The sequence below is a fragment of the Homalodisca vitripennis genome, chromosome 8, assembly GCF_021130785.1.
Source record: "Homalodisca vitripennis isolate AUS2020 chromosome 8, UT_GWSS_2.1, whole genome shotgun sequence".
Classification (NCBI taxonomy): Eukaryota; Metazoa; Arthropoda; class Insecta; order Hemiptera; family Cicadellidae; genus Homalodisca; species Homalodisca vitripennis.
Window position 1 is genome coordinate 16,058,294 of NC_060214.1, and position 72,089 is coordinate 16,130,382.

Consider the following 72,089-nt stretch of genomic DNA (forward strand, 5'->3'; position numbering starts at 1 on the left):
TTAAAACAATTTTTGAATTTTTATATTTTTTGTACAGAAAAGTTAAAAGTGTGTCCAAAGAATTAAGAAAAATGTCTATATTAGAATCTGGTGGTCTGTAAGCTGTAACTATGGCAAGGTTTTCCCTAGACAGAATCACTGCTGTCGCTTCAAAGGTTCTTTCGATACAAAAACTATCCACATCAATAATCTTGAAATCAACATCCTGCTTGACAAATATAACACTTCCTCCTCCTAGTGACATTTTCCTACAACTAATATTTCCTATCTTAAAACCATATGGAACATACATGGAGGCTTCCTCAGTATAAAGCCAGTGCTCACTTAGTGTTACAATATGACAATTCAAACTACTTAAAAATAAATCTAACAAATCTAACTTATTTCTAATGGATCGAATGTTTAAATGAAAAATATTTAAGGATTTATTGTCGCTGTAGTCCGATCTGGGTGCTTGCCCAGCTGCAAGGGTTGGCAGTTTTCCGACGCAGTACTTCTTGAAGAGGAAAGATCTTCTTCTACTTGCTGTCCTGACTGCTGAGTTGCTGGAACTGTCTCTGCCTCACTTTTTGTGATTTGTTGAATTTTTTCAGCTATCAGCTTTGCTAACCACTGTTTCCCTCGGGTGTTGAGATGTTGGCCGTGACGAGTATGGAAGTGTCTCTCTGCTTTACTCACATCAACCACTGTAGCGTGTGAGTATTTCTGGCCTAACTCCTTCAAGCGCAGATTAGTCCTCGATACAGCTCGATTCACACACGACCAGTTTACCAAGTCGTATCGCATCGGCAGATCAACCAGAACGACATTAGTGTTTTTTGTGTTGTCCAATGTGTCAGATATGTTTGACAGAGCCTCTTCAGCCTCATTTGCAGCAATGTCATTTGACCCACACATGAGTACCAAAATGTCTTTTTTGTTTAAATTTTCCCCTTCAATATTCTTTTTCTTCAAAATTTGCTTTGATCTCCCCCCGGGATTTATAAAACCCACCGCTTCATATTCAGTTAGGGAGTGTATGTTGTTCAGATGCCAGGCTAAATTTCGACCATGACTATCAGCGCAGAGGAGAATCTTATTTTTGCCAGGTCTCTCATCATCAGAAGTTCCATAACATTTGTGAATTGCTATTGGGTTTTGAACTTTTATTTTAAACTAATAAAATCTACTGTATAATACGGTAATATAAAGCTGCTTTGCCACTCTCGCCACTAATCCTTATGATCTGTTATTATTCTTCTAACACAATGGAATTTCGAAATTGTCAACATAAAATCTACTTTTAATATTCTGTTGTTTTTTTAATTTCACACATTCTTCACACCGGGGAGAGTCTCCTCGACCACACAAGAATGTTGGATGGGTGCCATTATCTTACTCAGCCTGTGTGCCTGTGTGATACTATCCAGACTGTTGACCCAACATTAATATTCCAACCACAATGTCCAGGGGCAGCCACATCGCCCTGGTTATCTAAGCTAAGTACGTTGAGAGCATGATTAAATGAGGTGAACACCTCATTCAGCCAAAACGTACGTACGTTGAAGGTTTTTGTGTTAACTTTCCAAGCACCATATACTATGATTTTGGGTTATTGAAAATTTAAAGTAAAAATATGATAGGTCTATATGTTACTATTACCATTTTTAATTAAATGCAAAGTGATACATGGTTTTTTTTCAGTAATACTCAACAATAATCAGAGTAGTGCCAAAAATGTTGACATCTAGACTGATGATGAGAACTGACGTTTCTTTAAAACATTTTCTTCATTTTGTACAAACAGCATCTACTAAATCAGCTGACAGAAGCGAGCACCCCTTCTCTCGTACATTAGGGGTCCTAATCAACTGACTTAATTAAGCACTAATAGGCACTAATTTTGTCCAGGGTGGGCTCGACTCCTTCCCCACCCCGCTTGTGAATGGTATAGTATGGTCACACATCACATGTATGTCCAAATTAATTTACATTACCTTGTTTACTTAAGTACAAATTATTTTACTAGGCAACATATTAAAATGGATGGTAATTACAAAATATTTAAGGAAACTTTACATCTTGCAACATTTTTTTATTTATTATCTTAAGTACGGCCGTTGAGGAAGATCACTGGTTCCAAAACTACGAATTGTGAAACCCCATAAAGCTCTTTATCTGGTTTATCTTGATTACAGTCTTCAATGTCCAATAGAAATTAGTAGAATCGACTACATGCCTCATTAGTATAAGATAGATGCCTAAGAATGCAGAAGTGACCGTAATCAATGGATTTTGAATCAAAGTACCAAGGACTCAATTGACTGGCTGAACTTTCATCTTCAATAATAATTTGTGATTTCAATACTTTTATTTCAGTATTCGTTCATAAACACTCTATTTTTAACATCACACGTTATTATTACGTACTTATGTTATTATGACGACGAGGAATTTGAGATATCTCAATAATAATTTTTAAACTCAATTGGGATCGCACTGAAAATAAATCTGTGTAATAAAAGCTAATTGAAGTTTTACTATGAAGGAAGACACCGTACTCTAAATATTCTTTTGGATATCATCGCCATCAAACCGTTGGTTGGAGACGTTCTCATCATCTCCTGCAGTAGCGAGTGGTCACCGAATACCGGAAGCAGAGAATGTCTAGACAACTACATCGTTGTTGTCTTCACTGCACCGCTGGAGCCTGATCGGTACCCAGATAACGATGCACTGGAAAATCATGCCTATATTTGTTTATCGCGTAAGGGACTTAACAGTGAGTCCATTTATACTTACATCTTTCATCTGTCTTGTTCAAAACTTTGTGATAGACGAGTAAGGAATTGTACAATATGTCTATAACATTGAGAACAAAATTATGGAAATCTCAAAACCTACTTTCTCTTTCAAATCCTAGCGTTGTCGCACCTGCTCGTGTATAATAATTCAACTCTCTCCTAGGTCAGATGACAGCTATGTTATGATGAAAATGAACAATTAATATGGAATGTTGTCTTGACGCCGGCTGCAGTTCAAGCAAAATGTACAGAATTCTTGTAGTTCTTACAATCTGTTTGGAAAATTCATCTAAATCAAAAACTGAAATGAGTAAGTAGGTCACTAGACTAAAAAGGTTGTAAGAACCCATCTTAAAATGAAAATAGACTTCCTGCAAAAATTTTACAGTATAACAGATTTTGACATTATGCTTTTTTAATTTCTGTGTTGCTGCCAAAAAATGCGTCTGACGCATTGAACTGGAGTCAATTTGTCAAACGTTTGGAAATAGGTTAAGTTAAGTCATTATATTTAGTGTCTCTTTACTGTCGAAAAATTTGGAAAGCGAAAATTAAGGACTGCTTAAGGAATGTGTAAGAAATTTAAAATAAATAAAATACCGTCGTGGACTCCTGATTTCAGGAGTCAAGTCTGTGACAGTTTCAGATTCCAGACGCTGAGGAAGGTGATCTGGAGCTGAATTCAACATTGGCAATGAATCAACCCTTCTTCCCATATTAGCTACGTAATGTGTAAGAAAAAAGAATTAGACATCTGATTCAAATCTTCCCTCGGATTCAGGGCAAGTCTGAACAGGTTAACATTGCGCTGGGTGTCTCTTAATAAGCGTGTGACCAGTAGTGGGTGTAGACCACAACTACTGTCTCTCTTTTCTTTTTAGGCAATACGATCAGCCTAATTAGTTATTGCAAAAGGCTCACATCATAATAGAATGAATATTTTTATGGATAATTTATAGAAATCTTATCTCCTCTCCAGCATCCAACCAATATCTCTGTTGACTAAGCAATAGTAATTCGCAGCTTCCTCTCGGGAAAATTACTCTGCGCAAATGAAATTAATCATAAATTGACGACGTTGACCATATGACTGGTAGTACCACATCTTATCTTCATTCTTCTTCAACTTTCATCTAACCGCAACCATATACTCTTTTTATTCTGTATTCTATCTAACAAACAACAAAGTTTTGGTGAATTTTTAAATCATAAATTATTTCAATGAACACAAATATTTCCTTTATCCCGACGATTTACCTAATTCTGTCTTCCAATGTTTTTTCATTGAAAAATTCGTGAGCTGTTTTTAAGGAACAGCGTTGTAATTTTGATAGCTTTTTTATGTTTATCAAGACCCAACTTAGTGCAGAAATTAAAGGAATAATTTTAATTGGTTTGAATTAATCACCATACAACTTTATTACTATAACACAAAATCAATACATGACTTCCATTTGTCACTTTTATAACAGTCGGGAAATCACTAAATATGTTTTAATGTCTAAATGTTATCAATAAAACAACTCTTTACATACGATTTAATTGTGAATAATTAGTGTGGATGCCCGGCCTACCGTTGTTCCCGGCTGATTTTGCCAAATCGCTAAGAAATTAATGCCATAATAAATTAAGACTTAAATTAAGCTTTTGTTAAAAAATAACTGCTTTGATTCGTTAAAAATAAAGAAAAATATAAGATATTTTTAATTAATCTTTTAATTCTTTACAAACATACTCGTAAAACAAGATCTTTTTTTTAACACGTAATAAAACCCGCGTATTATAGTATACAACTTTGTATTAATACATTGTAATTTCAGGATATTGAACTACAAATTTATTGATTACATTTCAAGTTTATCAGCATATGTATGATGGATTTCATTGTATGCTAGATTAGGTATGTTATATGTGAAAGCCGGAAAAGAGATAGAAGCCCTTCGGCTGTATACCTCTCCTCCCTAAGGGATGAGCGTCGTAGTCTGGTATCATCGTGTCCTGAAATGTGATAGGCAGAAGCCTTTCTTTATAAAAATGTTTGCAAATCAATGCATCTTGATACTGAATGAAAATCTTTAATACTCATTCTTCCTATACTATACTTATGAGTCATCACTAGATAGTATCACTATACTATGGGAGCGGACTACGTTAGTGGTTTATCAAAGTGGTCGACCAATTCAGCCACAATCAGTACAATTGAGCTCAGATTGGAGTAGGTGAGTCATCTTGACATCGACACGTGTCGATTTGGACTTCACCTGGGATCTGTTTTGGGACCTTCATTTTTCTCCATTCATTCTGTTTTAGAGATAAGGAAAATCACTATATAGTATCAGTATATTGTGGGAGCGGACTGGATTAATGATTTATCAAAGTGGTCGACCAATTCAAGCACAATCAGTACAATTGAGCTCAGATTGGAGTAGATGAATCATCTTGACATCGACACGTGTCGATTTGGACTTCACCTGGGATCTGTATTGGGACCTTCATTTTTCTTCATTCATTTTTTAGGCGACTCGAGTTTCGTCTATATTTTAGTTCTGTACTTTCGTATTATTCGGAGGCCACTCTGTCCGTATGTATTATTTGTTATTAGGCCATATAAATTGGTAAATACATACGTACGTATTATAGATATAAATGTTAAAATTAAATTTTACAAGCGCTCACGTGATCTGAGCTTGAGGTACTATCTCTCGGGATGTTTTTCTTTATTTACCAGAAGTGCTGTGTGGCTACACCACCAAAAAAGTTCGTACTTATACCCAGGTACATTTTCGAACAGTAACTTTTCCGACCTCAGACCGCGTTGGACGACTGGCCGTTATCTGAGGTCGAAAAGTACCGATCGCAAATGCCTCTGGCCTTCAGTATGGGCTTCAGTGGCGCTTTCTGAAGAAAAAAAGAAAAACATCCCTTGAGATGATACCCAAATTCCAGCTCAGATCACGTGAGCACTCATAAAGGTTAACTTTAACTTTGGTACTACTAGTAACATATTTATGATAACATACCTAAACTTACTTATATCGCATAATAACAAGTACCCCGTAGTAGATAGGGACAGAGTAGCCCCGGAAAATACCAAAGTACCTTTACTTCTTTTCTGACACCACACCTATTGAGATCTTGGAATATGGATCCTGAGATTTTTTTCAGAAAAAGAGTATAGATTGGCTTTCCTCTTTAATCTTATTTGTTAAAATAGAGGTTAACTACTTCTTATATTAAAACTAAGCTGAGGACTTTAAAGCACGAAACCAGTTGAAGCTTTTCAGTCACACTTAAAACCTCAACAGAGCAGTCTGGATAGGAGGTGCTACTTGGATGTGAGCCAACCCAGGACCAGTCTAAGGTCAAACCTCATTGTGTACATCACAAAAATAGCCTCTTTATTAAGTCAATAATTCCATCCCACGAAGCCATCAACAACAATTTCGGAAACCTGATTCGAGCTCAAGTTCCAGTTAACAAACTTAAAATCTTCAGTCGTTCCAGCCAGTTTATCAAACAATTCTGCTACCAAAAATCCTACTGTGGATTTTCGAAAGCTGGTGATCCTTAGTATTTTGGGTTAAGAACCCATCTGGTTCAATGACCCATCTTGATCTAGATTTTATCCCCATAGAAACTATGCTAAATTTTCAACACTTTTACGCCCTTATTTTTAATCTTAGCGTAACTGGGTACGTTACATTAAAAAAACACAATTATTACGCATCGAAGCGTATTTTTTATGTAAACATGGATTATAACTCATTCTCCTTCCGCTTAGTGCAGCGTCTGAAGTGTGACACTGGTACAATTTTTCCCCCCCCCCCCCACCCCCCCCCCCCCCCACCCCCCCCCCCCCCCACCCCCCCCCCCCCCCACCCCCCCCCCCCCCCACCCCCCCCCCCCCCCACCCCCCATATTTTTGTTTCAGGCCTATAATGGTGCTTATCCAAGTTATTCAATGTTACAGGTAATTAATCAGCACCTAAAACCTCGGATTTAATGTTTACCTAAAACTCGCGACAAAAAGAGCGGTTGAAAATAGTTCATCACAAACAGGTTTTTTTAATGTAAGCAAATGCGGGCCGGCAACCGCAACATAGCGGGCAACAGCTTTTCCCTACATGCCTAAATGTTGATTTAAACCCATGTGACAAAACACATATGTACTTTTTGACATGTTAATAACCTCTGCTATCTCTCTCATTTTAATTCAAGCGGTTGTCTAGCACCCTTTGGTAAACTTTGGTAACGGTTTTTGTCGGTAGTTGCAGTTCTGGACGTCTTGAACGTTCATCGTTTCCCAAGCTATTATTGCCACATTTAAAATCAGGAGCCCAAAATTTCACTGTGGTATATGATAGTGCAGAGTCCCTGTACACAGAATCCAAATCAACTTTGAGTTGTGAAGGTGTATTGCCTTTCAAAACTCACTCAAAGACTGTTACATTAAAACTGCACGCCCAAAATGGCTGAAACTTAAATGATTAAACTGTCCAACAGATGAAACAACGAAATTCAGTAGCTTTTATTTACGAGTGCTTGCCATCTTCACGTTGAGGCTGGAAACTTTTCAGACCACCCTCGTACTTACTTTTAGAGTCCATATTACACTAAAGAAGCAGTGTGTTCAAATGCACAATCATGGTTGAAAGATACCTGCATCATGGGACATAACTAATTGGCTTGAGCATCAGCGAAGCCATTCACTCAAGGGGCTGGAAAAATTAAATTTCTGTTTGTCAGTCCAAACGATATCTGAGAAACTGAATTTGCATGAAGTTTAATTTCTATGTGCGCACACTGAGTTTTGACGATGGTGCATGTCAGTCACTGGGGTTTGGGCTGAGCGTAAGCAAACATTTTCACACTGGTCTTATGGGTAACAATTATGACAACTACCATCGCAAGATAAATCAATTTGTTAAACAAACAGAATACAACTTGAGCAATTAGGAAAATAAAAGATGTCTAGGTCAATGGTTAGTTAGAAAATATTTCTAAATTAAAGCAAGCCAAAAAATGCCATTCAAATTCCTTTATTAGTGTTCAGCCTAAAATCAAATGCATTACTCTTACAATATAGTGTTTTATTACTGTACAGCTGACATTAAATAGTATCACTGCAATGATAGAAGTACTTTATACATCAAAATACAAGATCTACTAACTATAAAGACTAATATCACTTTAAAATAATCTTTTATAGTATTTTTTACTGTTTTGAGTTTTTTTTTTACCATGGGGTGAATGATTGGTCTAAATAATATGACAAGAATGGCCGCACAAATACATGAATAACAGCATTTGTGTAAGCTTCATCATTACTTTGGTTGGTACCATTGAGAAAAATCTTCAAACCAACATGGCATAGTGTGTAAAAATGTCTTCTAGATAAACAAAGATAGGAAGTCCAGAAAATTAAGGCATTTCTAGTGTTTCTTCCAGTTAAAAATTGTACTGCCAAGAAACCAAAGATTATCCTAAATTCCCCCAAGAAGTTTCCAGAGTACACTGAAATGTCAACATTAGACAAGGAGTAAAACTATGTATTGTCATCAAGCCATTTATATTTTATAGAACTTTGGATTACACATTTAAAAACTATTCTTTGAGGAAACTTCTTTTAAAATTGGTTTGAGTTATATGGAGAAGCCACATAAGGCTAAACCAAAACTGTTTCAGTGATAGTTGACCTACATTTTAAATGTATATTCAAGAACGTAGCCAGGAAAAAATTGGGAGATCCAGACAACTGGATATTTTACCGTAGTGGACAGAGAGTAAGGCCCCATTTTGTTCCTTAAAAAGTTTCTTGACCCCTTTTCTTTGTTAAGGAACGATCTTTCAGCAGTACATGTCAGTAATACTGAATTATTTAAATAATAATAATAGGTTACTAAAAAAAGTAATTGAAAATTTGTGGGGAGTCTGAATCCCTTGGATAATTATAAAATCCCTGATAAGAACCAAACTACGGGGTGCTCAAATTTTTTGTGTTTTTAATGTGATTTATCACACAGCTGTATACAATTATAAATTACACAGGGACGAGGGCAAAATTCTGAATACACCCTTATTAAAAGTTACACCATCTTGAAATCCGTCTTCTTCTATAATTAGGTAGAATTTTCTAAATGAGATAGGGTGCAAGGACATAGCCAGTGAGGGGGTCCAAGGGGTCTGAACCCCCCAAATTTTCAATTTTCAAACAACTTTTTTAGTAAACGATTATTATTAATTAAATAATTCAGTATTACTGACATGTACTTCTCAAAAAAAAAAAAAACGGGTCAAGAACTGTTTAAGGTACAAAATGGGGCCTTAATCAAGTACATTTTAGTTAACAAGAACTGCCGAAGGCTTTGTGGAAACTGTCCAGATCTGGTCTCTTCCTAGATATTTTAATACTTCTGAGCTCAATATATGGGTCTATTAACATAATTTACAACAAATAACACACTGTGGTTTGTGACTCACCCGAAGTAAGGTCCAGCGCCTCTATCAGCAGTCCTGGGTTCGTTGGCCACTGACCACATGATCACGCAGGCGCCGCGGTTTCTTGTCTCTGTTGATCATTTCTTGCTATCGAGATCTTGTGTTTCTCCAACAGAATCTGCGTGAAGTTCCTGTTTTGAGGAAAACAAAGCTGATGGTTTGATTCAACGTTAAAATTAATAACAGTGCCTTTTTTTAACCCTCCAAGCGTCCATCATCAATATTTTTGATAACTCGAACTCTCACTAAACTTTATCATCATAAATTGTGTATTGCTAAATTTTGTATTGCTATTATATTTAGTCTAGTATAACAAATAAGAACATTGTTATATCAATGTGTTATATAACTACGGCGAGTAGGAAAAAATTTTCAAATGCACACTTATTCATAAAAATGTATTTTTTAAATAACTAACATAAACATTTCAACATTATACATTTCTGTCTTCAGGACAAAATTTCCTACAATTTGACTTATTCTGAATTTTGAATATATGTTATATTTCAAATACAAGTGCATACTTTATTGCAAATGTTGTTTTTACTTTTATTTTTTGTTTCCATTTTTTTAATTTCTAAACTAAGAAATTATTTTTTTAACTTCATAGTTACACAGTCTAAAAGCAAAGTTCTTTGCAAAAGAACACTTTATTTACTAATAGATTTAGTATTAGTAAGTTACTATTTAGATTTATTATACACTTTACAAGGACGGTCTGCAAAACATCACAAAATGGGTGTGCATTTTACAAAATATGATGGACACTTGGAGGGTTAAGATGATACAATTAGTTGCCATTCAATTAAGCTGATGTAAAAAAATTTTATTCATAGTTCTATACACCTTTTCTGGAGACAAGTGGAAGAGAAAAATTGTTTTTTTCAGTCGTGAGGAACTGTAAGCATTTAAAGTAATATTTCGAGATCTTGTAATCAGATCCACAGAAAACAGTTGGAGATAAGGATATGATATTTGTACAGTATGTAATATATGTAAGGCGACTAAGAGACTGACTTTTTTAACTTTTAAAAGCTAGAATCAGCAGAACTCTGCAGTGTGGATGAATTGTCTAATTCTCTACCAATGCCAGTGGCGTAATCAGATCTTGACTTTAGGGGGGATGGATTTGATTGAAGGGTACACAGCACTGGATAGTGTGATGTAAATTTGGGGTTTAACCCCCCCCATCCTTCCCCCCGTAGTTACGCCACTGAGCAGTACTCACTCAGTATTGACACTGGGACTCTCATCGATGATCATGAACCCTTGGGACTCTGCCAGATCCATGATCTCCTCAGCGTAAGGGTAGTGAGACGTGCGGTAAGCGTTGGCTCCGATCCACCTCAGCAGGTTGTGGTCCTTCACGGACGTCGGCAAGTCCAGACCTTTCCCTCGTATCTACACAACATCAAGATTGTCAATGTGACGGCAACATAGTTCAGTCCGAGATAAATCAAAGTTATTTTTGAGTAACAGTAGTTCAAAAATTCAAAAATTTAGTTATTATAAAATAATATAAAAAATTGTTCTTTTCACAACACGTGTTCAAGAAGTAACAAGAGTTTTTAAGTTTAGCTGGTTTTGAAAGTCCGATTGTCAAGGTTTTTTATTGTGTTGGTATTCATGCTACTGAAGTATAATAGCATTTCCAGCTGATTTCATTATTTACTTTTTCAGTGGTTGCTAAGGTTAGACATATGAACTCAGCGATTTTCGTTTGTATTGAAATTTGTGTGAAAAATTAAATAAAGTGTGGGAAAAAAACAAAAGGCCTACAGTGAGTCTGTTATAAGTAAAACGTAGATTTACAAGTACTAGTATAAATGTGTCAAAGATGGCTGTGAAGACATTGAAGATGACAAACGCTCCGGACACTCCAGTGCATCAACAACCTACGAAAACATGAAAAAAGTGCAAGAAATGGTTATGAACGATCGTGATGGTCATTACAATCACAGAAGTCACTGATGATGGTATATCAATTGGCTCATGCCACGACATTTTTCCGAATGTATTGGGTATGAAATGTTCGGCAGCAAAATTTGTTTCAAAATTGTTGAATTCTAAGGTTCAATCATCCCAGTGGAAGTATTCTGATTCGCCAAAAATAGATCAAAAATAGACTCGACAAGTGCAGTTGACGTAAAGTTTTGCTCATTGTGTTCTTGGATTTTACTGACATAATGCATAATGAATTCTTGTCACAAGGTCAAACGTGCACGTCCAAAGAAGTTTGTGTGGAGCGATCTGAAAAAACACCCGGATTTGGGACAAACAATTCGTGGCTTTTGCACCTGCTCGTACTTTAATGCTTGTTAATGAATTTTTGGCCAAAAACAGTACCAACGATGCCCCAGTCTCCATATTTTCCAGAAATGGATCCATATAACTTTTTTAATTTCCAATATTTGTTGTTTTACAAGCATAGATGGCATTAAAAGAACATCACTGAAAGAGCTACAGGCTATCCCAAAGATCAAGTTTGAGAAGTGTTTCGAGGGTTGGAAGAAGCGCTGGCACAAGTGCATAATATCTAATGAAGACTATTTTGAAGGTGACAACATTAATGTAGATGAATAATTAAATATTTCTTCAAAAAATTAAACTTCCCAGTACTTTTGAACATACCTCATATATCAACAAACATATTATGCATGGAATGCGCCTGCTGGTAAATTAATCTATACCGTAAACCACACTGATAAGTATGTAGAACAGCTTTGTTAATTATATATTTATTTATGTACTAAGTAAAACATATAAAAACTCAAAATTAACATAAAATGTTGCTTAGACTCGATTACGTTAAGAAAGAAATTTAGTTTATTTATAGAATTATTTTTAATCAAGTTTTGACTGTAATGGCAATGATCTAACATTTAGATGCTCTCCGAAGATGCTAATTTTTCAATCTTGAACATCCTTCGGAGAAACTTTACAATGTTGAGAGATGTTACAAGGATATAGGATAGTACAAGACTAAACTTATTACGTACATCAGAATCCTCATGCCTGCCAAAGCCTCTGATGTAGATAGGCCTGTCGTTGATATACACTGTATTGTTGTCCCAGGTCACTGATCGCAATCCAAATGGCATCCGGTAAACGTCCATCACTCCGGTCTCTGAAGTGTGGAGAGTGATCTGCAACACACAACAATGTATTGTATCATTGATATTGTACAGATATGATATATACAGGGTATGAAAAAGTCCTGCACAGGCTTGAGAATTCTAGAGCGATTACAGGTAAAGCAATAAAAACTAAGTACATCATTACTGCACCTATAAATCTACTTTTTGAAGTATCTACCATATTTTTATTGTGTCAGGGGATGGTGTTAGTATTTCCTGACACATCTGGATATCCGGACGTTATTATTTCCCAACACATCAGGATACCCGACGTTAGTATTTCCCAACACATCTGGATATCCGGACATTACTATTTTCCATCACATCTGGATATCCGAAACGTTAGTATTTCCCGACACATCAGGATATCTGGACATTAGTATCTCCTGACACATCAGGATATCCGGACATTAGTATTTCCCAACACATCAGGATATCCAGACATTACTATTTCTCAACACATCTGGATATCTGGACATTAGTATCTCCCGACACATCAGGATATCTGGACGTTAGTATTTTCCGACACATCTGGATATCCGGACGTTGTATTTCCCGACACATTTGGATATACGAACGTTAGTATTTCCCGACACATCAAAACTAATAACATAAACCTGAACTTTTGCAATGCATTGTCTTATTCCCAAAATGCAATAAAGGAATTATTATTATTATTATCAGGACATCCGGACGTTAGTATTTCCTGACACATCTGGATATCCGAACGTTACTATTTCTCAGACACATCTGGATATCTGGACATTAGTATTTCCCAACACATTAGGATATCCAGACATTACTATTTCTCAACACATCTGGATATCCGAACGTTACTATTTCCCAACACATCTGGATATCCGGACATTACTATTTCCCAACACATCTGGATATCCCGACGTTAGTATTTCCCGACACATCAGGATATTCGGACGTTAGTATTTCCTGACACATCTGGATATCCGGACATTAATATTTCCCAACACATCTGGATATCCGGATGTTAGTACCCAAATTGTTAAAGTAGTGAGGTATGAAGTGTTATGTGAAACGCTGACTGTAAAAAATTGTCAAAAGGCTCACCATAAGCCCAGAGTGCTCCTCACCTCGATTGTGTAGAGATAGCCAGGGTCGGGGGACATGAGGTAGGGCCACCACAACTTGGGGTTGGTCACCTCTATCCTGCCGGAGATGTTACCCATGCCGTTCTCCACTATGCAGGTCTCGAAACACACCACCAGGTCCTTGTCCACCACAGACACTGTGCTGTTGATGGTGTTGTCAATGGAGGAGTAGCCCTTGTAGAACAAGTTGTAGTTCAAGTAGACTGCAATGAAAAAAACACAGTTATTCTAAATGGGATTTTTATCTAATTAGTAAACCCCTTCACTACAGCTTCTATACAGTTCCGGACTTCCATAATCCAGTCTCTTGAACATACGTTTGCATACTTAATTGTTTCTAACTTCTAAGGCTTTTACAGTTATTTATTAAATGTTTTATTCTTTTCCTAGTAGAAATTTTATTTTAGCATAAAGTTTAATTATATTTTTAACGGTTTTATTTACACTGTTTTTGTGTCTTTTAATATTTAAAAGTCAACATAGCTTTAAATAAAGTTTGTAATATTTTATATGCTTTTACTCCAAGATAAATTTAAAGGAAAGCACCTGTATAAACTCAACAACTAGTGAATAGACATATTAATACAAAACTAAGAAAGATTATTTTCAAGGTTAAGAATGTTATATTACAATAAATGGCTAGCTGAATTATAGAATGTTAAACCTCCGACCCTCTAGCAATGATCTGAATAACACGAGACATCTAAATTATTATACAGTAAAATTGTAGCTGGTGGTCCAGAGGGTTGTATAACAATATTTATCTAAATGAAAAATATTAATACTTTGAGCCTTAGATAATAATCTGAAGTAGGTGACATAAATATGCAGTAAAATTGTCAGATGGTTGTATAAAAATACCTGACTCGATATAAATTATTTGCCCTTTGAACCCTAGATGACAATCTGGAAAGGGTGACATGTCACATTTACTACACAGTAAAATTGTCAGGGAGTTGTATAACAATAGCTGACCACCTAAAATATGGAATAAATTATTTATGTTTTGTTTGGACAAAATAACTGACTTTTACAATGAAATAAATATTCATGAAGACATATTTAAGATAACAGTAATTAGTTTAAAGATCATTATACACGTGAACAATTTTAAAAAGATTTTGGACCTAACAATGGCAAATGTCAGACAACAGTAGTACCAACCTCGTGCACCGTTGACGTCTGTCGTGAGCTCTATGTCGTCAATGTACACCTTCGGCGTTGTGTACAGATAGACTGGCCGATGTATGCCTGCGTAGTTGTAGAAGTCAAAAGTGTAGCGTTGTATCGTCTTCGGACCTTGCATTCTGTAAATCGAGAAAGAGAAACCAAAAAAGGAAATTTATTATGTTAGAATTAGAGTAAAACATTTAGATTGTAACCGAACAATAATGAAATGGCTTTTAACTATATTTTTGACCTAAATGGCTTCATGAACAAAACAATTAATTATTGTCAGTTTCAAAGGTACAACGATGCCCTTTAGAAGTACAGCTAAAACAGCAGAAAATCTCTTTTTATTATTATACGGAATGTTTCAAAACTCGCACTACAAAGTTTAGGGTATTTTTCCATGTACCAAAAGGATCCAAAAACTAAATGATGAATATTATGCTTTATCCCTTTTTTGCCATTTCTGTCTGTATAATGCTCTATATATTTAAAAAAATAAAATTTTTGAATGAATCAAACAACTTAAATTAGACTTTTGTAAACTCTATATCAACACGATTTGTGAATATAATAAAAGCTAACAAATTATTTTATATTTTATTATTTTATATATTATACTTGTTTCATTGTTTAATTTCACTAAAATTACAAGTCAGCTATTGTTTATCTGACCTCAACATTTAAAGTGTTATTTTATATTGTAATAAATGCTCTACATATTGTTGTAACTTTCATATAGAATTAATATATAATTTTCTAAATATTTTAGCTTAAACATTTTAAATGGCCATCATTTTGAAATTTACTTTGCAAATTCGACCAAATTATTTTTATTTGCAGTAAGAGAACGTAGGGAGTTGGATGTGAATGTTAAATTCAGCTCCTTGACTTCTAAATTCTGGAGCTAAAATTCCATCTGGGTTTTAGCTTAACCTGCAATATCACCATCATGGCAAGTTAGTAGGCCTAAAGAGCTTTATTAAGGAAGCTTAAGGGAATTTCCTTCTTGGTAAGGAACTAAGTGAAGTTAAAAAGTTACCTCTCTGTGTTACCATTTCATGCACTCCTGTGTCGTAAGTATGTAACTAGGGATTGCAATCCCAGGATTCGGGATCCAAGGATCCCGGTATCCCTGATGGGTTATCCATCTTACCAATCCTGGGATCTCAACATGGCAATCCCAAGATTTTTTATATTTAAATCACAAATTTTACTAAAAATAAGTCACTATTGAGAATGTTTGTAGCAAAGAAGTACAATCCTCATACATTAAATAAAAATAATCTACATTGGGTTTCATTGTTTAGATAAAATGGCAGTAAATTTAATACAAAAATAGTGTGTTATCATTTTTACAGGTAATTGTATACCTTGTTAAATTTCATATTTAAATTATCAGTCAAATCATTAAATTTATCTTTTTTATATGCATGGGAATCATTGAGCGCAGAAAACATTTAGGAACACGATTATTGCACACCAGCAAGCAAATCAAACAGATTGAATTTATTCAATCTAATATCAAGAAGTATTACAAATATTTTATTTCATTCAATTTAAACTATACATTTTTTTAAAGAAACTTTTATTTTACAAATTGGTTTGTTGTATTTGATATTTGTATTTATTATTTTTTTACAAAGATATTTGAACTTAGTTTAACTTATTCAATTTACCCACTTGCAATAAAAAAATAAAACTCGTAAAAGATAAACGTTTTGTATTTAAAATAAAACTGAAGTGTAAGTAAATAGAATTACGATAGTCATCTAAATTCAATTTAGTGATTTTGTATTTGCATCGTGATTATAATTAATTTGACAATAAATAATTTTAACTAGTACCAGTTTTTTTTCACAAAGGTTTTATGCAATTTTACATCATGAATTAATAATTTAAAGTGTAAATAATTGTTTTTAAATCCTGGGATTGAGTTTTTAGAATCCTGAAATTCCGGGATTACAAAAATGGTGCGGGATTGCAACCCCTATCTGGTTGATCAAAACAGTTTTTCCTCAGAGTTTTCCATACATCAGGACAGGTTCCTTTTAAATCCGTTACCTGTCAAATGCACTTGTACCATTACCCTTCTATACCGTATAGAAAATCCTGTAGAATCTTACGTTGGAACTTGATGTAGACTGCCTTGCGGAATTGTCTCTGACCCGAGGGTGTTGTCCACTGCGACTGTTAGCTTGTTTTCCCTCCCGTACGTCACAACATCGGTGATTTCTATTGTAAAAGGCAGGTGTCCAATTTCGTGCTCCGTTACTTTTTTTCCGTTCACCCACTGGAAAATTATTGTAGAGAGAAATTAATAGTTTACAAATAATAAATTTATGTATAGTATTTTGTACGATCTTAATTATTGGCCATTATTTAGTAATCTAGTAATTGTTTTGTTCAAATCGGTAACAACGTAACATATGAGTGATATATAAAGAAAATTATTGTGGGTGGTTCTTTTTTTTTTTTTTTTCTTCCTTTGGGGCGGCCTACTGCCATGCACTTGCCTCAAGGGCTTTTTGCGCACCTCGGAAACACACCATGAAGCCCACCAGTCTACAACTCCAGCAGTTCAACAAACCGCCGAAAACAACCTATCAAGTCCTCCTGGGAAAATTCACCACCCCTGTCCAAACTACCAAAGATGGCATACCGCTCCCTTGCTACTGCGGGGCAATCAAAGAGCAGGTGCTCAGCAGTCTCCTCCTGCTCATTACACATTCTACAGAGTGGATCCTCCTGAAGGATGCCGACTCTGTGAAGATGCTTCCTCAGGTGACCATGCCCCGTAATGAGACTAATGACCTTAGAAGACATTGATCTGTTTAATGAGAGAAGGTCCGAAGCCACCCTGGAGGAAGGTGACTGTAATACCATTCTACTCACTCTCAAACCCTGATGAAACCTCCACCTTCTCCCATGCTCCGCGCGAATCCATTTCGAAACAAAGGAAGTACCGGTAAAACATTCTCTCCAAAAACAGGGGCTTGGAAATCTTCCCGGGAAATTGCTCACCTTTAAGACCTGATAAATCTGTTTTAGCTTAAAACGAACTTCTGGGTGCAATTTTAATGTTTTTTTTACTTTGAAATAAGAGGGGGCCTGAGCCCCTTATGTACATCCATGATACATTCTTAATAAAACCTGTAGAGGTTTTACTTACAACTATAAGAAAGCTCGTTTGGACAACACAGTTTTGAATGGTATTTATCATAGAGCAAAGAATAAAAAATACAGAGTAGAAAGAAAATGTTCAAAGTCATTCCTATATTTGATTATCACGCATCTAGTAACTTCCTTAGGTCAGTGGAAATTGTCGGTCCTATTTTCTGTCATCTAACACGTGGCACCAAATTCTAATTCATCCATATTACATTATTTTAAAGTATAAAAAAATGTTATTTTAGCTTACTTCAGTTTCGAGACTATCTGTCAAAATGGTCAATTGTTTTAAATCTCATATAATTCATTACCATAACATTTAATAATAACTGGCAGTCATAATTTACGTCTCATTTTTTCCGCTGTGAGTACGGACTTATGCATATTACAATTTGGGTTTTATTGTAGTATAAGTGGTTTTTAACTCTTAATAGCTATTATTATAGTCATGATTCTATAATAAATGCCTATAATTAAATAGAGCAAAAATACTATCGGATATAACAATAAGAAATTTAGTTTTTTAGAAACCATATATAGAATACAAAATACCCCCATTCCCGACTAGGAATACCTCTGATATGATCCGGGAGATTATTCCAGAGTCGACAGGCAGAGACTGTGAATGATTTACTGTAAATAGAAGATCTATGAACAAAAATAGACAACAAAGAGGCTCCAAGTGAGTATTCCAATTGCTTGTTTCAGAAATGAAAGAAAACTGTTCAGACAAATAAGAAGGGGAATATTCGTTATACAAAATAGAATGTAGCATGCTAAGAATGTGGAACTGGTGGAGTAGATTCGATTGTAGCAGATGTAATTAATTGATGATTGAAATAATCACAGCCCAATTGATTTTAATACTAGAATTTTTAAATGTAAGAAACAAGACTCAAACAAATAAATGTATTTTGGCAGATGTGAGATTACAATTTTACACACATCTCAAAAGTTTTACTTACAACTTGGGCGAAGTAATTGACACTGCCAAACCTCAGCCAAACTCTGAAGCCCTGGCTCTTCCATGAGTTCGGCACGAAGAACCCACGATCGTACCAGACCAAGCCGATGTGGTCCCGCACTTCTGCCGATGCTGTGATGTCATTGTAGCTGCTCGGTACTGGCATCGGAATCGTTCCCTCCATCTGTAAAATGTAAATCACCGGGCACTTTACGTTGAACAATCCTGAAGAGTGAACAATACTTTAATTAATTATTAGAGAGAAATTCAAGGAAATTCTAAAGAGATTTTATGAATGAAAACCATAAGATCTTTCAAGTTATGAGGAAAAAAACAGAAATTTTAAACAACACATTTAAAAAATAAACAGTTAATTGTAATTCACAGAAGGTACTGGAAACATTTTCCTATCCAGAGTTGGAAATGAAAATGTTAGAGTTAAAGGATAGATTTAACATCTTTGTGTGGTAACCATTTTAGACTTCTCATGATTTCCAAATAAACACCAACCTTACTGATATCCTTCCCGAACCACTGGTTCCGTATGCCATTCTGCTCGGGAGAGTCCAGTTTGAAGTTCCATATACCGTCTAGACTCTGTACCTCCCTGATCTCCGAGGCCCGAGGGTACAGCACTCCTCCCTGTGGCAGGTGAAGTCCCACATCTGCTCCCGTGGGATCTCCCAATAGCAGACATACAAGCAACAGTGCTGCCAGGGAACACATCGTTGGACCTACAGAGGGAATGTGCAGTTAGTATTGATGAGATAACTGTTATATTATTATACCTCCTTCCTTTACTCTTAAGACAGTTTGGACCTACCAATGGCCTCTCTTGAAGGTTACGGATATTAAAACTAGTATCCAATGTCAAGCCATGATAATAGTTGGCTCCTACCAGAGGTGGACTATCGCGATATGAGGTTCCATTTATTAAACAGTGGAACAGTGGGGTTAAGCTATAAGTTTGAACAAGTAGCTTTTCAATTTTTGATTGAGATGCAATGCTTCTGTTACTGTGAGTTTTGTTTAACAACTATTCTCTAGCTAGAGACGTACCATAGTTTAAAAGTTTCTGTAGCTGGAAACGTATCACAGTATAACAACGTATACCTTAGATAAAGACATAGTATTATAGTTTTAAAATGTATACTGTAACTAGAAATGTATTATAGTTTTAATTTTCTGCAGCTAGAGACGTATCACAGATTGACAATGTGTACCGTAGCTAGAGATGTATCATAGATTTACTACAAATTCTATAGGTAGAGTTGTATCTTAGTTTAACACATTATGTGAGGTGGTTATACATTACTACTTCTCTGGCTGTTCTAAAGTCGGTACATGACTTTAGAAAATAAGACTAGAGTGTAGAAATCTTACAGAGTAGTGAACTAATGTTCAATCTCTTCATCTTTACCAGATGTGGTGTTAGGACCATTCGGTCCTTCCCTTAAGTTAAAGTGAGTGACCAATTGCAGGTAAAAGGCATTTGTAAATTTGAAAACAATTTTTCCCAAAATAGTATATAAATAAATAAAAAAATCCAATAACTGATAGAAATAAAATTCTTTACATCAATATTTATACTATTAATTTTAGTAATTATCAACTACTAAACTACTATTCATTTAGTAACAGAATCCAGAGGAGACTAACACAATCATTTGCTTCTCAAACTTTATAATTTCCCAGCTATGTAGTATATCTAGATACACTGAGAAATCAGATTTAAGAACTGTACTGTCGGCAATCCTGATTTTAGCCTCATGGGAACAATTTTAAGCCTAAAACACTTTTATGGCCGTATTGATTGCAAAGTCGTAGACGTCTTAATTTTAAATTTTATGCATAAAATTGGTTAAAAAACTTTTTTTTTACCATATAAATACTCAAAAAGTAAAATCTTAAAAAAACAAAAATGTGTTTGGATGAAAATTTATTGTACTGTATCTTTAAATTGAGACATCTCCCATAAATCTAGAACAAAAATGACTTTAAAGTGTTGTGAAATTTATCACTATTGTTATGAGGTTGACTAATACTCAAGGTCATTTCACTATAGCCAGCTCGTAATACTTGAGCAGGCAGAATTCCTCTATCAGATTAATTTATGTCATAATCTATGATGACCACACATGTCATATATTATGATGACATATGGAAATGACCAAAGCAACACATATAGACTCACTCTAGGATGTAAATCTTTTCTGGTAATTCTTCTATGCAAACTTAACTGGTGTTATATACCTAGATATGACGAAACGGCATTGTTCCGGCAATAAATCAGTTCGTACAAGGTGCTCACTTACGAGTCTGTACTTCAACACGACGGTGCTCCACCAACATTACAATGTGTTTATCTACAAATTCTTAAAAAAAACATAAATTTGACCAGACAGATTTTTTATTTTGGTGCTATTTCTCAAAAGTTTATGCCAGCACATATCTGTAAACCTTTCACCTCTCAATTTTTTTTCGAAGATTCTCACAAAGTAAAGTCTTACACAGTGAGATGCAGTTTTTAATTCAAGCTTTATTTTTGTCAAGAATTATATGGTAGCCTATTTCGAGCATCTCATCTGAGTGAAATTGAGGTGCAATTTTTAAGGTTTTCACATTAGAATTTGATTCGAAAATTATTCACACGTAATGAAGTTTTATATAATAATTATGAAGTAATTAGCTATCGAATTTCAAACAGATTGGTATCATTAAAGATTTCTAGTTTTTTGAAAAGTATCTTCTTCTTTTTACAATGTCTTCAAAATGATTTGTGTAGGGGATTAATATATTTTGACTTAGGTACAAGCTACCTATTTGAGAAGGATGAGGGTTAAAAATTTTCATACATCTAAAGATTCCTCCAGTTGGTCATATAAATATGCCCAAAAGTAAATCACTTCATCTCTAACCATAAAAAAGTTAATAGAGGAGAGTGAGATTTTCAAGACTGGTATAATAATTCAAATAACTAAACTACCTATTATTCACATGAAAATGTGAATCAAGTGATCAAAATTCTTAATCTAATAGTGACCAAACACTTGCCCTGATGTCATTTGCAGATTGCTGATTAGCATTGTGCAGATTTTATGAAAATAAGACAAAATAGTTTTTCAAGTGTGATCTGAGTGTGTCTACCAACATTGATCTGATAGTTTGATACATTTCTGATTATAAAATTTCAAAATAATCAGAGATTTCGAAATATATTAAAATATAACATAACACATTAATATTGTATCATAATAGATAACAAGGATTAGATAAGTTATTGTAAATTATTACTACTAATTGTCAATAAATTTTGTAACATCCATTTCGACCACTAGCGTCTGTATAGTATATATCGTTACTGTCAAAAATTGTACTAATCTTTAACTAGCGTACTAATTATAAGTATGTAAATAGCATGTTTTAATTTTTTCTTTAAACATCTAGTAAGAATTTTTGTATACTAATTTATGTTTCATATATCAATACAACCCAATAAAATGGAAAAAATAAACTAACTTGATGATGTGTTCCTTGAACAGAAAGGCCTCACAGAAATAAAATTGAATGATTATTCGAGTGTTTGTTTCTAATTAAGTAATATATTCCAATAAGAAAGAAGCTGGTACAATATACGAAGCTCGTAACTTGGTTGTACCTATTTTAAATAATATAATACAGTTTATGAGTTGTTCACTTCGTATAGTACAATTGAATATTATTTGCTTATTCAATATTTTTAAAATTAGCTGACTTTTAGACAATGAGATACATCTTCCTTGACTTCGATTTGAGAGACAGTTTAATTGAGAATTTAGATATGTATTCGTGTCGTGACCACAGTGTTGGGTGTTTGGGTAAACTGTTGTCTGACAATGTACATATTTATCACTATTAATACACACAGGTTATTTTGGACTTCTATCTTGGTTTTTAGTCAAATGGAGGGAGAATTTCTTTTCATGTGAAAAAATTAATTCAGTTTATTGTCTCCAAGAGTAAAAAAACAAGTATCATCCATTTATCTTAGTTTGAATTGAATTGAAGCCAGGGGATTTTGCTCAAATATTTTGCTTAAATTCTTCCATAAAGATATTGCCAATATTGGACAATACAGAAGCCCTTTGTCCAATAGATGCATTGAGTGTCTAGTTCTAACTTACAATTGCGTGGAATTCTGTAACTAACGATAGTTTAGTAAGTTAAACTCTGCTTTAATTTTGGCTGTTTCACAACTTAACATTCAATTTCTCATGATTACATTACATCCAATTAAATTTGTAAAGTAAGCAATCTTTCTGAATCAGTCGGAAGAAGCAGGTATATTTGGTGACGACAGAAATATTAATAATTTATTTCTTATGGGATTTAAATGTAAACCAGTATCTCAAAAACTGATTTAGATACAAAAAATTGTCAATTACAAAATTTTTAGGATGTTTCCAGAACACTATCTATTCATTTAGGTTCATAAATAAGAATTGTGGATAAAAAAATGTTAACAGCCATCATAATTGGGGAGGGGCTTATAAGACTAACGTTTTGAAAATAAATAAGAAAAACCCAACAACGAAAGGTTCTAAAAACCTAAATAAGTTTTTATTCTAAATTAAAAGAGTGACTGTTCACTCAACAATATGTACAATTTATGAATATTTCCTTAGTTTAAATAGCAGTATTTTTTGATGATTTTAAATTTTTAATGTGAAATTAGTTGTGCAAATATGTATATATTAATTAAGAATTCTAAGATTAACCGCCAACTCATATTTTTGACTCAAAGGTGCTATTTTGTAAGTACCTATTCCGAACACCACACAGAGTGTTTTATATTTCAATGCATAGGAGATGGAATCATTTACTTTACTTATAATCTTTTTTTAAGTTAAATATTTTGTTGTTAACCTGTTTCATTATATAAATTTCATACTGGCCTCAATTACTTGTAAGTATGGTCGGTTATTCCTGAAGTTATTGTTTCTTTTATGTGTTAAATCAGGAAATACATCAGTATTTCATATTGGATTAAAATGACAGCTGTCTAACGAATGTGGACAATTAGTGTTTTATAATAATATCAATTTTTATACCAAGTTCCAATATGTTTTGAGCTTTTTTTTTTCGATCAATTATTGTTTTCACAACCCTTGTTATATAACAATAGACTTTGGACCATGGATGGTTTAGGTTTGTAGGGTCATGTTTGATGATGTTATGTGGAACATTTTCCTGATTGCTACCGTGAAGAACAAAAAATCCAAGATAAATTCGTCAGAGTGGTGGGAGTGCGTCAGGGTATGAATTATTGTGAGGTCCCAGTCAATTTAATGCTGAAGGAGCTTCAACTATCTCCACTAGTGGTCCGCCGGAAGCTGCAAGATGCGCTGTTCCTCTTGATCAATGGTGTAATTAAACGTCCTGAATTGCTCCAAAAGATGAATTTTCTTTTGTGCCATCTCAAGAGCTGTTCTGGAGAAACAACCATCCTACCTCCTACGACTGGAACTGCTCCTTGGCCCGGATCCAGAGAGTCGGCTGCGCTATCTTCAGCTCGGTAGATTTCTTCAACTCTTCTCTCCCAGCATTTAGGAAGAAAGTTATGAAAATCCTCAGTGAAGAGTAGTTATCTAGTCGCTGTTGCATGGCCAAATCTGTTACTTATCAGAGAATTCATTTTAGACTGCATGGTTTATGTAATTGATCGCACAGTCTTTTTTTTATTGTCAGAATGCACTAAATTATATAGACTCTATTGCATGTATCACAATAGTATTATTTTTTTAGGATTGCCTGTAAATTAAATTTTTTTTGGGGAGATCGTAGGGTAGTTTCTCGTTGTTAACTCAACTTATTTATTAAACAACCATTTTAGTAATCTCATCTTTGGATTGTTGGAATGCATGTACATTAGATATTAGGGATTGAACGTATCATAATAGTATTTATTTTGCTAGGATCGTTTGTAAATCATTTTTGTTTGGGGTAACCCAAGGATTATGTAATTTCGTTTTCAATCTCAACTTATTTATTTAGTTTTTAATCTATCTTTGCTATTTTTAATCCATTTCTACAAGTTATTGACTGAATAATTGCTTTGTGAATCATTGTATTGTATTGATTTACTCAATAAAATGGTAATGCCGTTGGAAAAAAAAAAACATTGCAACAGGCTGAGTTTGTAAACAGAATCTACCAATGTACCCACTGGTTGTAATAATTGACTGATAGAGCCCCTTAGCAAACTTTATTCAGCATTGAAACAGAATGACCTTGACTTGTCCTGTGACAGAATCCAGGTTGTCATATCAGTGTGCAGAGCAGCTCAGCTCCTTAGTTCATCCATGACCCAGTTATAACACAAACATCACGATAATTGCATTCTTACTGCATTATTAATACCGCTATCAAAGTTGCAGTTATCCTACATTTAGGTTCATTGAGTAATTGAAGGCGTCTGCATATGATGTGGGGCTTTTGTGACACTTTGAAGAAAAAAATACAAAAAATTATTTAATATCTTTAATTTTTTTGTCTTATAATTTGGGTAATTCCTCTCCCCTCGTCATCTATATCACTGACACGATTGCAAGACATTTTGCATTATGTTATTTGAGAACTGTCAGACAACATTAAATGGGGAAAAAATTGGCATATACCTAGAGAGGGTGCAAATACGAGTAAATATTCTCCCGTTGAAATGTTTGGATTTTTCCAAATAACTAGGAAATCCATGTAGTAATCTGAAGTTACCTTGTCAGCAAAGCGGACCCCATAAGGCTGACCAACAAAGCAGGCAGCTCACCCTTTGCAGCAAAATCTAATCCAATCCAATTGGATTACTCTTTAGTGAAGCCAATTTTAATGGACAAGAAATGGCGTTGTGAATGTGTTCAAGCCACTTTTGGATGGCGAGAGGATGCAATTTGGCATTGGAAGGTGGATTTCAGTAGCTTCCAACACAGACGAGGCAGAATCTCATTGGTTCATACTCCATGTGGAACTGGGACTTCCTTGGTTACAAGGACGTAGCCAGCAAGGGGGGTCCAAGGGACCCCCCCACTTTTGAATTGTTTAAGTTAGTTACTGCTGAAAGATCGTTCTCGTAAACACAGGTAATGGTGTCTTACTTTCTGCCCACTTTGGACAAAATATCAGTGGTCTTGACCCCCTCCCAAATTTTTTCCATGCTACGTTCTTGCTTAGTTGCCATCTGTTTCTGCGATATCAGTAGTATACTTTTGCCGTTCCTGGGACAACGCACCCGAGACCGGTTCTGGGACAAAAACCGTGTGAGACCGAATCTGGGGACAGAATTTTTTTAGACGAGCGACTAAGAGTGTGAGTACGGGTGTTCAGAACCGCGCCGCGCGAATCACCACGCATGTCATCGCTGTCCCGCCACCGCGCAGACACCACGCGTTGTTACTGTAAGTATGCAAGCAATCGGCACGCGCCTCGTCAGCACCGCGCCGCGCGACTGCTGAACCGTCACCGACCAAGCAATTGGCACGCGCTCCCTCGTCCATCACCGCGCCGCGCGGACTGCTGAAACCGTCACCACCACCCGCGCCGTGTGAGACACGCGTGTTGTTTCTATAAGTATACAAACAATCGGTACGCGCCTCGTCACTGTCCAGTCACCGCCGCGCCGCGCGAGGGACACCGCACCTTATAAATTACTAGTTTGGTTATAATGTAAGTGTATTGTGGATAGTATCAGGAATTAATGAAGCAGAAAAGTCGGAAAAGAAATCCTGCTTCGAGCATTAGAGGTTCATAAACTGTGGTTAAGCGATTCCCTAAGAGAAAAATTGTAACTTTGGGTATTGATGATTTGTGGGCTGCAGACCTTGTTGTAATGATTAGGTTTTCAAAGGAAAATGATGGATTCAGATACATACTTAATGTAATTGATACGTTTTCAAAATATGCGTGGTCAGAACCATTAAAAACTAAAAGCTCACAAGAGGTTACTAAATCGTTTGGTAAAAATATTAAGAAGAGCGAAATTGGTTGGTCACAAAACCCCGAACCTTCTTCACACGGATAAAGGACGAGAATTTGTTAATAAGGAAATTTAGAGAGTTTTTACACAAAAATCAAATAAAGTTATACCATACTGAAAATGAGGAAAAAAGTGCCATTATAGAGCGTTTCCATAGAACTCTCAATGAAAAAATGAAAGTGCACTTTGAAATTCAAAACTCTTTTTAGATGGGTGTCACATTTACAGAAGCTTCTACGTCAATATAACAGTAAAATTTCATAGCACTATAAAGATGAGCCCATCAGAAGTGAATTCAAGCAATGAAACAAACTTTAAGAAACATGTACGCAAACACTGGACGATGTCTAGTATTCAGACCCAGACTTTCGGTTGGAGACCGTGTAAGAATTACTATAAAGAAAGATTTATTTGGAAATAAATACCGCAGAAATTGGACAAGAGAATAATTTTTCGGATTGTGGCTGGTCAACAAAACTTGCCCTGTTACCTACAAAATCGCAGACCCAGTCTAGTGAGGAAATAATAGGATCTTTTTTATGAAAAAGAGTTACAAAAAACTATGTTCTAGTTTAGAGTCAAATGTATATTAATAATGCTCTCATCCTTCCTTCCACTCATCCCACACACCCCACCCTCTTCCTACTCCTCTTCCTATTCTCATCCATCCATACCTCATCCTTTTCCATCGTCAATCGCCCATACAGTAAGAGAGTAGCCAGCTCTATAATTAATGGTGTTTTCTCCTGCTAGCAAGCAAACAGCATTTCTCAATGCTACGGATGGTCTTTTCGAAGATCATCAGTCAAGAAATGTCCGAATTGTGGAGAAGAGGTTACTGCATCTAACCTATCCCGCCACCAAAAAACAAAGAAGTGCATCCATACCTCATCCTTTTCCATCGTCAATCGCCCATACAGTAAGAGAGTAGCCAGCTCTATAATAATGGCGTTTTCTCCCTGCTAGCAAGCAAACAGCATTTCTCAATGCTACGGACGTCTTCTCGAAGATCATCAGTCAAGAAATGTCCGAATTGTGGAGCTGAGGTTACTGCATCTAACCTATCCCGCCACCAAAAAACAAAGAAGTGTATGTCAGCGTCAAATCTACCAGCTTATGCTTCTTCCAACGGATTCAATGAAAAACCTCCTTCGATGAAACAAGTATGTTCAAGGTTGTGGTGCTGAAGTCAGGAACTCCTCCATGTCCCGCCATAAAAAAACAAAAGAAATGCATGTCCACGTTAGACAGACAAACTCCGGATTTTGATATGTCTATGTTGGAAAACTACGCTGATGCTGTGAGTGACAATCAATTCCAGAACGTGATTGCTGATTTTGATATGTCTATGTTGCCAGAGTCCTATTCAAATCTCAGACACTGAAGAAACAAGACGTGATTGCTGATTTTTGATATGTCTATGTTGCCAGAGTCCTATTCAAATCTCAGACCTGAAGAACAAGACGCGATTGCTGATTTTGATTTGTCTATGTTAGGGACACTCAGATTTTCTATTCCAAAATTAGAGCTATAATTGGTCCATCTACAGCTGACGCTCCAAAGTTTGAACCACCAGTAAAAAGGATACACCCCCGATTCATCGAAAATTATATCAATACTTGGTCCACCACCATTTGAAGTTCCGGATAAGTCAGACTATTCACTGCATATACCATATAGTCCTGTATACCATTCACCACTACATATCCCAGAGAGTCCAACATACAACGTGCTTAGTCCGACCGATGTACGTGCTCAAATAAAACCCCAGAAGAAACCATGTCCAAAATGCAGTAAGGAAAATAACGGTTTCCAACATGGCTCGGCACCCAAAAATCTCAGAAATGTGCCAACTACCAGCATGTATGGCATATAACGAACACGTCTGAAAAGATGGAAATCAAACCAGCTCCTAAAAGTAAAATGTTGTTGGATTTGTGAAACACCAATAGAGTCATCCAACTGGAACCGTCACAAACAATCGAAACGCCATATCCGTTTGTCAGCACTTCATGAAGGTCCTCTGATACAGGAGTGAAATATTACCCATTACGAGACTGACAACAAGACTGCCGGCACCCACTCCAGACATCAACATGCTGGGTAAAGAAATACCCAAAACGACCAAGGGGAAGTCAAACAAGTACTGAAGGTCAATACAAACGACATAGCTCTTGAAGCGATGATCCGAAAACCGACTAGACCACAAAAGATTCCTACAGGTGTGAAAAAGATTATTAGTGAGACACCGACTAGTACAATTAATAGTGAGAATTCGATTAGCCCTACCATGGAAGAGAGACAGCTTCTGTCTGAAACAGAATCACCTTCAACACTCATCTGGTTCCGGTACGTACTCCCAGAGGAGTCACAGACAATACTTGATGAAATATCAGAAGTCCAGTCGGCATTCACGGGAAGATTGAAAACGTATGTGATTATGAACAAACGTGGGATCAAAGATCCAAAAATGTTTCTTGAGATATGCAAACCACTCGTTGTTGAAAAAATTCAGGAAGCTGTAAAAGAAAAAAATCTTAAGGTAAACATGGTTTATCATGCTGAATTCAAGAAAATAATAAACGATGTGGAGGTGACTCAAGTCATGAACTTTAAAACAAAAAATGAAATTCTTTACTCGACAACGTCTCTGTCTGACTATTATAACTCAGCAAAACTTAAGATGTTGGTTGAGATGGAGGAGTTTGAGGCAAACGGTTCTCAATGGTCACTAAAAAGTGTGAAAGGACTTGGAGATCAGAGTCAACCGATACGTTCCTTTTCACGGATCCAGCTATGTGGTTCTACCAAAACAGATTCAATCCAAAAAGGCTGTTATTAATGTAAAAAACGAAGATCAGAAATGTTTTATGTGGTCTATTCTGGCAGCTTTACATCCAGTTAAGGTTCATCCAGAAAGAATCAGCAATTACGAACCTTTCAAACGAGACTGCTTCATGCACTAGCAACTTGCGAATGCCCCATGAAACTTGATGATATAGCAAAGTTTGAAAGACGTAGTGGAATTTCTGTTAATGTCTATGCTTATGATGACAAGTTTGATATATTCCGCTGAGAATAACTGATAACGAGATGGAAAAAACATGTTAATCTACTGTTTATCAGAGAAAAAACAAACACTCCACTACTGCTGGATCAAAGATATGTCCCGTTTGGTTAGTTCACAGATCTCACGAAATGGACATAAGATGTGGATATGCAATAGGTGTTTGCAACACTTTACGAGAGAGGAATTTTACTCATCAAGCATAGAGAAGACTGTAACACACACGATGCTGTGAAATTGAACTACCAGAGCCAGGAACTGTAATTAGATTTAAAGATTTCAATTGCTCAATGAGAGTGCCTTTTGTGTATTACGCAGACTTTGAATGCTGTCTAGCACCTATTTCAACCATGTCAACCGTGTGTAAAGTGGATTGTAATGGTAATCACCAGTCGTTCACTATTAAATATCAGAAACATAATGCCATTTCCTTCTGTATGTATGGGGTTGTTCAGAAGAAGACGGCTTTTCCAAACCACCGATTAAATACTTTGGAGACGATGCTGCACATGTATTTGTAAAATCATTGATTGAGGAGTCGATAAGGATTAATGAACTTTACAAGAGTGAAGCAATAGTCCCCCATGCAGTTGATGACAAAAGAGCAACAGGAAATGTTTGAATCTACTACTACGTGTCATATCTGTGGAAATTTTCTTGGTGATGATCGTGTTAGAGACCATAACCATTTGACGGGTTTGTTTTAGAGGAGCAGCTCACAACAAGTGTAACATCAAATTTCAAAAAACCTAGGTTCATCATTCCTGTTTTCATTCATAATTTAGCAGGTTACGTAAACTCACCTCTTCATTAAAGAGTTTGGTAAGTTCCCAAAATCGCATATCATTGATACCCAACAACGAGGAGCGGTACATGTTTCCTTTACGGTCAGTGTGGAAGGTGGAATTGAACTACGATTCATCGATTCATTCAAGTTCATGTCACAAAGTCTCGATAGGTTGGCAAAGAATCTGACTAGATCTCAATTCAAACACATCTCAACATATTACAATGGTAAGGACCTCAATTTATTGCTACGAAAAGGAGTGTACCCTTACGACTACATGGACAGTATAGAAAAATATAGTGAAACATCACTACCTATCAAGAAGAATTTTACAATAGACTGAATAAACAACACATAACAAATGAAGATTACAAACATGCGTGCGATGTATGGACCGCCTTTAACATTCAGAACATGAAAGAATATACTAATGCTATATAACGAAACCGATGTCTTGCTGCTTGCAGATGTTATGGAGAAACTTCAGGTATGTATGTCTCAATACATACAAAATTAGATCCTGCATGGTATTTCACAGCACCTGGGTTGGCTTGGAACGCAATGCTAAAAATTACAAAAGTTGAAACTGTCCTATTGACTGACATCGATATGGTACTCATGGTTGAAAAAGGTATTCGTGGTGGTATTTCACAGTGTTCTCATCGATATGCGAAGGCAAACAATCCCTACATGAAAGACTACGACAAATCGAAACCAAACAACTACCTCATGTACTTGGATGCAAACAACCTGTAAGGGTGGGCAAATGTCTGTAAAACTACCATATGCAAACTTTCAGTGGAGCAGTACAGACATCGATGTAATGAAAGTTAGTGACGATTCACCCACAGGCTACATATAGAAGTTGATTTGGAATATCCTGAAGAACTACACGACGTTACACTCTGATCTACCTCTCGCTCCAGAACGTAGAGTCCCACCAGGATCGAAAATGGCAAAGCTTCTGACAACTCTCTATGGCAAAGAAAAGTATGTCGTACACTACAAAAATTTAAAGCTTTATTTGAGTCTGGGTATGAAACTAAAACATGTTCATAGAGTTCTTAGTTTCAGTCAAAGCAATTGGTTGCAACCGTACATTAATCTGAATACCATGGAGCGTACAAAGGCGAAAAAATGATTTTGAGAAAGACTTTTTCAAACTTATGAACAACTCAGTTTTTGGAAAAACTATGGAAATATGAGAAATCGTGTGGACATTCGTTTGGGTACTAAGTCCAAATTAGTGGGAAAGATGGGTTAGCAAACCGAACTTTAAGAGTCGAAACCATCTTTACAGAAAACCTAGTTGCTGTACATTTTAGTAGTAAGAAAAAACTTTTGTTAAATAAACCTATTTACGTAGGTATGAGTATTCTAGACATATCAAAGACACTGATGTATGATTTCCACTACAATGTAATGAAAGAGAAGTATGGATCTAATATAAAAATGGTGTACACCGATAACCGATTCCCTGATATATGACATCAAAACGAAAAACTTCTATGAAGACATGAAACATTTAATTGGATTATTTGATTACAAGTGACTACCCCAACCCCAACCAATATGGGCTTCCCCACGTAAACAAAAAAAAGTTCTGGGTAAAATGAAAGATGAACTTAATGGTCGAATCATGCGAGAGTTTGTAGGACTACGATCCAAGATGTATGCGAGCAATATAGAAGACAACCATTTCATAAAGAGGTCTAAGGGCGTGAAAAAAGCTGTAGTTGAAAATGAAATTACCTTTTAGCAACTATTAAAGACTGTTTGTTTAGTAACCATCGAGCACTACAAAAACGATGAATACAATTCGGAGTCAAGCACACAATCTCTACAGCGTAGAACACCATAAAGTGGTACTTTCATCAAAGGACGACAAGCGTTTTCGTACTCGAAGACAATATCCGAACCCTAGCATGGGTCATTATAGAATATGCGAAAACTGTTAAATTGTAAATGTATGTAAGAGAACATACTATGGAAATTCAAGTGTATTGCAAAGATAAATTCGAAGACCAATTTTTACCTAGACCGTTACGGTGTCTTATTGTAGGACCGTCTGGGAGTGGTAAAACGAACTTGTTATTGAATTTCATTTACAACAAAGATGGAGTTCCGTTCAAGAATCTATACGTGTTTTCAGTCGTTCAATAGAACAACCTGCATATGTAGATCTGCCGTGAACAATACAGTAGATTAGAAAAAAAACCTTAGAAGGAGACAAATTTTCTAATTTTTTCTATTCGTCCTGTCAAGATCTCATTTCTATCGATGACTGCAAACCAAACTCATTTGTGGTATTTGATGACTGCCTCCTAGAAGAGCCAAACTAAAATCAAAGACTATTTCATTAGAGGACGTCATAAAGGGATTTCTTGTGTCTACCTGAGTCGGAGCTATGGTCGAGTTGATATGCAGGTCATACGAAACAATGTTAATCTGTTGTGTCTGTTTACAATGAACAAGTACTATACAAAGAGAGTGTTCCAGGACTTTGTAGGTTCTGACATGACTTTCAACCAATTTGAGGCTCTCTGTTTTGAGTGCTGGAAAACACCTCATGGGTTCATATCTATTAATACTACAGCTAAACCACAAAAAAAAGGGAAAATATATGTGCAATTTAAAAAGGAAACTAAAGTGTTGAATAATACTTCGTTGTAAAAACGTACCAGTATAAACGTAATTTGACGTTCATAAACGTAATTTGACGTTCATAAACGTAATTTAACGTTCATAAACGTAATTTTGACGTTTAAGTATAAACGTAATTTAACGTTCATAAACGTAATTTGACGTTTAAGTATATTAAACGTAATTTAACGTTCATAACGTAATTTAACGTTCATAAACGTAATTTGACGTTTAAGTATAAACGTAATTTTAACGTTCATAAACGTAATTTAACGTTCATAAACGTAATTTGACGTAATTAAGTATAAACGTAATTTAACGTTCATAAACGTAATTTGAACGTTTAAGTATAAACGTAATTTAACGTTCATAAACGTTAATTTGACGTTTAAGTATAAACGTAATTTAAGAACGTTCATCATAAACGTAATTTAACGTTCATAAACGTAATTTGACGTTTAAGTATAAACGTAATTTAACGTTCATAAAAGTAATTTAACGTTCATAAACGTAATTTGGACGTTTAAGTATAAACGTAATTTAACGTTCATTAAACGTAATTTGAACGTTTAAGTATAAACGTAATTTAACGTTCATAAACGTAATTTAACGTTGTTTTTTTTTTTAAAAAAAAAAAAAAACGTTTATTTTATAAACGTAATTTGACGTTTAAGTATAAACGTAATTTAACGTTCATAAACGTAAATTTGACGTTTAAGTATAAACGTAATTTAACGTTCATAAACGTAATTTGACGTTTAAGTATAAACGTAATTTGACGTTCATGAAACGTAATTTGGACGTTTAAGTAATAAACGTAATTTGACGTTTAAGTAAAAACGTAATTTGACGTTTAAAGTATAAACGTAATTTGACGTTCATAAATGTGACTTGAAAGATTTGAAGAATAACTCTGTGTCTATTACTATAAGTATACAACATGGCGAATAAACTAGATGCAAAAGAAGCAAGGCGACTTGAAAAAAATTCCAGAGTGTCTTGGCTGCAAAGTTCAAACGTGCTGAACAGGATGAATTAAAAAACTTCTCAAGCAAAAATACTATATCATCAAATGCTAATGAGACGTCTGCCAATCGTAACATATCAATAAACACATGATCGACCACTCAATGTTTCTAAAGCTAGAAAGTTGGATGAGTTAAACCGGAAATTACAAAGTGAGTTTGCTCAGACCCATTTTAAAAGAGTTAGAAGATTGTTCGTGAAAATGAGAAAAAGTACGAAACCAATCACCAGAGCCATTAGGGAACAAACAACATAGAGAATTGGAAAACACAAAAGATACGTAGTCAAAACCGTATGAAACAGTTGGTAAGATTTCAACCTCAAAGCATTCAGATCGTCGAACGTTTGAGGATGTAGATTACGATGATGAGCCAGAAGTACAAACCTCAAGAGCAATCGATGAAACAGTTGATGGATTCTAAAGTAGTAACACTTGGTTCTCTAGGAGCCCGATACCTTCCAAAATCCAACGGACAAACAGTTTGGTATTTGGTACGATGAAATCTAGAGCGCAGCCGAAGATCGGTTCCGAACCGATTACATTTGATTATGATGACATTATATTAGTCAGCTCTCAAAAGAAATACAAAGGGACTGAGGGTCTTTGGAGATTGTTTGACGAAAAACAATATAGTAGAGAAGGATCTGTACACCGATGATAGACTGGAACTCTTACAAGGACATGTTGGTGAGGACAAACTCGCTTTTCCAAAGAAAACAATCCCAAAAGTAAATCGTCCTCAAATCAAGTCAAGGACTAAAGTGGTAAAACATATGATAAAACCTATTTGGGATGAGTTGGTGAATGGAAAAGTGGCAACAATTGGTTCAGGGTTAAAGGTTTACAATGAAAGTACATAAAGAACTTCAAAGACCTCATTGACAGGTTACACTACATTCAAGCTCAGGAAGAAGCTGGGAACAACAACTTTCATAATGAAAAACTGTCTGTGGTTGATTTCCTTCACGATGAAATGGAAAAAGACCTAATTGCTTACACCTAAAGGGTTGAAGTACCTAGTCAGATGTTTGTCTGTTTTGCCTGAACAATGTTATAGAAGGTAAAGGGCTTTTGAACGACATCATTAACAAGTTAATATTCGAGTTACATGCGCCCAAGAACTGGAAATCTTGATACGTACAACTACTGTGGGCCCGGCACCCAGCTTGACAAGAGACTTGTTAGGGGAGATAAGGGAATTAACCCCCTCGATGAAGCTTGTAAGAAGCATAGATATATGGTATAGGGATCATAAAAACACAGAAGACAGGTGGGAGGCGGACAAAAATATTACAAAAGAAAGCTTGGGAGAGGGTTACCTCAGATGATGCCTGACTTGAATGAGCGTATGGTCGGCCTAGCAACAACAGGAGGAATGTGGTTTGAAACGTAAACTCGGTATGGGGTTAGGAACTTCAGGATGTATCTACCCATCAGATATATAAAGCAATGAAAGCAAATATTTTTACCCTATATATAAGAGAGGATATAATAGAACAGTGATCAGTGGTAAAACCAGTGATGGAGAAAACTGTATATTGAATTTTTCGAGCGGTATAGCAAGAAGTGAGTATAGAAACTGCAATGCCAGTTTCAAAGCTCAACTTCAATGCACCCAACAACAATACAACATTCAAACTGGATCATGGAGAGACGCATTTTATGATTCACGCATAATGTACCACATTCAAGGAAAGTATGTGCAAAAATCTGATGGATCTGATTATCAAATAACTCTACTGTCAAACTGGTAGACAACTTCGCGGCTTCTTGTTTTCAAGAATAGAGCTGAGGAAACACAATACATTGATCGACACAGTAGAACTCCCCGGCATCACCAGCACTATAAAGGGGGTTGTTAGTTACAGTAACACTGAAAAACAAACACTCTCAAGTAGTGGTTTCTCATCATCGTTTACAGGAGGTGGGAAGTTTGAAGCACTCGGCACACTTGGGCATTTAGGATTAGGGTTCTTTGACCACCTACGTTACCCGATGTACAAGGGAGGTTTTGAAATCACATTTACTAGGAATGAAGATAATGATGCGTTGTTTCACTGGAAAAGGGGCAGGTGTCCACAGCAAAGGATCCTGGTGATGGAAAAATTGTGATAGAGTCGTTTGTGTATACGAGTCCCCATAGTCGATTATACCAGCACTTCCAAAATCCAGTTAATTGATGGTTTGAAACATCTGAGTGACAAGGATGCTTTAGTCTACAACTTCTTTCAATGGCAATGCATCGACAAAAGAGGGGGTGTTCGGTTCATCGTTCAGCTTCGATATTACAAGTGTTTACAGAAATGTGTACAATCCTAGATTTGTTATAATCGCACTTCAGACAAAACAGAACAAACACCCAGGCAAAAGATCCTAGTAGATTTGACAGCTGCAACATCAAAAATGTGTCTGTGAAAATTAATGGCGAAAGGTACCCTCAGGAATTGCAGAATTTTGATATTACTAATGGTATATTACAGGATCATGTACGATCACGTCCTAGGGTTCCGAAAAATAAACTTCGGAGACAATAACGTGTTAGTAAACCTGAAAGAATTTATTGATAACTCACCTTGGTTGTAATTGACACACATCTCTACATCAACCAACAACAGACAAGATTCTCGAAGTGACATTCAGATTGAATTAGATTTTGTAAAAGCTATTGCATCTCCACAGGGGAGCAGCGGCACCACAGCATATGTTGTCGTTGTATCTGAGGCACATTTCTCATATGACATTACTCGAAAACATAATCAAATTCCTGTAAAAAACAAATAAAAAAACCAAACAAACAAAAAAACAAAAACAAAAAAACAAAAAAAAAGTAAAATAAAAAATGATTTATTTTTTTCATTAGTAGGGGCAATTATTGTTTTCATGTCAGTGTTTTGTATATAAGAAAGCGTATAGAATGGAAAAGTCAGATATAATTATACAGTTCGGCTATCCGAAGCCCAAAAACGTAAGCTTCGTATAGCGGTACAAAAGACGGAAACCTACAGTAATCAGATTATCTAATGAACAGCGTTGTGTCTCACGGAAGTGATCGTATACTTCTTTCCTGGAGAGCAACACAAAGCCGTTTCTAGAGCTGTTAAGAACAAAAAAGGTTTACAATTGCTTCTAAGTTACAACCAACTCGTATCTAATAAACAAGGAGGGGTTTTTGAAGGGAAATTATGGAAATGGTGGATTCGTCAGTTCCTGGAGGTAAACGCTTCATCTCTCCATTAATAAGAAGAAAGTTGGCTCCTTTACTGAGAGAAAAAAATTTATACCTTGGTTAAGAGTTTAGTCGATGAGAGAGTTTGGACACCATTATTGAAAAAGACCCTACGGGTAGAGGGTTGAAACGTCGTATTGGTCGGAAGCTTGATGCACTGTTGTCTGTGGAAATAAAAAAAAGAGATCTTCCCGCTGTTTCTTGGTGAATGAAATAGAAAAATTAGCAGGTATATTAAACATTAATGAGTATAGAGGTGTTTTCATGCGACAGTTACTTCCAGACAAACCTACAAATATCGAACGTGGTATTGTAAATCTTGGTGACCTTTCATCTGGTGGTACTCACTGGAGTGTTATGTGAAACGTGGTGAAAAGAAATTGTATTTTGATTCATATGGCGATGTCAATCCTCCAATAGAAGTAGTCAGGTACTTGGGGCCAAAAGGGTTGGTTTATAACTCAGAGCGTATTCAGGGGTTTGATGATCCTCCTATCTGTGGACATTTGTGCCTGGAGGTTCTACGACGAGATTCAGCTGGTGAGGACTGGGAACATATTCTTCGTAATATAAGGAACAATAAAAATGCATGGAAACCGTGGTTTTATTTTCAACAGATTTGGAGAAGAAATTGAAATTGGATCAATACCAACTCAACCCAATTCAGACCCTTCTCCTGACGAGATAATTGAGCTTGCAAGTGATGTATCAAAAGTCTCACAAGATTTATCCGAAGTCAAGAAATTATTGGAATCGCATTTGGTAAAATCGGAAGAAAAATAATAAATGCGATCGAGATTGTCCCCACTAGTACCGTAAATGGTGAAAAGATATGGGGCAGCTTCCTACTGAAAAAACCACCAGAGAATTGGTCAAGTGAGCAAAGCAGTGGAGCCATATGATGTGGTTGTCAAAGTTCAATTGAGTGAATTAGAAGGCAAGATATACATCATGCAGAAAAAAATTCAACAACGAAATAAAAATATATGGAAAGAGGTTTTGAAGACTTCCATGATGGTAGTAACTTCATCTAAAACTTGTATAGAATTATAAGTATATAAAAAACTGCAACCATGCCATTACTCAAACTAACTGGAACTGAGTCTGTATTGAACTCTCCATCTAGAACACCCCATCCACTTGGATCCAAACGCGGAGTATTATATAGCTCTTGTTGGATTTTTACTCTGAGAACAACATATACAACTTGTTGCAACATGCAAAAGTCTATTTTTGGGACTTGGAAATACATTTCATTCCGAAACCGCTGATACTTCAATGCGGTTACTGGACCATTGAAAAACTTTGAAAAGAGTTTCAGAGATTACATACAATCGTTGAAATCTTAGTGTAAATTCTAACGATTTCAAGATCTTCAAAGATGGGTGACAAAATATCAATTAATTCTCCAATTAAATTCTACTTGGATAAAACCGTTAGTGATCTCTTAGGTTTTGAAAAATCGGATGCAACAAACTTACAAAAAGAATCAACTTACTTCAACTCAATGAAAATGTAATTGCATCGAATCCACCGAATCTCAGAGCCGTTGATGTCATCGAGATACACTGCAATATTGTCAACAACAGTCTTGTCAATCATGATGTTCACTCTCACAAACATTTGGAGACAGCAATCTCTACTCCTTTTCCCCTAATGTACCATACGGCTACAAAATATCTCAATCACCTCAAGAAAAACACTACATACCTCTTCGGAGCGGTTTTACGAAAGATTCAACAGATCACAATCACACTTGTAGACCAAACAACCAACTGCTCCAGAACAACCATGTAAACAACATCGTCTATTTAGATCTGATCAGTAAATCACAAACACATACATACTCACAATTGTGGTAAATAAAAATGCGTGGTGTCTGCGCGGATGGCGGGACAGCGATGACATGCGTGGTGTGATTCGCTGCGGCGGCGCGGTTCTGACCACCACCCGTACTCACACTCTTAGTCGCTCTCTAAAAAATTCTGTCCCAGATTCGGTCTCACACGGTTTGTCCCAGAACCGGTCCTCGGTGCGTTTGTCCAGGAACGGCCAAAGTATACTACTGATATCAATTTAATGGTACAGGGAAATGTAATCAGATACAAACAATAGTAAGAAGGGTACAACTTTCGTAATTATAACCATCCTGTAGCGATGTTCTCATTAAATTGTCAGTAGATGTTGTCAAATGTACCAATTGGCTGTAGAAATGAAACCGAACAGTACTTCAGGATTCGGTTTCATTCTTTTTAAATCTTTTGTGCAAAATTTTTGTACAAGGTTTTACAATCTTTTGTAAGTTTTAATGTAAAACTGTACTACATAAATGTAAATCAAGAATAGACTGATTTATGGACTCTTCCCTTACACAGACCTACAGTCTATATGGGGGATTATTCATTTGAAATTATGAAAGTGTAACTGTATATGTTATTGTTTTGTGTATGTGAATAAAAATTTTGAATTCGGTTGCTATAAACATGCACCAACACCCAGTATCAGCTGTTTTAGTCTGCAACGAGTACACCGACCTCGGGTTATTTCAGGACACATTCAGTGAAGGAACCATTAGGCCATGCAGATGATGGCCCATGTCCTGGAGTCCGCACTGTGCCTTATCTCGGCTCAGATCTAACCTGCTCTAACCGGCGCCTCATCGACCGGTGTCACTTAACATTCTCGCACCCCGTCTCACCGTTACTTTAGTGCAGAACTCCGTTCCGGTTTACGGGACTCTACGGACGAGAGAGTCAGGAATGTGTCACATTCAGTATCTAGACCCCATACATTGGCAATACTTACGTCTTGAGTTTCTCAGCGAATACCCAATAAAATCTGAATTAACGGCAGCTCTCAATGTAGGCCATGTCTTGTCACAGTAAATCTGCTCTAAACAATTGTTTATTATTCTATTAAAATAATTTTTGTATCCTAAGATTTTAGATATCCTCTAAAAACTGTTATTCTTGTAGTTCTTGAGAAAAACTACTGGTTTTTTTTAGATATTCTAAGTTTAAAAGTTCATATGGCCGCCATTTTGAAAATACGAGTACGAGTACTAAAGATAATTTCGTGATATTTCTTCAGTAAGTGGCCTCTTTATCATAAACATTTCAACCAAATTTGGTATAATTTAATTTATTGGGTTTTGAGATATTATTTTTTTAATAAAAAAACACGTACAGACAGACATATGGAAAATTAAGCATCGGAGATCCATGTTCATATGGTGAAATATGTCTGTCTTGACCTGAGCAATAACGTGGTATACCTTTGTCTAGAGAGTTACGGGACACTCTGTGTATACAACTGCTTTTCCGATTTTACGTTTGCTGGAGAAGTTCTGCAAAGGAATGGTGAAGAAAATCTGTATCGTAGGCTATCACGAGATGTAATAATGAATTAACCGGTTAACTACAGTAATAACTTTAAACGCCTCCTTACTCATAAGGGGTAAAGATGACGCGTAGGACTAAGTGAAGAAAATGTTGTCTTGATACTAACTAGTATTAATGTTTCTTACCAAGTGTCCATTAACTGATTTATTGATACCCAATCAATCAATGGGAACCAAGGAAATACAGTTTTCGTGAATTCCGAATCATTGATTTTGGAACTTTATTTGATTAGCATTTTTTTAAAGCCCACACACAACACAAAGTTAATCTAAACAACTTGACAACGCTTCAGCCAAACTAAACATTATTGGTTACGTCAGATGAGACAATCAAACATAACATAACCTCTAAATCTTAACAACCGATTTGCAAGGAACTGGATTACGGAACTACGCCACCAATCAGAGTGCAGTTTGAGACAATTATTTTCTAGATACAACTATTTTCTTGTAGCCAAAATATTCTTATCATAGTCAGGCGTTATCAGTAGTGTATTTATCTGTAGTGTAGATAATTCTAACTGCAAAGTAACGATAAAGTTTATTCGAGTTGGAGCCAAAACGTATCTCGGAAGTACTTGAAATAGTATCAAACACAGGAAAATAAAATGTAGGCTATTGAAACACCATAGGACTGCCTGTAGAACTGTAGGTTTGGATTCTACGTACATATACAATGGATAACTTACGTTTCTCTAAAATACAAACACGACAATTACAGTATAACACTCACTTAGACTATTTTGGCTTTCATTTCCATTTTTCCACACTCTCTTTGAAAATGAATACTACTTTGATCTTGGAGTTAAACACTGTAATTTGGAATTGAAACTTGGTGCTTTTTTCGTATTTTCTTTCATGCGTAAGCCAAAAAGATTGACTAACTGGGTTTGAATTAAGCCGTCCTATTGCTACAAATTTTGCACGAATTTCTCAGCGAAGTACGCTGTTAAGACGTTTAATTAATATTTTAAAACTTGTTGGAAATAGTTATAATCTGCAATCATGACGCTGTCCGATTTAAAAGACTAACAGGCCCCTTTACTTAGACAGACATAGAAGTTGTTAGAGTTCCTATCTCCAAATCTTCTCCCAACTAGATATATCCAGGACCTCCAAAAAGGCCTTCGAAGACATGTCATCCTCAGAGAGATAACACAAACCTTTCCTGAGATCTAGAATCGACCAGCAGCAATAACAGGACCTCAAACACTCCTTCAAGGACATGACACTCTCAGAGAGATAACCCAAACCTTTCCCGAGATCTAGAATCGACTATCAGCAATATCAGGACCTTCAAGGACATGACACTCTCAGAGAGATAACCCAAACCTTTCCTGAATCGGCTAACAGCAATATCGGAAGTTTAAAATCCCGCGTCATAGAAAATCCTTTTGAAGAAAATGGATTTGGTTTGTAAATTTTTTAAGATGTAATACCACGTTGTTCAAAGAACTGAAATCTTGTTTTAAACAAAAACACATCACAATGTACATCTATCTACCTCTGATCACAAATTATCCTCGTTTCTTAAGCTGGTCTTAATTAACTAATTTGTACCGTAGGTTGAAGTATTCTTTTTGGGTCATGAAGAGATACTATCTCTGAAGGTGGCTTCCTTTACTAGAATATGTAATCCTTCCAGTGTCGGCTATATTATATGTGATTTCATATTAATGTATGTCTTTTATATTGCAAAATCATGATTTACTCAGTATATTTAACTAGATTTTAACTACGATTTGAAGTGATGATTTGTGCGTTGTGCCATTTTTAAAGTTTAAAATAGAAATGATTAGAAATTACATTTTTTATCCAAGGTCTTTTTCATAATTTTTTTAAAGTTGTGGATAGTAATAATTGTAGTTGTAATCATGAAAAATGTCGTTAACGGAGTTTACAACAGTAAATTTCCAAATTTATTATCTCTTAGTAAAGTAGGCAATACCGGAGCTCATTGTATTCAAATACTAGCAATAACATTGTTATTATTTCATCTTATACCGTATGTCCTGACTGAATACTTTGATCACAGTTTTATCGTGCATCCATTGCTGAATGGGAATTCCAACGCGGCAGTACGTGACTTTGAATATGAACATCCAATTAATCTGAAACCCATATTCAAGGTCACGAGGATGTACAGGTATTCTCCTCCAGGATGTTGCCCTTAAGGTTAGACTATTATTAGGCTGTATGAAAACGGTAATAAATCACGAACACGCTTTATTTCTGACCTTGAAATCAGCTGACTCTCCGAGTCTCCGTGCTGCAACCTAACCTAACTTATCTCTCTGCTTCAGTACAAGTCGAAAGTCAATTTGTTTATTGCCATAGATAATACAAATACCACACGGGAAAAAAAGTCAAAGCAAAGTAAAGTTATAGTAATTGCATACCGTTTACTAAGAATATTAAAATTATAAAACAAATTAACTAGGACTAGATAATCCTGGAACAAGTACTCCTTTTGGAAATAAAAGGTATGCCACGTTTAAGCATACAGTCCAGAATAAATCAGTCAAAGTTGTAACTAATTAATATTAGCCTATTATTAGTCTAGAGTCGAAAGCCGATTTGCATTGCATAAGCACACAAATGAATATTTTCTAAGAAAGATCGCCTTTCGTTTTGGTGGGGGTCGAAATTGGAGGGTACCAAAGAGTTTTTAAAAATAAAACAACGATATTTTTCTCAGATTGTATTTTCCTGTATCTCAGGTACATGCAGGGATTGAAAATAGCTACACTTAGGGTCTGTATACGGTTAGCTCGTGCTGATTTGACATTTATTTATGTGACTTACAGCTGGGTTTAAGTGTGCCAAGATAGGAATAATATGATCCGAGAAATAAAAAATTATCAAAAGTTAGTGCGGCTGAGGATCAATTTCTTCGGGAAACTGTCTCTATCGCCTTCAAGAAAACTAGGTTGTGGGCCTATCAAATGAAAATTTGCTCTCGGGGTTTAGACCATATGAAATAAAAGGTAACTTCTGAAGACACTACGTACTACGAATTTTGTCACCATGGGATACACTTCCCGTACCTGCATCGGAATACATTATTGATTAGACACCTCAGATAGGATTGTTCTGCTTCGCCCTGACGACAATAGATAGGAGTAAATTAGGATGGAAATAGGACAAGGAAATAATTGATAGGAGCAACATAAATACTGGCTTAACAACAGTAACCTTCAACTAGTCTGATTGCCTCACACAGAATACAATACCTGATCTAGAGCAGGACATGAAGTACTGGCGATCTTTTCCATCTTTCATGTAGCCTAGCTGTCTCAAAGAATTGCACTCAAACTTCTAATCACAAGGATTATAGCCAGCAAGGGTGGCCAAATGGGGTCCAGACTCCTCCCAAAATTTTCAATTTTTTCAATTAGAATTTTTAGTGAACGATTATTATCATTTCGATAATTTAGTATTACTGACATGTAGACTATTACTGAAAGATCATTCTCAACAAAGAAACGGGTCAAGAATTTTTAAGAAATAAAATGGGGCCTTACTCTCTGTCTGCTACAGGAAAATATCAGTTGTCTGGAACCCCCTAACATTTTTCCTGACTACGTTCTTGCAATCAGTTGAGATATGATAGCCGTATCTAGTAGCCTAAAGCCAAGTTACATTATTCTTACAAAACCTGGCTTTTCTAGAAATCGATAGACAATTTCCTAGGAAAAATTAGCGTGTTGATTACCAGCCACGCTAATTTTGGCGGAGGTCATAATGTAGTGTATTGAAAGGGTTAAAAATAAAAAACGACTATATCTTCACTAGATAGGAGATATCTTCACTAATAATTAAAAAAGACAATTATACACACAAATAATAAAAATAATCGTCAAGCAACTATATGAAGAGACAGGAAAATCGCCATTTTAAGAACTTGTATATGGTTAGCTGAAGCTGATTTAGTATTTATTCACATGTTCACGGTTAGTTTTTAAATTTGTCAAGCTAAAAAAAATATGATACAAGACATAAAAAAGTATCATTTCACATATTTAACTCTTTTTATACCCTCTCATTTTGACCTTCATCAAAACTGGTGCAGCTGAAGATTGAATTTCTCCTTTGAGCAAATATTTATATCGATTTCAAAAAAACCGGGCTGTGTATACAATGTAAATTGGGCTTTGAGGCTAAGATACAAAAACGATGCTGTTATTAGGCAGCCTATTAATGTTATTTATAATATTTAAAATGTATGAATTTTCTACTTGTTCAAATGTAAACTAGGAATGTGTGGCTGCATCGCAAATATGTCTGTTCATTTCAGAATCGACATTTTTTAACAGATAAAAAAAATATATTACGAAATAATTCAAGATCAGAAGGTCCCAAATTTTTGAATATTGAAAGTGTTATAGTTGATATAGTCGGGCACTTCTATTTTTAAAATTTTAAACAGAAACTACTTTTACATTTTTGTGACACGTATGTTTTATATGTAAAAAATTATATAAAGCCAAACTTTTTGGAAAGGAAACGTGTTTATCTTTATTGCTCATTTTAAACATTCAAACGGACAAATTAAATTAAAACATTCGAATAATATACCTATAAATTGTCACTAAATTGAACGTTTGGATTTAACTTGTGTACGTACTTTAAGTACAATACAGACAGCAACACACTAAAGATTCTCACAGACTTTTGAGCCCTAATAGGGACTGTTGTTATCCATACGAGTTGTTCATTTCAAAAAGCTTTTCAAAGTTGCAAACTACACTGTTTTTATGTTAACATTGCTTGCAGACGTGAGCATTTTGCAAATCGTTTCCACGGCATGTAGTTACATTTTGTGATCTTTTCAAATGGGGCCACTTTAATATTTGGAATAGATTATCTCGCAAACTAGTTACTGTACAAAAAACAAAATTCCCCCCGAAATCCTGATTTACTTGGCTTTTCCAGTAATGAGTGACGTAAAGTACAAAGATTCGAGACGATTTATAAATTTCGAGTCAGCAAGTCCTAACATTTTCAACTACCCGACGTTTTTCATGCCCTAAGAATAGATTCCATGCCCCCCCCCCCAAAAAAAAATACTCCCAAGTTCTCTTTTTTAATGTGTAACCAATCGAAATCACCAAAAGGGACAATTTTTCTCACCAGATATACTCTGTAACAGTCCCCTCTCTCCATTCTTTTACTTCATCCGATTTACATTCCCTACCACATTTTTTTCAAGTGCGTTTCTACGAAGTGATAACTCTAGAAAGGTTATAAAATTTGCTTCTAGAAGTTCAACTTGATCTCAATGCCTTATAGTGTGAATTACAATAAATAATATCTTGGATAGCGATTCCAGATACGTACTCAAAACCACAGTTTGCATGAACGAACAATAATCTCACTACCAGTAAGCTATACGCCTTCACAAGAGCGGGCTTACTAGTAGTTACTACCAGCAGGCGGTGGCTGACTCACTGAATCGAAATTATTACTCGCTTCCGGGCACCAATAACTGTCTGAATTAAACTAGTTAAGATCACAAGAAGTTACGGTTTTCAACATTTACCAGAGTCCCAGTCTTCCTCCTCAACAAATGTTATGGTGTGTTTGTTGAGCATCACTTACAATTTTGGTTGCACACGTTTAAAATGGAGATAGATATCCATTTTAAAACATGTGCAACCAAAATTGTACTGTAAATGGAAGATGAGCCTATTTTTGTTGTTCCGAAAATTTACTATTTATTTACCCAATTTCTTATGAGTCGATGGTACAAGTAATTCCTGGTGGTTTTCTCAGTGATAGGTACGGTAGCATATTTTTCACACTGAGTATGGTTATAATAAGTTTGGAGTGGACGAGTCCACACCTGATACACAACATAGCCAGTGTGCCACACCTGGTACACAACATAGCCAGTGTGCCACACCTGGTACACAACATAGCCAGTGTGCCACACCCGGTACACAACATAGCCAGTGTGCCACACCTGGTACACAACATAGCCAGTGTGCCACACCTGGTACACAACAAACTTCGCTGAAGTCTGCTCATTTCATTGTCGAGATGTCCTATAGACAGATAAGCAATCAGGCAGACAAATATTTACAACCCCAAGGCAGACAAAAGAGAAAATCTGCTAGCCTTGCTGAGGGACAGACTTAATTATGGTCTGTCAAAGTCTATGGGTAGACATGTACCTACATTCATCGTTAATTCCTGTTCCATATTGAAGTGAAGTTTAATGCAAAATTTAAAGTATACAGATGAAATGGTTTCTAGATATCCCGTGGATAGCTAAGCTCTATTCATTCTCGAAACACAAACAGTTATAGGCTTCGCTAAACGCTCAGCCAAATCCCACGGAGGGGCTTGCACCATAATCGAATTATATTATCCTTGTATAGAATCTTCATGCAAAGTTTCAAGTCCATATCCAAGAATCTAGTTGGCTCTAGAGTTATCGCGAGGGACCAATAGAGAGAGACTTAAAACCAAATTTATCAAGCCCCTCTAGGTGTAAGCTTCGCTAACGCCTCAGCCAACGACGCAGAAATGCATCCAAATAACAACATCCTCTTTTAAGAGGTTTAAAACAAGGCCAAATCGATTAATTTATACAGTTGAAAATTAGATTATTTCCACCATGTGGTATTGAAGGAAGTACATCATTTCCAAGTCCATATTCCAACCCATGGCTAAATCTAAACATATAAACACGTGTGGAGCGTCTGAGTGCATCTCATTAACTGTTCATAATTGGCAATTAATGTTCATCCACAACAACTACTAGGGCTGAGGAATTGTGTGTTGCCGTTGGCAGAGCCAATTAGACGACTTGACGACACAACCGTCAGCTTAATGAAAGCGACAACACGTGTTGTCGCCTTATATCGCGATCTCTCCGAAACGTACCGAAATACCGGATTTCTGCGGTTTTGGATAATTAAGAGGTTAAACTATTGTTTGAGCTTTAAAAAACTGTTTATAATTATTTATTCAAAGTTTTTTATTGGCGATGGAAGGTTTGATAGGATAAGAGGGATTTCGGGACATTTGCCATCGTTATAGGTTTACAAAAGATATAACACAACGTTTCGAGGATTGAAATCTATCCTCTTCGTCAGCTGGGGGAGGTATTTTGTATGTATTAATCCTCACCACCTGACGAAAAGGGTAGATTCCAATCCTCGAAACGCTGTGTTCTGACCTTTTGTACCGTATAACGATGGCAAATAACCGAAATCCTGTTACGGTTTATAAGTATTGCATACTGTAAAATTATAAATAGTTTTTATTTATGGAAGAAAAGTCCACGTAAACGTATCACGTCGCTTATTTTCTATTTTGCTAGCTCTAGCGCAGGATACCTGTACCTAAGAGAAATAACCTGGACCTGTACCTTGATTGCAGGTAATAAATTATAAGATGTTACATTATTATTTAATTTTGGAAAACTGTGGTGAAAATATTTAAATAGCATTCTTTCACTGCGGTAAAGTATTAGGTTTTCATCTTCAAAATAAGAATAAATTAAAACTGCTGACGTTAAAAAAACTGATCAACCAAAATTTGTTAAAACGTCACAATATAATAATATAAATAAAAACAATGTAGATTTGTTTGAACTAAATAATTAATTGTAAAGCGACAATTCAGAGCAATACATAAATTTTACAAGACAAACGTGATAATAATGTAAAATGTTTTATTTTATGAATATTTAAAAAATGAAGTGCGAAACAGTTTTGGTACTTTTACTGAGTGACTTATAAATGTATAAAAAATTTATAAGTTTTTGGATGCAGATAAAATTATATCTGTGTAAAATGGGGAACATCTCCCATAATTCTATGACTAAAAATGTGATCGTAAAAATGCATAAGATTTAAACATTGTTCTTAAGAAGGTACAATCACGATGTTATAGCTACAATCAAGACGTTTGTGGGTACAATCAAGACGTTTGTGGGTACAATTAAAACGTTTGGGGGGCTACAATTAAGACGTGTGTGGGTACTATCAAGACATTTGTGGGTACATTCAAGCCGCTTGTGGGTACAATCAAGACGTTTGTGGGTACAATTAAAACGTTTGGGGCTACAATCAAGACGTGTGTGGGTTCAATCAAGACGTTTGTGGGTACAATTAAAACGTTTGGGGCTACAATCAAGACGTGTGTGGGTACTATCAAGCCGCTTGTGGGTACAATCAAGACGTTTGTGGGTACAATTAAAACGTTTGGGGCTACAATCAAGACGTGTGTGGGTACAATCAAGACGTTTGTGGGTACAATTAAAACGTTTGGGGCTACAATCAAGACGTGTGTGGGTACTATCAAGCGCTTGTGGGTACAATCAAGACGTTTGTGGGTACAATTAAAACGTTTTGGGGCTACAATCAAGACGTGTGTGGGTACTACCAAGACATTTGTGGGTACATTCAAGCCGCTTGTGGGTACAATCAAGACGTTTGTGGTACATATCAAGACATTTGGGGTACAGTCAAGACGTTTGTGGGTACAAGTAAATACGTTTTTTGGAGTACAGTCAATAGGACCCTTCAATTAATTTTTACCTTTCAATTGAAAAATGGTTTGGTTTGTTTTATTCAATCATCGTATTAATACCTTTGGATGTTAAACCTAGTCTAGCATTTTTAAAACTTACAACTGTTTATAAACGCATACAGACATAAGCAAACGAAAACAAGATGGGAATATACTATATTTGATTGTAATTTTACACTAAAACACTGCACACATAAAGATGGACTTCAACAAAAATCAATAAATTCAAACTTTTGGTTTTGACTTTATCACCTCTGGTACGAAACTGATACTAAATCAGAATCAATCCGCATTATGATAATATAATCCGCGTTAAATGATTGTTGAAATGGTACTGCCATTGTAATAACATTTGTAATTCGAGACGAGGAAAACATGCGATACGCCAACCGTTCGATGCAATATTGTAGGTACAAGAAAAGATCATTACCAGTTACATTGCTTTATCACTGCTCACTATATTACACTGGACCCAGCTAGGGACAACAATGCAATATTTTACAACAAACTGAAGTTGATTCTTAGCCAATCCACTATCAGTAAAGAAGATCACCCTTCAAACACATTACATTACTCTTAGTTGATCAGTCCGTAATAACAGTCTATCGGTACTGAGAATGACATTCTGACTGATGACAAAACCCCAGTCGTACAATATATCCCTATTTTCTTCAGTCTTATTCTTGATTGATCAGTCTTAGCACCGTGAAGATATGTTTATTTATAAAAATGTTAAGTAAGTTTTAACTTGTACTTTAACACCCAATGTTTTAGGCGTAGAGTGTCAAGTTTAAAAAATATTACTAATAAGCTTGTTAGTTTTATAGATGTTTTAAATAATTCAAAACTATTTCTAACTTAAATTTAAATATTCAAACCCTTTGCAACAAAACTAAAATGCGTTTAGGTCCATGTTATTTATTTCTTTAAAACGACAACGCCAGAATAAGGGCGTAGAAGTAAATCTGATTTAACATTTTCTCATGAGGAGAAGATCAAGATCATTTCACTACAGCCGCCTCTTAAAGTGGTTGGTAAAATAGTGAATGATTTGGTGCAATAATGATGACTGTATTTAGTGAAAAGTAACTTTATAAGGACTTTAAGACTTTATAAGTACTTTATAAGAAATAGATAAAAGTATACGAAACACAAGTTGAATAAAAAACTATGAACTTAAAAACAAAGAAGTATTAAACACTACTAATTTAATTTTGAAACAAGAATCACCACTACATTCCTAAGCAAAAATTCCAAATGCAAGTTCAATTCTAATTTCTAACCCAATGCTAGGCCTTCAACAATATCGAGATATTTATTGCATTCAGACAACCAAATAAAATAACAGTTTTCGTATAACGTCTCGGATTAGCTGGTATGGAATGCACAACACATTCATTGGCCAGACTAGTCTAGCGCCAAAGTTTGAAATGAATAAAAATATTCTCATGCAAATTTTGAAATTTCATGTTGAATCACAACATCTATGTGAGCATGTGGTATTCGCGAAATCCTATTAATTTCAACAAAGACAAGAAGTAACTTTTTAGAAGAGAGTCACGCAACTATCTCCTCTCCTCTTAAGCAAAACACTTTAAGTTATTTTAATTTATGTACGTTTTGTTAACAACCATTTATGACATTTAAAGGTGTTAGAGTATAAAAAGTTTGGGGAAAAAACTCCACTAACATGTCACCCTCATATAACGTACAGATTAGTATGTTTTAAAATGTATTTCAACAGTTTATTTCACAAAAATTTATAAATAAATTCCAATCAGTGCACACACAGCAGTTGGCAGTCTATTTTCTACATTACAGACTAAGGACAGATTTTACTAATGCTGTCTGTATTGGAAAAAAGAATTGTTCGGTCTCTTATAGAAATGTACTTACGCTCGCTGCATTATTGATCAGCTGATCGTTCAAAAGAAACTGACCGGTAAAAGAGCAGAACTAAATCTTTAAACATTCCAAAAAAATATTTAACCTACAACTATTGTACAAATAAACATTTCTAAAAAAAGCATACGATTTTGCATAGTAACTGATTTTTTTAATTGTTTTTGGAAAATGATTGATATACTAATTAAAAATATACTTAATACTTAAATTATAACGAGTTTAAGAAAAAAAAAAATGATTACTTGGTGTTTAGGGTGCGTTGTGAGGGCTAGAGAAGCCCTGGCAGCTCGCTGTGGCCCACGTAGAATCAGCTGTTGGAATAAAGTATAAACGTTCCCGCCGCTCTGAGCCGCACTGGCAGGGTAGCCACCACACCGGACCGCAATCAACAACACTGGCGACAGTAGTGCCAACATGTCAGATTCCTCCACAAACACAATTTTGTAATCAGGCCCAAATAAAAACTGGCTGATTCAAAAATGTGAAATATTTATAATATGTATTTATTTGTGATTTAGGATAGTTATATTTTTAATTAAATATAGTTAATTTAAATGTATTTGTCTTGAGGGGAGCTAAATTTTAGTATACATAATAAAACAAACAACGTAATTTCCTACAGTCATTCTTTTATGTACAAATTATATCACTCTCTCGTGGGATAAATATAATGGTTTATTCTATTTTTCCTGTATTCAGAAATGGTATCTCGAATGGCTATAGCGAAAACCAGACCTGTGTATGGATTCGAAAAAATATTACAAATGAAAAGTGATAACATGACCTAAAAGATTTATATCTGCCATATCATTCACTATGCCACTTTAAAATCATCCGTGTTACTATAATGAATTTAGGCTACTATAGGTATTATCGGGAGTGGTTCTCTATCTACTACGTTTTAATTAGACTATATAAGTATGGTAAGTATATACGTAACGTATTATAAATAGAAACAGTTTACAGTTAACATTTTACTAGCGCTCACATGATCTGAGCTTGAATTTAGGTACCCTCTCGTGGGACGTTTTTCTTTTCCCCCAAATCGTTCCAACTTTTCAGACGTCAGATCACATCGGACCGATACGGAATTTATTTTGGATTCAGCAAATGGATTACAAGTTCACATGTTCATGATAATACAGTATTAACATCATCAGGGGCCACTCAGTTCTGTGGAAGAAAGTTCTGTTGGGGGAAGATGTGCTTAATGTGTATGAAAGAGAGTTAACTAGTAGTAAAATAGTAACGGATTGTGCACTGCGAAGCATATAATGTAGTAACGCCGTTGCTGTATTCTTGAAGTTGGTCAACATACTGAATTGTGGAGAAAACACGTGGTTTCTAGTGACATATAAACGATGGAATTGTGTTAGAAAAAATTGTATTTTAAAATCTAATTATGAAATAAAAATTAACATTGTAATTAGGGTACATGAAATGGTCAGAACTGATAGTCTTTTAAAGTAAGATGTCTAAATAAACCGGGGTATCGAAGGGTTCGACAGAACGAAAGAGAAGGACGGACTGCTCTTTTATAAGTATTAAAACCAAAAACAAAAGACAAAAAAATAAAAAAAATAATAACATAAACAAAAAACTTCCTTAAGAATAAAAGCAACCTACGTATCTAAAATTATCTTTAGGACATTTCTATCAAGAAGTATGTTTAAAGGTAGGACATCGCACAGACAGAGGAACTGACTTGCTTCTTTGACCCTTTGACCTCAAAACAATAGGTTCTTTCTTGGACCAATAGGAAAACCCATGTACAAAGATTTTCAAGCATCTAAGGCACTTTCCATCAAGAGTTACCGCACAAACGGACGGATTAGGACGCAGAACGACCACAGTTTCAAGAAAGGCATTGTTGGGCTCCTTAATAAATTGCCATCGTTGATATCATTGAGGTGACATTTCAATTACTCACCATTCATCCTGATGACAAAGTAGGAGCGCCACATTAATCTGTGTAGCGCTCACGAGTGGAGTAGTGTACATTTCTAAAAACACATTGTTGCAGGGGCTGGGACTCATTGGGAATGTAATATTTACTTTACGTTTTTAAAAAAAAATTATTCATTTAATTTCTCATATAAATTGTCATAACAGGGTATTTCGGACATTTTGCCATCGTTAGTAGGTTATATAAAAATTAGAATACAACGTTTCGAGGATTGGAATTCTATCCTCTTCGTCAAGGTGGGGGTCGCATGAATACATACAAAAATAACGAACAGAAAGAAGTAAAGAAGGGAAAGAAGGGTTTCAAACATTGCCCGAAAGCTGCTTGGAGTGCCTATGTTCCAAGTGTTGTTTTTGCACAGGATGCAAGTCCCGGAGCACAAATCACAAGTACAAACCCCCCCCCCCCCCCACCCCCCCCCCCCCCCACCCCCCCCCCCCCCCACCCCCCCCCCCCCCCACCCCCCCCCCCCCCCACCCCCCCCCCCCCCCACCCAGTCGCTTGACGAACGTGAACGTATAAACACTTCTTATGATGGTTGGGGAAATAACAGACGATCATACGAGGAAGCATGCCATTTATTTAATGACTACTTTCACGAGAGGCAGCCAATTTCTAGAAACAACTGTAGGGAGAACTGTTCAACACTTTATGAAAACAGGAAGTGTTTCCGATCGTCATAGTTCGCTGAGATTTCTAATTGTTACTGTTATCAGGTTTTCCCCGTTATCAATATATTAGGACCAAATTTGTAACCCTTGAGGATAACTAATGTCATAATTCACTTCTGTACAACTGACAAGCATAATGTAGTAGTTAGCTGCAGTATTCGTTTGGTTGCAGTTTTGCTTTACTGGGGTTATGGCTACTAATAAAATGTAACCAAGTAAAATCTTTGAACAGCCGCCATTTTGTACTGGATCAATCTTTTTGAGTGCGGTTTGCGGCATTAAAACTCTGCTAGATAAGCCCTTTAAAATGATGTCCATATTGACCTATGCTCCTATTTAAGATTTCCTTCTGACTCCTTGCGGGACGTCCCCATGATATTACAGAAAACTGATAGTTCCTTCAAAAAGTAGATTTTTAGGTGTAGTATTGATGTACCAAATCTTGTTTCTTTATCTGTTATCGTTCAGAAAATATTATACCCGTGCAGGACTTTATGTACACCCTGTATATTACCATAGCCATTAGATTACTACAAATCAAACAAAAATATCTTCACTATACAAATTGAAGTTAACTCGTTTATCTTTCCACATTAAAAAGGGAGGCAATACAAAATTTCAGATCACTCATTTATTTAAGCCAAATAATGACATTCTTCATTGTCATATCCGTTATATTATTTAAAACAAAACGGACCTTTATTAAAACTGATTTATTTCATCCATCCTTTTCTATAAAAAAAGGCAGACAGTAAGGAAATTCAGTTTAACGCATCTTTTAAATCGAACATATCTTCATTGTCACAGACATTTGTCTGAAATGAAAAAGACCATTTAAATATCTTTATCTACTACTAAAAGTTATTAATTTTTACATGATTTTTGAAAAACATTAAATTATAAGTTCTTGTTGATTTTATATTTCAAAATCCACCCACCTAGTATAGGAAAAATTATTCATATTTTCTCCCAGGTATACGTAACAAATGATAAATAATGTTACACAATTACAATATTATACAGTTATACGAAACAAGTGATAACTAATGTTACACAATTACAATATTTAACAGTTATACATAACAAGGGATAATTAATGTTACACAATTACAATATTTAACAGTTATACGTACTAAGCGATAATTAATGTTACACAATTACTATATTTAACAGTTATACGTAACAAGGGATAATTAATATTACACAATTACAATATTTAACAGTTATACGTAACAAGGGATAATTAATATTACACAATTACAATATTTAACAGTTATACGTACCAAGTGATAATTAATATTACACAATTACAATATTTAACAGTTATACGTACTAAGTGATAATTAATGTTACACAATTACTATATTTAACAGTTATACGTAACAAGGGATAATTAATGTTACACAATTACTATATTTAACAGTTATACGTAACAAGGGATAATTAATGTTACACAATTACAATATTTAACAGTTATACGTACTAAGTGATAATTAATGTTACACAATTACTATATTTAACAGTTATACGTAACAAGGGATAATTAATATTACACAATTACAATATTTAACAGTTATACGTAACAAGGGATAATTAGTATTACACAATTACAATATTTAACAGTTATACGTACTAAGTGATAATTAATGTTACACAATTACAATATTTAACAGTTATACGTACTAAGCGATAATTAATGTTACACAATTACAATATTTAACAGTTATACGTACTAAGCGATAATTAATGTTACACAATTAGTATATTTAACAGTTATACGTAACAAGGGATAATTAATATTACACAATTACAATATTTAACAGTTATACGTAACAAGGGATAATTAATATTACACAATTACAATATTTAACAGTTATACGTACCAAGTGATAATTAATGTTACACAATTACAATATTTAACAGTTATACGTACTAAGCTATAATTAATGTTACACAATTACTATATTTAACAGTTATACGTAACAAGGGATAATTAATATTACACAATTACAATATTTAACAGTTATACGTAACAAGGGATAATTAATATTACACAATTACAATATTTAACAGTTATACGTACTAAGTGATAATTAATGTTACACAATTACTATATTTAAAATTTATACGTAACAAGGGATAATTAATATTACACAATTACAATATTTAACAGTTATACGTACTAAGTGATAATTAATGTTAAACAATTACAATATTTAACATTTATACGTAACAAGTGATAATTAATGTTACACAATTACAATATTTAACATTTATTCGTAACAAGGGATAATTAATGTTACACAATTACTATATTTTACAGTTGTACGTAACAAGTGATTATTGTTTTGTTCAAATGATAGAGCTCACAAATTTCAGGAAGTGGTCAGTTTTCTCAGTAGAAGACTCTGGAATCCGAAATTTCTAAATAGTACGTCAATGTTTGATGGTAACTTATAACAATTTCTAAATTTCCAGTAGTCAGTGGTCTAATCTAGGACAAGGCAAAGGTCAGCCTCAACTCGACCATAACTCATGAGCCATTCATAAACATATTACTGCTGTGTTGGGGGGGGGGGGGTAAAAACTGGATTACTCCGCGACTGAAAGGCTTCAGCACAGGGGGGGTCTGCTGAGTGCTGCTGATAACTCAGCAACACAGGCAGATTTATTATCAGCATTCTGACTACAGCTTGCTGAGTGACCTCGCTCTCCATAGTCGTCTTTGTCTTCATTCATCTTCTTGTCGAGGCACGTCCCTACTGTGGTAGATATCTGGCGAGGTGCCCGAGCACATTTTTGCAAAACCTTTTTGAAACTTGTCTTTCTTCCTAGTACTATTGATACTGGATCCTCTAGATCCTGCCTCGCTGTCACTACAACTGTAATCCTGCTTACCAAAATTACCTATGTAATTCCTACCATGATATAGGTTGTGTTTTATGGCATTACATATATAATTTTTGTATAATATTTATTACTCTATGTTTTCCCAAACCGTATGGACCCTAAATGTTGAAATGTATTCAAATTTTATTACTTTTTTTTTAAGAAACGTGGTTTTTAGTAAGCAACTAAAACAGTGGATTCTTTGTTTGGAGTTTGTTTTTGGCGATGGAAGGATTGTGAAGGAAACAAGATTTTTTCCGGAGATTTGCCATCGGACAAAACATCAGTCGTAGGTGGTTCGTCGGTGAATGCAGACCTACTGTAACCTATATTCTGTAGTTCAGCTTTAATAATTAATTAGTGTTGTGTTTAGGTTTTTATTAAGTGCATGTTTTAGAGTTACTGAAGTTGACACACAACATGGTGGTTGTGATTCCTGACTTACGCGTGTCACAACGTTCTGGTATGATTTGCTTATTTTAACCTAGTTTGTAATTATGTGTCAGGTTAGTTATTTACCTGAAGAAGGGGTCAGATTGCAGATCTTGAAACGTAGTGTTACTGATTTTTGTGTTCCACTGAACGATAGCAAATGCTCGGGAAACATCCTGTTTCCTTCACATAGTGGATCTCACAATCCATATATTGTTAGCTGAGCGTTAGTGAAGCCTATCACTCAGGGAGATGTCGAGAATTAACTCATTAATAGAATTGAAATTTCGAATGAAGCTTCACTTATGTATAGGTACCATCAGTGATGTTCAGCCAACATCGATGATGGTGCATGTCACTCCGTAGGACTTGGCTGAGCATTAGCAATTTTTCCTCTAATGGGTGAACGTGAGAGTCGCAGAACTTACAGATTTGCAAACATATGACATTTTAATATAGTGACAAGTGTATCCTAACTTTCTCCAAGATATCTCGAGAAGATTTTCATATTTAGATTTTAATTTTTACACGAACTTTTTATTTCGACGTAGACAAGAGTGAGTTCGATGATGGTGCAAGTCCATCCTTGGGTTTTAGGTAAGCGTCATTGAAACCACTCAGAAGGATGGCAAATTTTCTCTACTGTCTGCCAGGATGCTATAACAACTTCTTCTCTGTCTATCTGACCGCAGGACATTTAGAGAATTAAAGTAGCTAAATACTTGAAGTTCTGCGCAAATTCGGCGAATACTGTTACACGAAATCTGTTCTAGCATGCTCCTCCCTTGTATTTGATACTTTTGAAACATTTCCTTTTACCAAAAAATACAAATTTCCTCTCCGGAAAGAGGGACCTGGATACCCCATTATTTCACTTACCTCTTCACAGATGTGCTGATGTATAACGGACATTCGTGCTAAAAATCGTAATAACGACGTAATCATGTGTCCGTAGAAATGCTACGCAAATTACGGAGAATTGGTGTCACCGGTAAAACAAGCTTGCATTTATTTATAAATTATGATACACAATTTTAGCCATAAATACGAAAATTATCTCGCTCAAGCTTTATTAAGTTTGGGCATCAAAGGCAGGAAAAACGAAAATTGAAAATGTATATGTAGATTTATCAGTTCAAATAAGAAACCATGACTACGTGGTTCGTAATCCATATAAACAGTTAGCTACGTATAATATAACAACACACACAAAAAATATATATATTTTGTTAAGAATTAATTTTATATTAGATTTTCTACTTGACATTAATGTTTGGAAAGGGATTTTGTCAAATTCGTTGTAAAAATACGTTAAATATTGTTCAATAGTATCCTAAACACCATTGTGGTATTACCAAAAGTCATGTTTTTAAGTCATTTGGTTTGTATCAACTCTAGAGGGAATAAAATGTGTTTTTGAAAGGAAGCTGTTCGACCCATCAGTCTCTTACCCAACCTTTCAACAATCGAGTGTTATCCACTAACGGAAATATTCCCTTCGGCTAATCTCAGATTATTCTAAACCTCTGATTCAGATTAAATCTAAAATAAAATCTGGTGTGATTTGAAATCTTTTCTTTGAGCGTAAAGAATCTTATTAGTTATTCGATAGTTTGTTTATTCATTACAATCCTAATTTTAAATTAGCAACTGCTAACTATAGACCACTATCATTTCTAAGCGTCTTTAAAAAAAAGAGGAAAGAAAAAAGTATACCTCTTCATCTCTTCGTTTCATTTAATCTGAAATTAAACCATTGTTAATTAAATACGTAGCATTTATTTTGTTCAAAAACAACAACAAAACGAGGCCCAGCGATAGAAACGAAACGCCTAAACCGCCGTGCCGTCTTCCAAGACAATGGAACCCTATTTCCTCGTCGCGTTCCCCATTTGGTTCTGAGAAAGAAATTTCACTGCCAATGAAGAAACCACAACAAAGTTATGACGTGTTTTATGAACGTGGTCGGAATATTCAGGGGACACCCAGGCGCGCTTTGCGTACTTTCCTTGGCTATGTTCACGCACTTACTAGATTTTGGATCAAATTATTGCAAGCAACGTAGTTTAGAAGTCCTGCATCAACTCGTATTGTGCAATTAAAGTCACATAAACTGCATTTTAAAAAGTAGACAGGAGTAGATTTAATTTGGAACCAACATGTAAATTTAAATTTTTTAAGGTATTCGTTGTTTGTTGATGAATGATTTCTTATTAGACAGTGATTTTATTTAATATGATTTGTAAGTTAGAATTCTTTATTTCTTGTATATTTACTGTGGGATGGGTGTAGCGAGATTCGAATTCAATAATCGTTTCCAACTTACCAAATCAGTATTAAAATTTGTATGTCAAGGAGTTTTCCTTCTCCATTTCTCCAATTCTAGACTTCAAAACCGACAAAATTTCAATACTGTCAGGTTTACTGAGGGTATAAAAAGTTATCATGTCATAAGTACAATAAAGATTAAGTCGACATTGGTCTTTTAAAGTGACTATTTTCAAAAATAAAATCATGTAACTACAGTATTCTGCGCATTTTTTATTTCACAGTACAGTTATCTCCTTATGTCCACGCGGATATGATGTCTTTCTCGGTGGATAAATAGAATTATGGGAAATCCTGCAGTGATAACTATATGCCAGTGTAAGTGTTTAGTGTATAGTCTATAGTCAATATTAGACTTGTCCACTGAAAACTGATGCTTGTGCAATTAGTGCTCTGTATTTGTAGAAATACAAAATTTAGATTGTACAGACCTTAGATTGTACAGACCTTAGATTGTACAGACCTTAGATTGGCCTGTCTGTAAACGTGTTCAACAAGTGTAGGCTTCTTTTGTGGTGCAATTTAGAAGGGATATGCATAGATTTAGATACAAGAAACTGTATATTGAGCACAAATTATTATAAACTATTAATATAGTCGTATTTTTGGTTATTCATTAACTCTAATCTGAACACTAAAATATAAGATTTTATAGTGAAACATTAGTGGATTTGAGATAAATTCTCTTTATAACACCGTTTAAAACCTTAGCCCCATAACGTAACTATGGTGGGAAGGGGTGAATCAATGAATGTTTCCAGTTCACCTTCCTCTTAGTGCAGCGTCTGAGACTAGACTCTTAGTGCAGACTTGACTCCTGGAATTTGGAGTCATGTTCGCCTGAAGAGATAAAAAAGTCTGTGACGAAGAAGCTCGAAATTAACTCTTATGAAAGCTGAAAATGAACTTCGCCGTCGACTTTTTTTATCGCTTCAGACGAACACGACTCCAGGGAAGTGTGTTTGCAGCATCAGATGTCTGACGCTGCACTGAGAGGAAGGCGAATTGAAGCTAAACTCGACATTCACAGTAAAGATTTTCACTTCAGCCCCAAAAGGTGGAGCTCGACTGCATAGCCTATCTAGCGTGCCCTACAAAAAAGTCTTAGCCTTGTGCAATTTCACGGCCTTATTTTCAATCGTACCGTTCTGGGAGATTATCTCATGATAAAGATATAATTCAAACGCACCCAGACGCTTTTCCGTTTTTTCCAAATTGTGTGTACGTTTAAAGCAGTTAACTGATACAGTAAAATAAAGTTAAGATTTTCTGAAAACCCAATACACATTGAAAATGTAAAAAAAATTTGTAGCGCCTTTTTGTGTCCTACATTCGACATCAACCAGTCCAGCGAATCGCCAGAACACGCTCGTTATCAGCGTTATCACTAGAGTGGCCTGCCTCTGTGTCCTGAGAGGATGCGTTATCCCAGAGGGGCGGTTATCTTATCATCGGGGCGGTGCTTTATCTTGGAGGCGGTTCACGTTCATACTCTCTGCTGAAGGACATTCGAAAAGGTCATAAGTCATGTCCAAAAACAAATCAGTTGCAACACTAGCCTACCATTACGAGTTTAAGTGGAATCATAAAAATGTATTCGCTACTTCTATCAGTTGTATATGGTAACTCTGCTGTCTTATTTATCTTTTCCATGATAGTAATGGGGCCAAACATTTTATGAATTTTATAGATACATTTTTGGATATAATCTGTCCGTCAGGAAGGTGTAGGCTATGTTGAATGATTTTTGAAACTCAATAATCAAATAAAATGTTCTTTTGTGTTCGTTGAATAATGACGACACCTTTCATATTGGGCTGCTTTGTCTGAGCGTTAGTAAAGCCTTATAAATCATGGAGCTGGAAAAATTTAATTTCAGTCTGTCTACATGATATCTTGACCTCCATGGGATTTGGCTGAGCGTTAGCAAATATTTTTACGTAAGTAACCGTAGCAACGAGAAAATTGTAGAATAAATAAGTTAGTAAACAAATTATATTATATTTAACATGTGGCAGATAACAAATGTAGTTTATCCAACAACAACAACAACAACAAAATAATAGAGTTAGAGTTAATGTTAAAAATGAGTGACAAGTTCTGATTTCATCGCACTCTAGAACAAAAATGTGAATGTATTATGTGGCAAGATATCTCAATAAAGACGAACAGCACGTTTTAATTGCGCATGAATCTTAATTTCTACATAGACAAGAATGACTTCTGCGATGTTCATGTCCAACAAGGAATTTGGCTAGGTATCATTGAAGTCTGCCACCTAATATATTTACATTTGTGTTTTTTTTTTTTTTTGTTGCAAACATGCCTGAATTATAAATAACGAATGAGAATATAATTGTGAAATTTTACAGTACTTGGTAGGTACATAAGTTATAGCTTTAGGGAGTAATAAAAATTATTTATGACTTTAAAAAGTTATATTTTTAATTAAATATATTTTAAGAAAACTGTATGATTATCATAAAGGTTTTCTTAAGACATTACATTTTTTTTATTAAATATTTGTCATTTCCTCCAGTTAGTTTTCATACACATACTTTAAAAAGTTCATCGTTTTTATTTGGGGATAATAATAAAATATTCCATTATTCTGCTTCTAATCGCACACGTCGTGAAATAATTAAAAAAACTGTTTCTGTTTCCCTGTCTTCATAAATAGCATCTTAATGGGCTGGGGCCTTAATTTTCTTTAAGATCTAAAATAAAACATTCCCACATTAAACGGATGCACCACGTATGTTACATATATGGTATGGAGAGCTTGTACACCATACCAAGGTTTCTCAACCTTTTTGAATCGACGACCCCCTTTTTGTGTCTGAAATTTTGACGACCGTAAATTTCAATTGATGGGGGGGGGCGAGGGGTTTAACACCACTAAATAAATAGGGTATCATGTAAAAAGCTGCAATTTTATTTTATGCTATCCCCTCATTAAATATTCGATAAAATATAAAATTATCCTTCCCCTAATAAAAGTACGACAGTAAACCGATGATACGTATCGTAAATCAAAATCAAATTATAACATTAGCGATATAAAGCCTGTGGACAAGAACGATATGTCTGCTTGATCTAACCTGCAAGCTTTTTACTCTTTACGTGTTTCTGTTTTGAGTTAGTTCAACGTGGTTTTTTAAGAATTGTTTCAGTGAGTAACAAGGCAGATCAACCTAAAGAGGAACGGCAGATCAAACAAAAATGTAGGAAATGCACGAATGCATACGACTTGTCTCCTACCGGCCACAGATAAGGAGTTTATATGAAGTAACAGAACCAGCAATGCAGGATTTCCCGTGTTCACTAAGGCTTTGTTGTCGCCAATTCCTCACTGTTTTTATCACTTTCTTGCAGTCTTATCAGAACGATTCATGCTTTCAAACGCGATAAAGCACGGATATCTCCCGATTAATCATGAAAATTCAAGTCCACTGCGTCAAACAATAACCTAGTTTGTTTACAGACTGGTGACAAAAACAGCTCATTGGTGGAAAGGCTTTATTTAAACTTTGACTTATCACCATTTTTGTCAGACCAGAGATAAGGATCTTTAGTTTTCACTAGCTGTCTACATTTTTTAAGTTTTATAAAATGAGAAGGTGTCCACATTGATTTTAAACTGTCTCAAAATGTTTACCTTTCCGGGGCGCTCTAAAATTTTCAAAAAAAGCGTACTGCTTTTAAAAGTGATAAACTTAGCAAAATATATTTTTTAATTTGACAGAATAAAAAAAGTAGAGGACATTACGTACAGAGTGTTCAGACAGTGTGTCTCAGGCTGATATTACTCACCATTTCAAATATAAATGTCATACAAACATACACCGAGAAATGTGTCTTTGGAATTGTAACAACTGCAAAATTGTTTGTATATTGTAAATGTTTTATAACTACAATTATACTGGGTTTTTTTTACCTGACTTTCAAAAATGTTTAACAGGCGCAACAATTACATCAACATTCACAATTCACATTGAACCAACCCTTCTCACGATAGCACGTCATTTGTTAATTCCAAGTGAATGTTGAATTTAGCTCTAGTCCACCTTCCTCTTGGTGCAGCGTCTGGAATGATTGTCACATTCGGACAATATACAATTCCCCGAGCTACATGTACCAATTTTATCAGATAACACAGTTCACTAGCTGAGCGTTAGCGAATTATTCGAGGGGTTGACAAAAATTAATTTCTGTCTGTCCATCTGTCCGCACGATATCTCGAAAACGAACCGATCTACAGACTTAAAATTTCGCATAAAGCTTCCCATAAATATATGCACCACCGAGTTCAATGATAATGCATGTAATTCCATGTGATTTGGCAGAGCGTTAGCGAATGTTTTGACATTGGTCTAATGCGTAACCATGATGGCATTGAAAAAATCTCAGAATAAATAAATTTGTAAATTAAATTAATACCATCATATGAAATGTTAACAAGTGATATAGTGACAAATGTAGCTATAAACTTGAAATTTTGCTTACGACCTCAGCGAAGCTTGGTGTTACACAACACGCGGTGGTACGCGACATTGTATATTTAAATCGTCGTCTGTCTCTGTACACGCCATAAAGGATCCAATTATGTTTTTGGTAAATGTGTAAAGTCAATAAAATTCTTAATTAAAAGTATTTAAATCATCTACATCTGCAAACTGTTAGTCAAGTCCAAATAAACGGGATCAGTAATGAATCGAACGCTTAGTTTAATGATCTACTAGAAAAGAAGGATTACAATTTATATTTTATAATTACACCAGCGTAATGGTAGCTTCCGATCTAATGCATCTTTAAACTTTGCACTATGAATCACAGTTTACAGCGCCTTAGGACCTAGGAACTACCATTTTCTGGATATAGCATAAAACTAGCAAATTCTATTTACTGGCCCAAGCACTACGCACATTAAGGAGTCTAGTGAGTATTGAATGTCAAACTTGTAAAATTACACGTTTTAATGGAATTGATAAAACAACAAAGGAATATTTAAGGGAGGCTCGATATTGTTCACTTTACGTCTTTAATTTCCAAATCAGATAAACTGATACAGTGCAGTATCAAAGGACCTGCTAGAACTTTACGTAGGAATGATCGAGTATATGGATGGACTGCCTTTTAAGTAGAACTAAAATCAATAGAGCTCTCCTTTGTACCAAGAGAAATCTATACACAAGTGTTCAAGTCTCTGTGACCTTTATATCAAAAATTACCGCACAGACGGACAGAAAGACGGACGGGCTGCCCTGTAAGCTTTAACTCTTAAACCAATAGAGTTCTCCCTCGGTTCAAGAGAAATCTATACACAACAAGTTTTTCAAGTCTCTGTGACCTTTATATCAAAAATTACCGCACAGACGGACAGAAAGACGGACGGGCTGCCCTGTAAGCTTTAACTCTTAAACCAATAGAGTTCTCCCTCGGTTCAAGAGAAATCTATACACAAGTTTTCAAGTCTCTGTGACCTTTATATCAAAAATTACCGCACAGACGGACAGAAAGACGGACGGGCTGCCCTGTAACCTTTAACTCTTAAACCAATAGAGTTCTCCCTCGGTTCAAGAGAAATCTATACACACAAGTTTTCAAGTCTCTGTGACCTTTATATCAAAAATTACCGCACAGACGGACAGAAAGACGGACGGGCTGCCCTGTAACCTTTAACTCTTAAACCAATAGAGTTCTCCCTCGGTTCAAGAGAAATCTATACACAACAAGTTTTCAAGTCTCTGTGACCTTTATATCAAAAATTACCGCACGCACAGACGGACAGAAAGACGGACGGGCTGCCCTGTAAGCTTTAACTCTTAAACCAATAGAGTTCTCCCTCGGTTCAAGAGAAGTCTATACACAAGTTTTCAAGTCTCTGTGACCTTTATATCAAAAAATTACCGCACAGACGGACAGAAAGACGGACGGGCTGCCCTGTAACCTTTAACTCTTAAACCAATAGAGTTCTCCCTCGGTTCAAGAGAAATCTATACACAAGTTTTCAAGTCTCTGTGACCTTTATATCAAAAATTACCGCACAGACGGACAGAAAGACGGACGGGCTGCCCTGTAACCTTTAACTCTTAAACCAATAGAGTTCTCCCTCGGTTCAAGAGAAGTCTATACACAAGTTTTCAAGTCTCTGTGACCTTTATATCAAAAATTACCGCACAGACGGACAGAAAGACGGACGGGCTGCCCTGTAACCTTTAACTCTTAAACCAATAGAGTTCTCCCTCGGTTCAAGAGAAATCTATACACAACAAGTTTTCAAGTCTCTGTGACCTTTATATCAAAAATTACCGCACAGACGGACAGAAAGACGGACGGGCTGCCCTGTAACCTTTAACTCTTAAATCAATAGATTTCTCCCTCGGTTCAAGAGGAACATATATACCAAATTTCAAGTCTCTGCGACATTTCTCTCAAGAGTTATCACAGACGAAACGACAATAATATGATTTTAAAAAGTCCATGTTCGATTCGAAATAAAGAACGGTTTAAGTACCATTTACCTTTAACTAGATATTTTTCAGGGTAAAACGTATTGAAACCTATCACAAATAAATTCAGCTTTGTGTTATTAGAAACGCATTTTTAATTTCCACCGTTTGTGGATCTGATTTTTTTAAGATCGTTTAAGCCTTAAGGCTAGGGTATTGTCTAACGTCACGTGACTTATACCTCGTACGTGGACCTCTTCATTCTCGCTAACCTCAAAATACTTTTCGGTTTTGTGAATCAAACAATCTGGTCCAGAACCGTTCCGGGAACTTGAAACTGATTAGGGAAATATGTTAAGTTGTACAAGTGTCTGTGTATTGTCGAGTGTCGTATTGTGGGGTGGTTAATGTCAGAGCTGTGTGGGGGGGGGGGGTGGAGGGGGTGTGTGCGCAGAGACTAGCGAGCATGTGCGTGCGACTGACATATAGTCTGGCGAAGGCGCTTCCACTCCGCTCATTCGCTTACCGAGTGTTGTGTTGTGAGGTTGGTAACATGTCTTCTCCGCGTCCTTCCTTGTCAAAAGTAAGTCAATTCAAATTGTATTCATTTAAATTTACTAATAATTAAATCGATCCCAATAGTATTTTTCAGTTTAACTTTGAAGCATTCCTTAAAAGTTTTTTTGTAATAAATTATTTGAAATATATCGTACAACTTACAATTGTTCGTTTTATATTGGAAATAAAAATCAAAACTGACACAAAATTTTAAATTATTCGTTATTTTAGTTAAATTATTTTCACTAAAAAAAAAACAGGTCAAGTGTTAGAGAGGGCTTCTTAGCCCTAACTTTGCCTGGTAAAATAAGACATTCTTTACTTATTACTTTACATTTTTGAAATGCCGTGTCAGTTGGAATGCGGCTTGAAAAAAATATTTTGAAATCAATTTCTAACAGTTGTTTCTAGTATAGTTTAAAGTGGTATCATATTTGATAATTTATTGACCTATATCACTATTACTGGTAAAAAGTTTTATCAAACTAAATTCATAAGGTTAACCACTTTTTAGTATAAGTAACGTGTTGTGTGTAAAGTGGTATCATATTTGATCAATTATAGACCTATATCACTATTATTGGTAAAAAGTTTTATGAAACTAAATTCATAAAGTTAACCACTTTTTAGTATAAGTAACGTGTTGTGTGTAAAGTGGTATCATATTTGATCAATTATAGACCTATATCACTATTATTGGTAAACTTTTTATCAAACTAAATTCATAAGGTTAACCATTTTTTAGTATAAGTAACGTGTTGTGTGTAAAGTGGTATCATATTTGATAAATTATAGACCTATATCACTATTATTGGTAAAAAGTTTTATCAAACTAAACTCTTAACTTAACCACGACCATAATTTAATGGTTTCATTTAGTTTTCAATTTGATCTTACGCGCTTACTTGACTTCTCAGTTTATATTCTCGATTTCCTTTGCCTGTACAAACAATAACTGCCGGAATACGTGGCTGCCAAGGCGTTACCGCTGGAATCTGTGTTTGTTCACATTGTGTTGTTGTTGTGTCGGTTTCTATCTTTCAATTTAATAGTGGCAAACACATTTCCGCCCATTGCCAGAAGCGGAGAGATTAACAAGGCTGTGGCGTTGGAATTCGTTTTTAATCGAACTTAGCTTAATGGAATGAAGTAAATTCTTTCTTCGCGTTTTGGTCGATAATCACCTTTTAAACTAAATTAATATTTTTAAATTGTGTTTCTAATGAATATGATGATTGAAACATAAAGATAAACATCTCACACATGCCAGTGTCCTACGAGGGCGGATAGTATAAAAATATAAAACAACGTTTTACTGAACCAGAACCTTGAAAGTAAGCTCAGTTTGAAACACTTTTCTGTCGATAAGTGGGTGTTTCCTTGCTGTCTTTAGTGGACTTCTTTAAAGAAAGGTTTAGTGTCATAGTTAAAACCAAACTGTTACGTCAATATAAACAATAACTCTTAAAACTCTAGCGGTTTCCGAGACACTAATTACATATTATATTAATTGTATTGTGTTTTAATTGTTCTATTAATTTGTTTAAAACCTTGAGTGCAAACGTCGCTTCTGCATTTTACTATAATACCATGGTATATAGAATAATGTAATATCATTCTCATTCAATTATTACATGCAATTAAAATTGATTACTTCTAGAACACCGTAATGTATGTAGCTATTTATATACAAAGCCTTTGGAAATTCGTTAAATTGTGTCACCAAGCAAAAAATATGTTCTGCTATAAAACACATGACCAATTTTAGTAATTGGTAATTAGTATACAGTGTGATTTCGATAAATGTGCGCATTTTTGAGGTTTAATAGAGGATGTGAATATAAACATTTTTTCATGTGTGGGAATACACGTGGGGTCGTAAATGGTTCGTTTGCGCGAAATTTGAGAATTTGTGAAACTTATCGTTGTAGGCAAAACTTTATTTCCTTCGCAATAACACATAAAATAACCACGTAATGTGAACAAGAATGTAAAAAATACATTATTACACCAAATGTTCAAAATTTCGAAGGTTTTGTTCCACTTCTGCTGCTTAATAATTTATCTTTTTAATTAATATTTTTACATTCCTTTTTGCAAGTGGTTCTTTTATTTGTTATTAAGAAGTAAAACACATTTAGTTTCTGTAGCGTTGCGTTTTTCTGGACGAATCTCAAAGGAAACACTACATGTTGCCTACAAGGAGGCGTTTCAAAAATTCAAAAATTTCTCGGAAACGAAACATTTACGATCCATGGGTATTGAACACACGTGTTTATTTTCACATCCTCTATAAACCCTAAAGAAAGGCGCACTTTTATCGGAACACCCTGTATATTGCGATTGGAGCACTGTAATTACAAATTAATTTGAGAGTAGTGATGTCACCAGGACTTCGGTGGATACAATATGAACACAAGAACGTAGCCGGGAAAATAGTTTTACAAGGGTTAAGACAGCTGACATTTTCCCGAAGTGGACAGAAAGGTTCTTGACACGTATCTGTGTTGACAGCGGTCTTTCAGTAGTACATATCAGTAGTACTGAATTATTTCAATAATAATCGTTTACTAAAATTTTGATTGAAACGATTTAAAATTGGGGGGGGTTCCGGATCCCTTTGGGGCCCCCTCGCTGGGTACGTCCCTGTCGGAATAAGTTTGGTTGGTAATATGTTCCCAGTAAAGAATTTGTTATTATATGGAGACTTATAAAAAAATGTATACTTTAGTGTATCACTATATTATTCAGCGTATGTGTAAACAATTTTTTGTTTAACGAGAACTCCGACTAGCGCACGCAACCGATTCGATGCCGCCTCAACCGGGCCGGTTTATACCGCTCTTAATGACGTCATTCCATCAATTTTGATGCGTTTATGGCCCAGTGACGTCGATTACAACGGAAAGCCATCACTGTCAGCGCGTTATTGTGGAATTGTATACCGGTAACAGAAGTGTACCTAGCATTTTACATTACGTAGATTTGGGGTACATATTGCATACACTGCAGGAATTAGTCGGCCACTTTCACAGGCAATATTAATATTCCACTTTTCTCTATTTAAATGCAATATAAAATTGCGCTGTTGTTAGACCATTGTATGAATACATCGTAATGAAGTGTGAATATTTCGTTATGTACACACACCACACAATTAAAACAATTAAAATTAAGTATTAGTACAATACTGAACACTACTAAAGCCGAAAGTTGATAATCCAGATGTTAATGATTTATTAAATTAATAATTACTTAAAATTGACACCCAAACGAGCCACCTCTCATCCTCTATAAAATATATTTGGAATTTCTAGAGGTCATCGTAATATTCAACAACGTTCTAAAAATAGCTTATGCACACCGTGAAGCAATAATTGGGCTAAATGTCGTGATTAAAAAATTCAAGAATTTAAGAATATTGGTGAATCGCTAATATTTACGAAATATAACGTTTTAGCATTCACTGTCCTCGCCTATTTTTGAATTCATATTTTATATATTTGCATTATGTGACAGTTACAACTCAATATTTACGAATTATCTAATGTTGGCTAAATATTTTTCAGTCATACCGATCATTTTTATCAGGCTACATAATTGTTCCTGCCTTATATCATGTACTATTGTATTATTGCTACAAAACCTAAAAGTTTTACATGAGCTTTCCTCATATTTTGAATTATTCTTAGTAGAGCGATGTTCAAAGAAATCGAAGAACTGAAGAATATTTAAGTAGTGTCAATGTTCGAGGTTTATTTGCATATTTCAATCCCATAGTCGGTCAGTTAGCTCATTTCAGACTTGTTCCCAATTGAGACAATCTACGAAACAGATTAAGAGCATGCAAACACTGTAAGTTGACTCTTCAACACGGTCGTCAGACATGTTTTAGGATATCTTTCTCTTTCAACTATTTTCAAATGTTTAATAATTACTAATGAACAAAAATGATGTGGCACATATTTAAATAAAAACATTGTTTTAGGTTATACAAAACAAACACGAATTAGTGTCATTGTTAATGTACATTTTTAAACAATATTAAGTATTACATATAAAAAACAAAGTTAGCCTAATATCCAACTTTACTACAAATTTAGAGTCTGTATAAAACCCATCTTAGTTGTCTTTTGTCAGAAATAGGCTTCCCAGATCTGTGATATATACTTCAACTATGGTATAACAAATATTAAGATCGAAGTTAATTAAAACGGCCGTAAATACACACTTTTGATGTATTTTCTTGATCGTGGCGATAAGGCAAATTCAACATTGGCATCGGAAATATAATTTACTCGAACCAGATCTGCTTATAAAACTTACGAAAATACGGCGAAGCCGTGGGTAACTGCTAGTTTAAATATAATTCAGTCGAGACTAAATAAAAAGCACTCTTTCAAAATTACAACCTGTATACGGCAGTTATGAATGTACTTGTTCTTATGACAGTCCAAAATTATGCCACTTTACGTTATTGTGAAAATTATACTGAGAAGCCTAATTTTGTAAAAATACAACTAATTTAGGTTTCATAACAGGCTTTAAATATAAAGTAAAAGTAACTCAAAGGCAATGACATGTTTTTATTTCAATCGAAATTAAATTAGAAAATAAATAAAATATATAACGCCCTGGTGATATAACTCAAGTATATGCTGTGAAAATTTCATATTTATCTTCAGATGTTTTTATTTCGGCCTAATTACAAAACACCTGAAAAAACATTTATATACTTTTTAGTATGTTTTTAAGAAACAAAAAAACATGTCATTCCCACCAGCCATTTTTTAGCTACATACCAAAAATAGATCAAATCCTAATATTCAGCCATTTTTGTTTGGGGCTCATCATACGATGTCCCAAAATTCTGCTTGACACTCTCACCTTGACTCTTGAAAATTTTTTCTTGTCTTTAAAAACGGAAGCTTAACGGACTGTAACCAAACTTTTCTTTGAAAGTCTTCCAGGAATGTGAATAACTTTCCCACACAGAGCATCACTGACCAAGTTCGAGTCAAATTAAATGAAACTTCTGTTTTAGACATTAGCGGGTTTTAAGTTCCCCGCCTCAACATCGCCTACCTCGTTTACGGCGAATTAGTGGGCCAAGTAGCGAGAGAAGGTGGGAAGGTATAATTTTACAGTATAATCTGTTTAGGCGCTCACCCTGCACATCTCGTTACTGTAGTTGCCTCCTCCTCTTCCTCTTCCTCTCCCCTCCCATCCCTCTCAACCTCACTGGCTCCTCCAAAGCCGGCGTAAATCCGACCAAGGAGTCGAGGCAAGATTTCTGGTTGGAAAGATATTTTTAATTTTTAAACTCACAGTTATTTAAGATA

General features: G+C 35.3%; 1 pseudogene; it reads right to left on the bottom strand.

The window, feature by feature from the left end:
• Nucleotides 1-9,244: 9,244 nt before the first annotated feature.
• Nucleotides 9,245-51,775, bottom strand: LOC124367105 (annotated as a pseudogene).
• Nucleotides 51,776-72,089: the final 20,314 nt, after the last annotated feature.